At 45.0% G+C, this 72,089-nt stretch overlaps 5 protein-coding genes, 1 long non-coding RNA gene, 1 other non-coding gene and 1 pseudogene across 8 annotated transcripts; 6 read left to right on the forward strand and 2 right to left on the reverse strand.

The window, feature by feature from the left end:
• The first annotated feature begins 4,149 nt into the window (after positions 1–4,149).
• Positions 4,150–4,221, forward strand: trnar-ucu (transfer RNA arginine (anticodon UCU)). The gene has a single exon. It is a non-coding gene; the product is annotated as a tRNA-Arg (tRNA).
• A 6,712-nt stretch (positions 4,222–10,933) lies between these two features.
• LOC137317920 (zinc finger protein 154-like) lies at positions 10,934–11,828 on the forward strand (the record flags this gene model as incomplete). The annotated part of the gene is made up of 1 exon (XM_067980918.1): positions 10,934–11,828. A coding segment is annotated over one exon (744 nt), but the record flags the coding sequence as incomplete, so codon positions are not given.
• Positions 11,829–26,455: 14,627 nt separating this feature from the next.
• Positions 26,456–26,902, forward strand: LOC137318020 (histone H2A-like). The gene has a single exon (XM_067981005.1). It carries the CDS (start codon positions 26,456–26,458, stop codon positions 26,843–26,845), a length of 390 nt encoding a protein of 129 aa, XP_067837106.1. The 3' UTR covers positions 26,846–26,902.
• A 2,519-nt stretch (positions 26,903–29,421) lies between these two features.
• LOC137317995 (histone H4) lies at positions 29,422–29,733 on the reverse strand. Its single transcript, XM_067980982.1, has one exon. The coding sequence runs from the start codon at positions 29,731–29,733 to the stop codon at positions 29,422–29,424; it is 312 nt and encodes a 103-aa protein (XP_067837083.1).
• A 15,537-nt stretch (positions 29,734–45,270) lies between these two features.
• LOC137318039 (histone H2A-like) lies at positions 45,271–45,660 on the forward strand. The gene has a single exon (XM_067981019.1). The coding sequence runs from the start codon at positions 45,271–45,273 to the stop codon at positions 45,658–45,660; it is 390 nt and encodes a 129-aa protein (XP_067837120.1).
• A 1,772-nt stretch (positions 45,661–47,432) lies between these two features.
• Positions 47,433–47,744, forward strand: LOC137317994 (histone H4). Its single transcript, XM_067980981.1, has one exon. It carries the CDS (start codon positions 47,433–47,435, stop codon positions 47,742–47,744), a length of 312 nt encoding a protein of 103 aa, XP_067837082.1.
• A 1,188-nt stretch (positions 47,745–48,932) lies between these two features.
• LOC137317916 (uncharacterized) lies at positions 48,933–53,835 on the reverse strand. 2 transcript variants are annotated; one of them, XR_010961778.1, is made up of 2 exons: positions 53,586–53,835; positions 48,933–52,691 (listed from the first exon to the last, which is right to left on the reverse strand). It is a non-coding gene; the product is annotated as an uncharacterized lncRNA (long non-coding RNA). The 2 variants fall into 2 exon arrangements; XR_010961779.1 differs by lacking the exon at positions 53,586–53,835 and adding an exon at positions 53,335–53,573.
• An 8,554-nt stretch (positions 53,836–62,389) lies between these two features.
• On the forward strand, positions 62,390–63,735 carry LOC137317913 (zinc finger protein 501-like; annotated as a pseudogene).
• Positions 63,736–72,089: the final 8,354 nt, after the last annotated feature.

The raw sequence follows: 72,089 nt of genomic DNA on the forward strand, positions 1-72,089 counted from the left end.
CAGATATCTGGTTTCAATCCCAATGCAAAAATCGATGGAAACTTTCCCCAATTGGAATTTTTCAGAGTCTGAGCAAAGGAAGTGGGTCTGGGGGAAAGGTCAGAGGGAATGGGGTCCACAGGCAGTGCAGGAACAGGCACCAGAATGGGAAAGAGATGGGATTCCACCAGTGCCTAACGCTGGAATCCAGACTGACTTTACAATCTCTAACTATGAAACTAGATGTTTCCATCCCTGCTGTTTCTCTCGGTATCTTTTGATGGTAAAGAGCCTTTCATGGATAAAGTGGGCGGCTGATAAATGGCTTTGATTCATTCTTGCACTCTTTACTGATAAAACTGAAGCGTGAGGAAGAAACTGGGGCGGTGGGAGGATTTCTCAAACCAATCCTGGAGAAAAAAGGAGGAAAGAGTGAGTCGATGTGTTTGTTGGGATCGTGTAGGATTAATATCTGACAGCACTGGTCCCAGATTAATTTAATCAGAATGCAACTCTCGATTACTGAGAGTAATACTGAACGTCCCTGAGCTGCAAAACAGAATAAAGTACAACAGGCAAGAGAGGGTTAAATGTGGCCCATTGTTTTTGTCACTCTCTGAACTGAGTGTGGGATTAATGGTGTGTCTGCCTCTGGTGCAATATCAGTGAGAGATGAGATTGCATCTTTTGTCTCTCCAATGGGATCTTTCTGGATAAAACTAAACTTTACAGGTTAGTCTGCAACTGATACTGTGGCACTTTGTCTCTCCGTGTTCTCTCTCACCGTGTCTGTCTCCCTGTCTCCCTCTATCTGTCTCTCTCTGGTGCTGTATATGAATGTGGGATGCTGCTATTGAGCTTGATATGAACACACTGATAGGAAGTGTACGACTGTCAGTGTGTGTTTGTCTCTCTGTTGTGCTGGACATGAAGGTGGGATACTGTCTGACATAAAACAGAGAGAATGGGTTGTCCGGGCCGGGCCGCAGTGTAACCGGGGATGTGTTCGGCTTCAGTCCCAGTTCATGGTCATTTCTTTTTCACAGATTCAGGGTGAGAGTCTCTGTGAGACGGTACCACTAGCGGAGAAACATCGCGTCTCAACTCAAACCCCAACACATGAGATTCTCGAAATCAGCTAGAATAAAGTGTTTGTAAACTGCTGAACTCGTCCGGGAGGGGATGTGTGGGGAGATAGAATCGGGGGAGTCTGGGACTGAAATGGAAGGAGGCGGGTTGACTTGTAATAGAAGGGACTGTATTTAGGCAGGAATATGACTGACTGTTAATTGTAACGGGGCTTATTTAAAAGCTCCGGGTTTCTGGAAATCCTTGAATATGAAGTCCGAGTCTGTAAGGGTTTGTCCAGAGCGCTGTGTTTCGGTTCTATTATCGATAAACGGTTTGAAATTGGCGGGTGGAGAAAGCTGGAGGTGGAGCTGGAAGATCAGAGGCCGCTCTCTGCTCTGTCTGTCACTCTTTCACCTCCACTCCCGCCCTCTCTGTTTAATCCCTTACATGGAAGCAACGCGGGTAGTTGGACTCCAAGCACGGTTGACAAGTCAACAAGACGAAAGGCGAGTAATGTTTCTGATCTCCTGGGCACCAGGTAATTCACTGTCATTTGTTTCTGTACAGAGTTACATTTCAGTGATTCCCCAGTGTGTTTGATGCGTTATTTAAATAATCCAACAAAATATAACAGAAACGGAGCGAAGCGCTGAATCCCAAAGATGTAGAAAGGTTAGTCGAACAGTTCTGGTGATGCCTTACGAGCCCAGCATGGCAACTATTTTCAATAAATACAAGAAATCTGGTGATGTTTGGACTGGGGTTCATAAGTCACCGTTTAAAGTACCGGACTGTGGTCGGTTCCCCGACTCCAGTCCCATTAATACCCCATCTCGTCTACACCGAGACAAAAGAAGCTCAAAGTAACACTGGTCGCATGATATCAGCGTCTCCTTCAGTCAGTAACCAGTCTTTTTACACATTCAGTGGGTGGATCTGAACATGAGCCTTTACATCGAGTTACATCGAAACCAAGGTACAGAAACAGGCCATTCGGCCGAATTGGTCTGTGACGGTTTTCATGCTCCACGTGAGCCTCCTCCTTCCTTACTTCATCGAACTCGATTAAAATACCCTTCTATTCCTTTCTCCCTCATGTCCTTGTCTATCTTCCCCTTAAATGCCCCTATGTTATTTTCCTCAACGAATCCTTGGGTAGCGAGTTCCACATTCGTCCCAATCTTTGGGTAAAGCAGTTTCTCCTGAATTCCCTATTGGATTTATTAGCGACTATTTTATATTCATTACCTGAAGTGTTGGACTCCCCACAAGTGGAATCATTTTCCCTGCGTCTCCCCTTTCAAACCTTATCATTATCTTGAAGACTTCTATCATTTCAACCCTCAGCCTTCTCTTTTCTAGTGAAATGAGCCCCAGCCTGTTCAACATTTCCTGATAAGAATATCCTCTCATTTCTGGTATCACCTTTGTGAATCTTTTTTGCACCTTCTCCAATCCCTCTCCGTCCTTTCTATAACATGGAGACCAGAACTGTGCACAATACTCCAAGTGTGGTCTAACCAAGGTCCCATACAATTTTAACATAACTTCTTTGTTTTCAAATCTATCCCTCTCGAAATGAATCTTAGTGTTTGATTTGTCTTTTATGACCTTATTGAGCTGCGTCGCTACTTCTTGTAATTTTTATATCTGTACCCCTAGATCCCTTTGCTCCTCTATCCCGTTTAGACTCCTATTATCCAAGCAGTGTGTGACCTTCTTATTCTCCATTCTGCAAGTTTATTAATGTCCTCTTGCAATTTGCTACATTCTTCCTTTGTATTAAATACATCCCCCAATTTGGAGTCGTCGACACATTTTGAAATTGTACTTCCGATTCCCGTTTCAAAATTGTCAATGTAAATTGTGAAGAACAGTAGTCCCAGCAACTGGAACATCACTTCCCATCTTTTGCCAGTCTGAGTAGCGACTCTTAACCTCTATTCTCGTTTTTCTGCTTTGTCGCCAGCTTACGATCCATTCTACCACATGTCCCCTGACTCCACGTGCTCTGAAATTAGCCATGAGTCTACAACGCGAAACCTTATCGAAGGCCTTCGGAAAATCCAAATATATTTAATCTAATGCTTTAAACTTGTATTCAATTTCTGTTCCTTCTTCAAAGATTTCAATAAGGTTGGTCCTGTCCTTTGGGATATCAGATTAAATCTTTGCCGCTTTACTTGCTCTTGGAGCTGACAATGCTGGTTTTCTTCGGCAGCAGCACGGCCTGGATATCTGGCGACACCCTGAGCGATGGTCACCCGTCCCAGCAGCTTGTGGAGCTCCTCCTCGTTGTGGATGGCCAGCTGCAGGTGTCTGGAGATGATGCGGGTCTTCGTGTTGTCGTGGGCTACGTTGGCGGCCAGCTCGAGGATTTCAGCCGTCAGATACTCGAGCACAGCAGCCAGATAGAACGGGGCTCCGGCACCCACATTCAGCGGATTTCCACTTTCGCAGGAGCATTTGAACACGGCCCACAGGGAACTACAGTACCGGCCCGGGATGAGCGAGGCTTGGCCTTGGCCCGAGCTTTAACGCCGGTTTTTCCTCTTCCAGACATTTCCACAATCTCACAAATACGTTAATGCAGAATAAAGAACTCTCCTGCTCTCGCCCTTCTTATACCTTCTGGAGGAGTACAGTGGGGGCATTTGTAGTGGGTCTCTCTCAGATTGTTTACACTGCCCGCTCACCCTCACTGATATTCTATCTTTCAACTGCTGTAATATTGTCCTTTAGCAATATTGCTGCTCTCCCTCCTTTCCCTACTTCTCTGTCATTTCTAAAGATCTTATAGACTTGAATATTAAGCAGCCAGTCGTGCCCAGCTGGTAGTCCGGTCTCCGTAATCATTTAATGTAATTATTTAACCTCACGAAATGGATGATGCGGCCGAAAAACGTGACGGATTACTGGATAGTGTGTAATTTCCATTGGTTGGGGGGTTTGCGACATCTACTGGGCGGAGACGTGAACTACAAAAGAGCGAGAAATGGTCAGTCGGAAACCGGTTCAAATGAAAAACAAAATCCAACCGCTTGCGGTGTCTGTTCAGGGTGTGATGTTTATCAACTATTTTATGATGATGGATGGTCAGCGATGGTGGTATAGTGGTGAGCATAGTTGCCTTCTAAGCAATTGATTCGGGTTCGATTCCCGGCCATCGCAATTAAGTGTTCTCATTAGTTTATTTCCTTCAGAAACTCTTAAGTATTGAATTTGATGCAGTTCAGTTGGATATTGTTTCCAAAACATAAACGAGTGTAGGTATAGTAAAATGATTTCAGCCTTCATTTATTTTCCCTATAGAAGGAATAGAGGAAAAACATGCTGGAAATAGTGAGCTGCAAAGTGTCTGATGAGAGTTAGGATGGCAAATGAAATGGTAGCCTTTATTGTAAGGGTTTTGGAATATAAGATTAAGGAGGTCTTGCTGCAATTGCAGTATGAGGAAATATTGTGTAAAATTGGCCTATATTCTGTGGAGATAGAAGAATGAGAGGTAATCTCATTGAAACGTATAACATTCTTAGACGGCTTGACAGGGTAGATGCTGAGAGGCTGATTCCCCTCGCTGGAGAGTCAAGAACTGGAGCTCATAGTCACAAGATAAGGAGTCGGCCATTTAGGACCGATATGAGAAAAATTTCTGCACTCAAAGGGTTATGAAACTTTGGAATTCTCTACCCCTGAGGGCTGTGGATGCTCAGTCGTTGAGTATATTCAAAGCTGAGATCGATAGATTTTTGGACTCTCGGGGAATCAAGGAATATGGGGATCGGGAGGGAAAGTGGAGTTGAGGTCGAAGATCAGCCCTGATCTGATTGAATGGCAGAGAGGGCTCGTGGGGCCGTATGGCCTACTCCTGCTCCTATTTCTTACGTTCTTATGTAGAGAGCCTTATATCCAAGTGTGCTGATGACACTAAGTTAGGTGGCACAATTAACATTATAGATTGGAGCAGAAAGTTGCAAAGGGAAATTGATAGATTAAGTGAGTGGGCAAAACTGTGGCAGATGGAGTTCAACGTGGGGAAGCGTGAGGTCATCCAATTTGGACCATAAAAAATAGATCAGAGTATTTTCTAAATGCGGAGAAGTTAGGAACTGTGGGGGAGGAGAGAGATTTGTGGACCAAATGCAGAATTCACTAAAAATGCAAAAAAAAGTTAAAATGGTAATGGAATTTTGATTTTTATCTCAAGTGATCCGGAATAAAAAGGAGTGGAATTTATGTCACAGTTATACGGAGCTCTGGTTAGACCTCATTTAAAGTATTGTATTCAGTTCTGCGCACCGCACCTCTGGCAGGATAAGAACAGATGAAATATGAGCAGCAGGTGGCCTTAGGGCCCTTCGAGCCTGCTCCGCCATTCAATAGATCATGGCTGATTTTGTACCTCCACACCACTTTACTGCCCGTTCCCCATATCCCTTGATTTCCTTGTCCAAAAATCAATCAAACTCAATCTTGAATACATTAAACGACTGAACATCCACAGCCCTCTGGGGTGGAGAGAACAGCATCGAGGAAGATAAAGGGAATGAAGTGAATGTGTCGTACAGTTACATCTCGCTGCTCTGTCTGACCATTTTGATCACCACTTCCCTGCAGAGGGATTTGAAAATTTGATGGAAAAGCGTTGGTTGAAAGATCCTTTTGCTTTCGAAAATCCTGAATAAATAATGAAGCTAAACTTGATGCTTGAGCAAGAAAACGAGCTGATGCGACTCACCTATGAGCACACTGAAAGCACACCACAAGTCATGCAGTTTGTCATGTTTTTCGATCAGTGTTTTCAAAGAATATCCTCTGTTAAGTAAGATTAGTGTTCTGTTGTTGCTGCCGTTCAAAACAACCTACATCTGCGAACTGGGATTTTCGACTCTGACAACGTTAAAAACAAGAGAAGGAAACCGACTCAACAGTGCACCTGATATGCGTGGACCGCTTTCATCTTGTGATCCAGATTGGAACGAGATCGTGAACAACAGGCGGACCCATCCGCCACGTTAAATAAGTGAAACTCAATCTGACCGTTTCATTATTGTATTTAAACTGTATTTAAAATGATTTTCAAGGAACGTCGATGTCTAATTTTAGTTATTACTTGAAGTGAAGTGAAGAGCGAGCATGGACTGACCTTTATTGGGATTAGATGAAAACTCCAGTCAGAAGATATTATTGTTTTGGGTCCCTGGGGGAAGTGTTTTTCTTCCACTGGGTCACGAGAAAAAAAGTTTGAAAAACACTGTTCCTCATTGTACGGTCAATGTCTGTTCAGCAAACCGGCTCTGAATTCCTCAGTCTGTATTTCGAGAAAGGGTTCTGTGCGCGACGCGGGCAATATGAACGGTGACCGACGCACTGCCACTAATGGCGGCCGGAGGACCCACAATACCCGCGCCCCAGAAACCCCTCTATCTCTCCAAGGTGCTGATTTTCCGCTCAGACTGCGCATGCTCCCGAGGACCGCCGTGCATTCTGGGAACTCATCGCTGCTTTTGTTCGCGAGTCGGACTCGGTGGAAACCGGAGAAGAAACCGGGAAGCGGCGGGTAGGACGGGGTAGGCGCTGGATGATGGGTGTAATGGACTCCCGGGACCCCCGCCCGCCCGATCCCCCGGGCCCCCCGGCTCTGATTCAGGGCCTGAGCCGCACTCGGTGTTGCTGAGACTCCGCTCAGTGGAAATGCATGTTGTTGTTGATCTGCTCCCGTTGGCCTCAGCTTTGCCGGACAGAATCAGCCAGGGACGGTGACTGTGCTGCTCCCCATGGTTGAAATGCCGGCAGCTCCCTGTACAGGCTCACAGGTGCAGAATTCCCACTTGGCCGGGTACTGGACGGCAAACAGTGGCTGGGGTCGAAATCCAACATCACGCAGAACCTTCAGGAGCGAAAAGGAGGAAAAACAGATCCTGCGATGAATCTGGATTTCAAACAGCGAGGATATGTCACGGAGGGAGAGTGTGTGGGACGGGGGAATTCACAGCTTAATAGGGCAAGGAGGGAGAGTGTGGGACGGGGGATTTACAGCTCAATAGGGGCAAGGAGGGAGAGTGTGTGGGACGAGGGATTTACAGCTGATTATGGGCAAGGAGGGAGAATGTGTGTGACAGGGGATTTACAGCTGGTTATGGGCAAGGAGGGAGATTATGGGTTGGGGCATTCACAGCTTAGGATGGGCAAGGGAGAAAAGAATGTTCCAGAGAAACTAGAACTGTGTGTTCTGAATTTATATCCTGTTTTTATGGTGATGAATTATGTAAATGATGAGCACAGATGCATAGACTAGGCTTGTATTCTCTTGAATATACAAGATTAAGGACTGATCTAATTGAGGTGTTTAAGATGATTAGAGGTTTTGATAGAGTAGATGGAGATAAACTATTTCCTCTGGTGGGAGAGTCCAGAACAAGGGGGAATCATCTTAAAATTAGAGCTCGGCCATTGAGGGGTGATGTCAGGAAGCAATTCTTCACACAAAGGGGAGTGGAAATCTGGAACTCTCTTCACTCCAAAAAGCTGTTGAGGCTGGGGGTCAATTGTAAATTTGAAAATTGAGTTTGATAGATTTTTGTTTGGCCAAAGTATTAAGGATTATTATACCAAGGAGGGTAAATAGACTTAAGATATAAATCAGCCATGATCGAATTGAATGGCGGAACCGGCTCGTGGGGCTTAATGGCCTACTCCTGTTCCAATGTTCCTAAATGCAGCCATCCGCAATAAGATTGTGGATGGCAAGGGCCTTGCTCACAAGTGAACGGACATCTGGAGGAAGATGCGGTGAGAGGAGGTGACTGGTCAGTGAGTGTCTGTAAATGAAGCAGAAATGATAACCGGTCAGGGAGTGTCTGTAAACGAAGGAGAAATGTGACAGATCAGGGAGTGTCTGTAAATAAAGTAGAAATGGGGACGGTCAGGGAGCGTCTGTCAATGAAGGAGAAATGGTGATTGTTTAGGAAGTGTCTCTAAATGAAGTAGAAATGGGGACGTTCAGGGAGCGTCTTTCAATGAAGGAGAAATAGTGATTGGTCAGGAAGTGTCTCTCAATGAAGGAGAAATGGTGTCCGGTCATGGAGTGTCCGTAAATGAAGGAGAAATGATGTCTGTTCATGGAGTGTCTTTAAATGAAGGAGAACTGGTGACAGGTCAAGGAGTGTCTATAAATGAAGGAGGAATGGTGACGGTCAGGGAGTGTCTGTAAATGAAGGAGAAATGCTGACTAGTTAGGGAGTGTCTTTAAATGAAGGAAAAATGGTGACTGGACAGGGATTGTCTCTAAATGAAGGATAAATGGTGCTGGGTGAGGAAGAGTCGACATTTGAATGAGAAACGGTGAAGGGTCAGGGAGTGTCTATAAATGAAAGAGAAATAGGAACGGGTCAGTGAATGTCTGCAAATGAAGAAGAAATGGTGATCGGTCAAGGAGTGTCTGTAAATGAAGGAAAAATTGTCTGATTAGGGAGTGTCTGTAAATGATGGAAAAATAGTGTCTGATTAAGGAGTGTCTATAAATGAAATCGAAATAGTGACATGTCAGGGCGTGTCTATAAATGAAGGAGGAATTGTGACGGGTCAGGGAGTGTTTACAAATGCAGGTGAAATTGCATCTGGTAAGGGAGTATCTATAAATGGGAGAGGACATGGTGACAGGTCAGGGAGTGTCTATAAATGAAGGAGAAACGGTGACGGGATAGGGAGTTTCTATAAATGACGGAGAAATGGTGACAGTTCAGGCAGAGTCTGTAAATGATGTAGAAATGGTGACTTGTCAGGCAGCGTTTGTAAATGAAGGAGAAATGGTGTTTGTTCTGGGAGTATTTGTTAATGAAGGAGAAATAGTAACTGGTCAAGGAGTGTCTGTCAATGAAGGAGGAACGGTGATTGGTCCGGGAGTGTCTGTGAATGCAGGAGAAATGTTGACAGGTCAGGTAATGTCTACAAATGAAGAAGAAATAGTGATGGGCCAGGGAGCGTCTATTAATGAAGGAAAATGCTGACTGGTGAGAAAGAGTTTGTAAATAAAGGAGAAATTGCGAAGGGTCAGGGAGCGTCTATAAATGAAGGAGAAATGGTGTTTGGTCAGGGAGTGTCTGTAAATGAAGGTGAAATAGTGACTGGTCAGGGAGTGTCTGCAAATAAAGGATAAATTGTAATAGGTCAGGGATAGTCTTTAAATGAAGGAGAAATGGTGACTGGTCAGGGAGATTCCGTCGCCAAATTTGGGAGATATTACATATGGACTGCTTACAGGCAGCTATAGGGAGGGACATAGTGTCGAAATGAGGGGCAGACCATATGCACACAGCAAGAGTGAGCATCTTCAGGAGAGGAGAGGGGATCCAGTGAATGTAGAACTGAATCCAACCAGAGTCAGCACCTTCAGGGGAGGAGAGGGAGGGGAACCAGTGAGTTTAGAACTCAATCCAGCCAGAGTCAGCACCTTCAGGGGAAGAGAGAGTGGGGGAGCAGTGAGTGTAGAACTGAACCTAGCCAGAGCAAGCAACTTCAGGGGAGGAGAGGGAATGGAACCAGTGAGTGTAGAACTGAAAACAGTCCGAGTCGGGATCTTCAAGACAGAAAAAATAAATAGAAGGAAAATTGTTGCAAGTGGTGCGATGGGTTTGGGTTTCAGCAGACGGAGGAGGGTGAGTGTGCGGGACGGGGATTTACAGTCTGGAGGAATGAGCGGGTAGAATGTTCCATAGAAACTAGAATTGCCTGTTCTGAATTTCCAATCCGTATTCACAGTGAGGACTTATAGAATCATAGAATCATAGAATCATAGAAGTTACAACATGGAAACAGGCCCTTCGGCCCAACATGTCCATGTCGCCCAGTTTATACCACTAAGCTAGTCCCAATTGCCTGCACTTGGCCCATATCCCTCTATACCCATCTTACCCATGTAACTGTCCAAATGCTTTTTAAAAGACAAAATTGTACCCGCCTCTACTACTGCCTCTGGCAGCTCGTTCCAGACACTCATCACCCTTTGAGTGAAAAAATTGCCCCTCTGGACCCTTTTGGATCTCTCCCCTCTCACCTTAAATCTGTGCCCCCTCGTTATAGACTCCCCGACCTTTGGGAAAAGATTTTGACTATCGACCTTATCTATGCCCCTCATTATTTTATAGACTTCTATAAGATCACCCCTTAACCTCCTACTCTCCAGGGAAAAAAGTCCCAGTCTGTCTAACCTCTCCCTGTAAGTCAAACCATCAAGTCCCGGTTACCTCCTTTTACAGGGTATTAGAAGGGGAAGATTTGTAGACGAGAAACTCAAACCAAACATCACGTCAAGATCTGGCAGTCACTCTATTCACCAGCACCTGAAGATTATCGGCCTTAACATATAGGAGAAATGTTGATCTGTTCCATCTGTGGGAAAAGATTTCAAACATCACTGGGACTGGAATAGCAGCGAGACACACACACCCGAGTGAGAGTGTTCCAGTGCACTGACTGTGGAAAGAATTTTAACCAGTTACACAGCCTGAAAAAACATCGTACCATTCACAGTGGGGAGAAACCAGACAACTGTTCTCTGTGCAGACGAGACTTGTACTGATCGTCCAACCTGGAGAGACACGAGGACGCCCGCACCATGGAGAAACCGTGGAAATGTGGGGACTGTGGGAGGGGATTCAGTTACTCGTCCCGGCTGGAAACTCATCGACACAGACACACTGGGGAGAGGCCGTTCACCTGCTCCGTTTGTGGGAAGGGATTCACTCAGTCATCCCACCTCATTGAACATCAACTTGTTCACACTGATAAGAGACTTTTAAAATGTTCTGTCTGTGAGAAGAGCTTTAAAAGAAAAAGTGATCTGCTGACACACCAACGTACTCACACTGGGGAGAGGCCGTTCACCTGCCCCGTGTGTGGGAGCGGATTCACTCAATCTTCCCACCTCATTGAACATCAACTTGTTCACACTGATAAGTGTCTTTTTAAATGTTCTGTCTGTGAGAAGAGCTTTAAAAGAAAAAGTGATCTGCTGACACACCAACGTACTCACACTGGGGAGAGGCCGTTCACCTGCTCCGTGTGTGGGAAGGGATTTACTCGCTCATCTAGCCTACTGACACACCAGCGAGTCCACACTGGGGAGATGCCGTTCACCTGCTCTGTGTGTGGGAAGCGATTCACTCGATCATCCCACCTCCTGAGACATCAGCAAGTTCATATCGGGGAGAGGCCATTCACCTGCTCCCTGTGCGGGAAGGGATTCGCTCAGTCATCCACCCTGCTGACACACCAGCGAGTTCACACTGGGGAGAGGCCGTTCACCTGCTCCGTTTGTGGGAAGAGCTTTACTCAGTCATCCACCCTGCTGACACACCAACGAGTTCACACTGGGGAGAGGCCATTCACCTGCTCTGTGTGTGGGAAGGAATTCACTTGTTCATCCGGCCTCATTGAACACCAACTTGTTCACACTGATAAGAGACCCTTTAAATGTTCAAACTGTGAGAAGAGCTTAAAAAGAACATGGGATCTGATGAGACATGAACGTATTCACATTGAGGAGATTCCGATCACCTGTTCCGTGTGTGGGATGGGATTCACTCAGTCATCCCACCTGCTGAGTCACCAGCGAGTTCACATGTGACTGCAGGAGTTGGATTCTGCTGTTATTGCTGTATCCAGGACTAAACCACGTTCATTCTGACAGTTGGAAGTTTGTTTCTGATGTTAATGACTCCCTTTAACTGGGCTGGAGTTTAGTATTCTGTACAAGTGTCAAATAAATTAGCTTTCTTTTAAACACAGTATTTTTGACCTTCATATCTCGATGATAAAAGAAACAGTTCGAGGACTTATGACGACGTGAGTGGAATACGTCTTAGAACTGAGCTCCTCCACCTTTGTAAAAGATGGATCTTCAAGACATCCACGTCTGACAGGACATAAAATTTTATTTATCACAGGGTCCACTTCAATCAGCCTGAGCAGGTTTCCACTACCCTTGTGTGAAAAAGAGCTTCCTGATTTCAATCCAAGACGCCCTAGCTCTAAATTTAAGGTTATGTCCTCTTGTTCTGGATTCCCCCACCAGAGAAAATAGTTTCTATTTCTACCTTATCGAATCCCTTTATTATTTTAAATCCCTGGTTCAGATCACTCCTCAAACTTCCAAACTCAAGGGAATGCAAAACCAAGTTTATGCAACCGGTCCTCATAATTGAACACTTCAATGCCCAGTATCATTCTGGTGAATCTGCACTGTCGCCCCTCCAAGGCCAATATATCCTTGGTGAGGATCAGTACACCAGATGGGCTCTGACCAAGGCTCTGTAGAACTGAAGCATCACTTCCTTCCCTTTGTAATTCCAACACTGGAGATAAATGCCATTTGTCTGTGGTTGCTTTTTGCATCTGTGTACTAGCCTTTAGTGATTTGTGTCCATGGACACCCAAATCCTTTTGCTCCTTCACCATTCCCAGTCTCTCACTTTCAGAAAATACTCCAATGTTTCCTTTTTGCATCCATATTGAATGATCTCATACTTCCCCAATTTGAACTCCATCTGCCACAGTTTGTCCATTCGCTTAAACTTTCCCTTTGTAATTTCCTGCTTCCATCTACACAACTTACTGTACTTCATAACTAAGTGTCATCTGGAAACTTGGACCTATTACTCTCTATTGCTTCATCCAAGTTATTGATAAATATGGTGAAAAGCTGAGGCCCCAGTACAGATCCCTGGGGACACCACTAGTCATATCCCGCCAATCAAAAAACATTCCCTTTCTCCTTACTCTTTTCTCCGACCTCCCAACCAATTCCAACCCAAGTCACAAGGTCACTTTCAATTTTGTACCTTTTATTTATTCTATTAATCTCTTGTGCTGAACCTTTGCAAATGCATTCTGTAAGTCCATATAGAAAACCTTCATAGACACTCCCCTGTCCACCTTGTTAGTTTCCTCAACAAATCCAACTAAATTAGTCAGACATGACCTGCTCTTCACGAATCCAAGCTCAGCTCCTTTTTTCTCTCATGATAGGTTTAAGTAAGTTCCCCACAACCGACGTTAAAATGACAAGTCTGTATTGTCCTGATTTCTCCCTCCCTCCTTTCTTAAATAAACGGAGAGACATGTTCAACATTCATATCCAAAGGCACAATTCCTGAGTCTGGAGAGCTTTGGGAAATTATGATGAATGCATCTGCAATTTCCCCACCTGTTTCCTTTAAAACTCTGGGGTGGAAACCGTCAGGTCCTGGAGATTTCATTCTTAGTTTGCAGTTATTTATTTATCTGACTGTGTATAACAGGACTGAGTGTCCCAGCTCTGAGTGTGTGTATAACAGGACTGAGTGTCCCAGCACTGACTGTGTCGATAACAGCACTGAGTGCCTCAGCACTGACTCTGCATATAACAGGACTGAGTGTCCCAGCACTGACTGTGTGTTATACAGGACTGAGTGTCCGAGCACTAAGGGTGGCGAGACATGCGGTTGTCGGTAGAGATTAAATCGGTTGCAGGGGGTTACAGAGATAGGGAGAGGGAGATTGTCATGGAGGGATTTGAACACGAGGATGAGAATTTTAAAATCGAGGCATTGCCACACCGGGAGCCAATGTAATGGAACACGAACAGAACAAGACACACACGTAGGTCTCACAACAGAGCATGGACGGTCTGAAAGACCACCTCCCTCCCGGGGTCACGGTACCTCCATCCCGGGTTCGTGGTCACACCATCCCGGGGTCGCGGTCCCTCCGTCCCTGGGGTCGCGGTCCCTCCGTCTCTGGGGTCGCGGTCCCTCCATCCAGGGTTCACGACCCCTCCCTCCCGGGATCGCGGTACCTCCCTCCCGGGGTCGCAGCACCTCCGTCCCGGTGTCAGGATCCCACTGTACCAGGATCGCGGTCCCCACCTTCCCTGGGTCGCGGTCCCACCGTCCCGGGGTCGCAGTCGCTCCGTCCCTGGGGTCGCATCCCTCCATCCCGGGGTCGACGCCCCGCTGTCCCAGGATCGCGGTCCGACCATCACGGGGTCGCGTTCCCTCCGTCCCGGGGTCTCAGTCCCACCGTTCCAGGGTCTCGGTCCCTGCATCCCGTGGTCTCGGTCCCACCGTCCCGGGCTGTCGGTCCCTCCGTCCCGGGCTTTGCAACCCCATTAACGCCGCTCGGGCCTGAAGTCGGAGGAGCTGTTGCTCGGACCGCCCTCACTGCGCCATTCCAAGTCCCCGGGGCCCAGGCCATTTCCAGGTGCGGACCCTCCCTCTGTCAGTCTCGACCCCGCCCACAGCAGCGGCCGCCCGCACTCCGACCGGAGGCTGCCATCATCATCCTCCTGGCAGGCGCCTGTTGCTAAGAGAAAGCGGCAAAGGGACCGCGCGGCGCCCCTCGGGCCGGAGATGCATGCACGCATCGCGATGTCAGCGCGTCAAGGTGAGAGACGGTGCCGCGTGTCACGTGATAGGAGGAGTCAGCCCAGGACGCAGGCGGGCGGAGGTGAGGGCTGTCAATCAAAGGGCCCGGAGTCAGCACTCACTGCGCACAGGGTTTGGAGAATTTGTTTAAAAAATAAAAATAGAAATGTACAAAAAAAGTGGATAAATTGCAAATTCAACAATCTGAATTAAAAACAGAAATGTCCAAACTCACATAAGGCTAATGGTCTGGGTTCTCCTGCCACTCTCAGTCTTCTCGACCTGGGGCACAGGATGAGCAGAATGCTTGAATCTATATTTTTTAATGCAGAGTGCGCTGGATGTATGGAATGGACCAGCAAGGGAGGCAGTGGGGCCTGATTGTATCAGCAAATTCCACAGAGTTGGGAAAGTACCTGATAGCGCTACCTTGGGATATGACAGCCTAGAAATTGGGATCTTTCATTCATTTCTTACACTTGTGCACTTATTTTTATTGATTGGTGTACCTGGACACCCAAACCCCTCTGCTCCTCCACAGTCCCTAGTTTCTCACCCTTAAGAAAATACTCCCTATTTCTCACCTGATGCCTGCAATAAATTATATTTGTATAACTTCCAACATCTTTACGTGGAGATGCCGGTGATGGACTGGGGTTGACAATTGTAAACAATTTTACAACACCAAGTTATAGTCCAGCAATTTTATTTTAAATTCACAAGCTTTCGGAGGCTTCCTCCTTCCTCAGGTAAATGTTCAGGAGCTCCTCGAAGCCTACGCATTTGTACATATAGAACAATACATGGTGTTTACAGAATGCCCCTGGAACTGCCCGTTGCCAAGGCAATCACCGTGTTCAGACAGAGAGGTGTCACCTGCAGAACCCCCGAATACACAGTTGAATGCACGGTTGAATACACGGTTGAATGTGTATTCGGGGGTTCTGCAGGTGACACCTCTCTGTCTGAACACGGTGATTGCCTTGGCAACGGGCAGTTCCAGGGGCATTCTGTAAACACCATGTATTGTTCTATATGTATAAATGCGTAGGCTTCGAGGAGCTCCTGAATATTTACCTGAGGAAGGAGGAAGCCTCCGAAAGCTTGTGAATTTAAAATAAAATTGCTGGACTATAACTTGGTGTTGTAAAATTGTTTACAAACATCTTTACGATTCGGGTCTGTTTCCACTCTTCAGTGTCCAATAAGAAGAGACATAGTGAGACTGGAACTTTATTTAATATTTCAAAATATACTTTATTTCATAAAATTCATGAATAGACACAGTTCAATGTAAATATTACAATTACAATTCAAAACAAATACAATACACATCATACGATTCCATTATTACAAGTCAAAACACAGTAAATATCTTCTAACACATGCTGTACAATATAAGGTGGGATAGCGTTACACGGTTGCCTTTCCCCATAAAGCCTTTGTGTAGGCCGCACCTCGCTTCAGTGTGCACCTCAGCATGAAATACTGGACCTTGGATTCTGCTAGTGGCCAACACTTGGCCGCGGACAGTTCCCTCGGCTGGAAGACCTGCTGGTTTCGGGGGAACAAAGGGCCTCCCTGACCGAATTGATGGTCTTCCAGCAGCTGTTGATATCTGTCTCGTTGTGCATCTTGGACAACTGCCCATAGAGGACAGCGACCTGTGTTACCGAGCTGTTGGGATGAACTCCTCTTCGACACCACGGTGTAGGGGTTCATTCTCCGTGGATGAGGTTATCACCTTTTACCTGAATACGCGGATCCATTCGCACACATTCATGTTAGTGTTCGGCAAACACTGTCTGATGTCTTTCACACACCTTTCGAACCTTGGGGTCAGAGACGTAGGGGGTATTTTTACCTTCACATCTTGGGCGGTAAACTGACTGAGCAAAAATTAAAATCTGGCCGGTTCTATAAGGGGCGGGTGATCGGCTCTACCAGTTCAGTTCCCAGCGATGGTGAAAATTTCCCTCCACGTGTTATGAACCGATGCAATTTGAGAAAATGGACCAGCTTGTGGGCTTCGAAGATTGATTCTAGCGCGGAGGTCAGGAATGGTGTGGCCGATTTTAAGTATACTCGCCTGGCAGAAATGGGGTGGTCGAGGCGAGTAAATGGTATCAGGTCACTTACCGCCCCTTTAACACTGGCGTTCCTGCCTCCACCATCGTGGGTCATGTCCTGAGAAGAGCGGCCCGAGCAACACCCACCTGTTTCCGGTCAGGCCAATTGTAATATGTAAATCAGATTATTATGACGTACAGGGGAAACCATTTAATGTTGGTGAAAAATCGGTGGAGGAGCCGCCCTTTAGATAGGCATTGAGTGGTCCAGAACACTGAGAAGTTTCTTTTTAACTCATATTTTGTGAGGCAAGGAGCAGCAGGAGAGCTTTCCCTTGGCCTGCTGCGGCCGTGTGAAATCTCCCGCCCTCTGATCGTCTCAGAAATGTATCAGGAGGTTTCCTTCTCGATCTGTGCAACGAGGCCCAGCCTCATGTCTCATTAAACTCCCTGCAGTGAGTAAACATTGCTGCACAGCAGCTCAGAGAGGAAACGATCTCCGGAACTCCCCACTGGAGTTAGAAATTACAAGAATATTTTATGAGTTATTCTGTTCTGGTCAAAACAAATGTCCCAATGAACAGGACGCTGTCTGACCCTGACAGCTCACCCTCAGTCCATCCCACCGGGCAGTGTGTGTGATGGGGAATAATCATCAACCGAAATGGAGCATTTGATTTTATTCATTACAGGATTAAACATTTAATATTGAAATCATATTATTTCCCGACTAATAACAGCAAACCTTTTCATGTTAGAATCAAATCTTGTATTATTTCTCAAAAAGCATTTGTTGGATAAAATACAATTCCTGTCTGCTATTTCCAAATTTATTTGAAGTATTGGATTGATATCAGTTACTTCAGTGAACTCATTGGTGTCAATGGATAGTAAAATCAGGCGTAGTGAACAATGGGGTCCCGATCCGCTATCGCCGACTTACTCCACCGCCAAAGCGGAAAATCCACTCTCTTAATTAGCAGTTTACAAAATTCTTATTCCAGCTGATTTGTAGAATCTCATGTGTTGGGGTTTGAATTGTGAAGCGGATTTTCTCCGCCAGTTTTACCGTCTCACAGAGACTCTCACCCTGAATCTGTAAAAAGGTTATGACCATGAACTGGGACTGGAGCCGAACACATCCCCAGTTACGGTGTGGCCTGGACACCCCATTCTCTCTGTTTTATATCAGACAGTATTCCACCTTCAAAAACAGCACTCGAGAGAGAAAGCAAGACACACACTGTCAGTCTTACACTTCCTATCAGTATGTTCATATCACGCTCAATAGCAGTATCCAACCTTCATATACAGCACCAGAGAGTGAGAGAGAAAGGGAGACAGATACTGTGACAGAGCGAGCGGAGAGGCACAGTGCAACAGTATCAGTTCCAGACTGACTTGTAAAGTTGCGTTTTATCCAGAAATTCCCGTTGTAGAGACAGAAGATGCAGTCTTGTCTCTCACTGATATACCAGAGACGGACACACCATTAATCCCACACTCAGGGACAGTGCAGAGAGTGACAAAAACAATGTGGGCCGAATTTAACCCTCTCTTGCCTGTTGTACTACATTCGGTTTTGCAGATCAGGGCCGTTCGCTATTACTCTCAGTGACCGAGAGTTTCACTCTGATTATATTAATACATCATATATTAATATGGGACTGTTGCTGTCAGATATTAATCCTACACGCTCCCAGCAAATACACGGACTCCGACTTTCCTCCCATTTTTCTCCAGGATTGGTTTGAGAATTCCTGCATCCAGTTTCGGAGTCACACGTTACTTGATGGGTAAAGTGGCCAAGTGTGAACAGAATCCATTGGTTCATTTCAAAATGTCCCACTTTATCTATGAATGACTATTTACCATCAAAAGATACCGAGAGAAACAGCAGGGATGAAAACATCTAGTTTAATAGTTAGAGATTGTAAAGTCAGTCTGGATTCCAGCGTTAGTCACTGGTGGAATCCCATCTGTTTCCCATTCTGGTGCCTGTTCCTGCACTGCCTGTGGACCCCATTCCCTCTGACCTTTCCCTCAGCCCCACTTGCTTTTCTCAGACTCTGAAAAATTCCAATTGGGGAAAGTTTCCATCGATTTCTGCATTGGGAATTAAACCAGATATCTGCGCATGCGTGACTCAGCCCCGCCCCCAGCGCTGATTGTTGGTGAGTAGAAGAGCGCATGCGCGCTCCCCTCCCCCAGCTCGGCCTGTGGGCGCCATTCCCTCAGTGAGCGGAAGAAGATGGTTTAAAACAGCCGGGAATGGAGAGATCACGGCCCCCGGGGGAAGGGAGCAAAGAGCAGCCTCGTTACAGCAGCTCATCGCTTCGGGACAGTGTCCGCAGATGGGCTCAGAGATCGGCATTGAGTCCAGGGTAAGGGCAGGGGAGTCTGTTTGTAAGAGGCGGAGTGGATCAGGAACTGGTCCCGGAACATGGAGTGAGCGGGGGAAGGGAGAGGACATTATCGGGCTGTGTGTGCACAGCGTGTGTCCAGGGTCAGGGAGTCAGAATGAGAAGAACCTGTTATTTCAAATCATTGCTGCTTGCTCTCGCCAGACCAGTAGGGAATGTTCCTGGTTTAGGTCCAGTCTCAACCTGTTTATTGTGATTCGACAGTGAAGAGTGGAACGGAGCCGGACAGTAAGGATGTGGGGAGCTATCCAAAGAGCATCTATTGCAGGCACCAGGTGAGAAGTGTGAAGGACACATTTTAAGCAGCGGCTGTTTTGTTTCGGTTGAACGGTTAGTCCCATGTGAGAGGGGAGTGGAAACCTGACCTGCACAAAGGACCCTGCCACATCGGGTAGTCCCATTTATGGTTGTGTTGTGTCTGGATGTCACTAAATTGTTGTAAAACAGCCCACCACTCGTGGTGTGCAGAAGCTGAATGCTGCAGTACTGCAGTGGAGTCAGATACTGACACTGTTTGTGTTGCTGGTTTTGTGGATAATCAAAATAATCATTAACAAAGATATTAATTCGAACAATTTTGTATTTTCTACCTCACTGGTTCTTGAGTTACAAGAGAAAAATTTCTTCCGACAGGCAAATCCCTGAAGGACCCAGAATCAGTGTTATGTTTCCTCCACTCGAGGCACAAGGAACAGTGCAGCCAACTCCTTCTCCCACACAGTAAGTACATTATCACACACAGCGCACAGAGACACAGACAGGTCATCAGTTCCACAGTCTCGGGCAGTAGAAGCACTGACCCAAGTTCCACAGACACATTTTCAATCCAACATTCAAACAAAGCAGGTGAGGCAGACACTGTTCCATTTCCCCCGAGCTGAGTCCCGCTGACAGGTAGATACTGAAATCCCAGTCCAATATCACACTATCAGATTGAAAGGCACTGTGTCAATCTCACAATAGGGCAACATTAGCTCGAATTAAATACCAGATCGAAATCACACATGGTACCCGATTGAAAGGGACAGAATGAAACCCAATAATGTACCCTGAGATTCCAATTGATTATTGCCCAGAATTCACACACTCACGTGAGTTTAATACACTATTCGAATGGATATTGCATGTATCATGCGATACAAATTGCATACGTGTCCAAAACTCATGTACAGTATCAGATTGAGAAATGCTGTGAGAGTGTAACCTGAGAAACAAATTAGATATCAGTTTATAATACACTCATAGTATGAGATTTAAAGATACAGTATCAATTCTATTAGTACAGACTGAGCTACACATTATACACCATTTGAAAAGTGTCACGAAATCAATTTGAAAGATACATTATCATTCACAACAGTACTCACAGAGATACAGATTTAATAGTAGCTCAAAAAGCACACAAATTATCTGATTAATACCTACAGCGTCAAATCCTAAAGAGTACCCATATTTACCAGTTAATGAGAAATATGATCTAAACATGAAGATATTAAAGGTACAATTTTGAACGCCATAATGCAATCTGAGAGAATAATTACATACAGATACAGAATGAATCTCACACTCAGGTACAGTACCAGAGACTGACAGATGCAGAAGGAATCCCAAACTCACATATAATACCAGAGACTGACAGACACAGAGTGAATCCTACACTCACATATGGTACCAGAGATGACAGATACAGAATGAATCCCACACTGGCATACAGTACCAAGGGCTGATAGATATCTAGTTAATTACTCACTCTCATAAAGTACTAGAGACTGACAGATAAATTATGACTCCCACATGCACACAGTACCAGAGTCTGAGAGATACAGAATGAATCCCACACTCACACACAATACCAGAGACTGACAGATGGAGAATGCATCCCACACCAACATGCAGTCTGAGAGGCTGCATATATAGAATAAATTCAACACCCACATACAAGACTGGAGACTGAAAGACACAGAATAAATCCCACACTCACACTATCAGAGACGGCATATATAGAATAAATCGCAAACTCAAACACACTACTGACAAGATACAGAATGAATCCCACACTGACACAATGTTCCAGAGACTGAGAGATACAAAATGAATCACACATTCTTGCAGGCTGAGTAACACATTACTTACCAGTTAAAGAAGTATCAGATTGAAAGATATAGTATCAATTACATTAGTGCAGACTGATCTGCACACTATAAACCACTACAAAAAACTGATGCAAACTCACTCTGAAATATACAGTATTCCATTCATGCAGACTGAGCTGCACATCATATATAAGTTCAAAAATGTCAACATATCAGTTTGGAAGATAAACTAATGCACAATTGTGTTCCCATTGATACAGAATTAATAGTATTCCGAACAGTGCCCACATTCTCTGATTATATTCTACGGCATTACATTATCAACTGGGAAAAATATGAACAAATTGAGGTATTAAAGATACAGTTTTGAACACCATACTCAAAACGGAGAGACTAATTACATACAGATAAAGAATGAATCACATATTCAGATAGAGGGCCAGAGAGTGACACACAGAATGAAACCAACACTCACACAATGTAACAGTGACTGACAGATACCGAATGATTCCTACATTCACACACAGTACAAGGGACTAACAAATATAGAATGAATCACACACTCCCACAATACCAGAGCCTGACAGATACAGAATGAATCCCATACTCACAGACAGTACTCGGGACTGACAGATACAGAATGAATCCCACACTCACAGACAGTACTGGGGACTGACAGATACAGAATGAATCCCACACTCACAGACAGTACTAGGGACTGACAGATACAGAATGAATCCCACACTCACAGACAGTACTAGGGACTGACAGATACAGAATGAATCCCACACGCACAGACAGTACGAGGGACTGACAGATACAGAATGAATCCCACATTCACAGACAGTACTAGGGACTGACAGATACAGAATGAATCCCACACTCACAGACAGTACTAGGGACTGACAGATACAGAATGAATCCCACACTCACACACAGTATTGGGGACTGACAGATACGGAATGAATCTCACAGTCGCACGCATTTATGCAGTCTGAGTTACACATTACATATCAGTCCAAAAATCTCATAGTGTCAGATTGAAAGATACAGTATCAATTCCATTAGTGCAGACTGATCTACACATTATAAACCACTACAAAAAAACTGATACCGATTCAGACTGAAATACACAGTATTCCATTCATGCAGACTGACCTACACATTATATACAAGGTCAAAAAAGTCACCATATCATTTTGGAAGATAAACTAATTCACAATTGTGTTTCCATCGATATACATTTAATAGAAGTCGAAAAAGGTCCACATTCTCTGATTATAACCAACAACATTACTTTTTAAAATGTATCATTATCAACCAATTAAACACTGGGAAAAATTATTGATACATTGAGGTATTACAAATAGATTTTTTAACAACATACTGTAAACGAAGATACAAATTACATATCGATAAAGAATGAATCTCACACTCAGATAGAGGGCCAGAGACTGACACACAGAGTGAAATCAGCACTCACACAATGTAACAGTGACTGACAGATACCGAATGATTCCTACACTCACACACTGTAGCACAGACTGACAGAGACAAAATTTATATCACTCACATACAGTACCAGAAATTGATAGATGCAGATTGAATGACTCCCTCACATATAGCAGCTGAGACTGACGGGAACAGAATGAAACCCTCATTCACACACAATACCAGGCACTAACAGATATTGAATGAATCCCACACTCACAGACTGTACCAGTGACTGACAGATACAGAATGAATCCCACACTCACATAGAGTACCAGAGACTGATAGATACCGAATGAATCCCACACCCACATACAGATACAGAATGAATCCCACACCCACGTACAGTAACAGAGACTGACAGATACAGAATGAATCCCACTCCCACGTACAGTACCAGAGACTGACAGATACAGGATGAATCCCACACTCACACACAGTACCAGAGACTGACAGATACAGGATGTGTCCCACACTCACACACAGTACCAGAGACTGACAGATACAGGATGATTCCCACACTCACACACAGTACCAGAGACTGACAGATACAGGGTGATTCCCACACTCACACACAGTACCAGAGACTGACAGATGCAGAATGAATCCCACACTCACACACAGTACCAGAGACTGACAGATGCAGAATGAATCCAACACTTACACACAGTTCCAAAGACTGACAGATGCAGAATTAATCCAACAGTTACACACAGTACCAGAGACTGACAGACACAGGATGATTCCCACACTCACACACAGTACCAGAGACTGACAGATACGGGGTGATTCCCACACTCACACACAGTACCAGAGACTGACAGATACAGAATGAATCCCAAACTCACACACAGTACCAGAGACTGACAGATGCAGAATGAATCCCACACCCACACACAGTACCAGAGACTGACAGATTCAGAATGAATCCCACACTCACACACAGTACCAGAGACTGACAGATACAGAATGAATCCCACACTCACACACAGTACCAGAAATTGACAGATACAGAATGAATCCCACACTCACACACAGACATTATTGCAGATCTGAGCTACATATTACATACCAGTCCAATAATTTCACAATGAACGTATTGAAAGGTACATTATCATTCACAATAGAGTTCAGAGATTAAGATGTAACAAAATTCCAAAACTCACACACGTTGTTTGATTGAAGAAAATCGAAAAATATATCCATGTTTGCAAATTAAATACTTGACGAAAAACTGCTTATACTTTAAAGTATTAAGGATGCAGTTTCAAGTAAAATACTGGGAACTGAAATAAGAATACAGAATTAATCCAGGTTTGCACTTTGTCTCAGGGATTGAATTACAGAATGAATCGCACACTGAGATAAAGTAGCAGATAATGGCAGATACAGAATGAATCCCACACTCACATACAGGACCAGAGACTGACAGTTACAGAGGAAATTCCACACTTACACACAGTACCTGAGACTGGCGGGTACAGAATTAATCCCACTCTCATATACAGTGCCAGAGACTGGCAGATACAAAATGATCCCAAGCTCATATGTAGTGCCAGAGACTGAGAGATACAGAATGAATCCCACACCCACACTCAGGACCAGAGACTGACAGATACAGAAAGAATCCCACACTCACAAAGAGAGACTGACAGATACAGAATGAATCACACACTCAGAGTATCAGAGATTGACAGATACAGATTAAATCCCGCTCTCATACACAGTACTAGAGACTGACCTCATCTGGACGTAGGCGAGAACTGTATAACAGCGGAACAAATTCACATTATCTGTCGTGGTTACAGTAACAGGACAATGTGCAAGATGAAAAAAGATGCAAGATGTAATTTCTACTCTCGTAATTTTACACGTTTTCTTATTGGAAAATGAAGACAATTAATTCATAATAAAGTTTTTGTTTTACTCATTCGATAGTTGTGAATTTACCCCTTTATTTTTCACTTACGTTGCGCAGTATTTCTCTCTGATTTCTCAGGACACGATTTACATTGCTCCTCTACCCCATTTGGACTCTTATTTCCCAAGCAGTATGTGGCCTCCTTATTCCCCCTAACAAAATTAATCAGATCACAACTTTCTATATATAAATTCAATGCACATTTACACGACCGTTCTGCAAGCTGATTTTGTCGCAGTCTTCCTCAGTATTGGCTATAGTCCCGAAATCAATTACAAGAATTTAACACAGCATTACAACTAATGTTTGGTCTAAAAAAAAGTACTTGCATCTCATCTCCATTCCAAGTTTCTCCAAATCCAACTCGTGCAATATAATGTGAAGAATGAGTTTATCTTCTGTCCCTCTCTCATCTGCAAACTTCAATGACCCGGGGTTTGGGGACATCTACTGGCCGGAAGCAGAACTGCAACAGTTCGGAACAAATTGCTGAAACCGGACAATGTGCAGTGTGATTGGTGGCAGGTATGAAATCCAATTGGTTTCTTCAGGTATCCAACCAGAGAGTTACAGTGAATAATTATTGTTACATCATTCCCAGTGACCCAATCATGATCATTGCCTTCCCCCATCCCTCATTACCATAGGGCTGTGGGGCTGCCGACTCAAGCCGAACTCTGAGCCGATGTTGTTCATTTCTGAGCCTGAAATTCAGTTTGAAAATGCCTGAGGACAAGAAAGCAGCTCCCAAGAAGGGCGCCAAGAAAACCTTGAGTAAAGCACCAGCCAAAGGCGGCAAGAAGCGGAGAAAGTCGAGGAAGGAGAGTTACTCCATCTACATCTACAAAGTGATGAAGCAGGTTCACCCCGACACCGGCATCTCCTCCAAGGCCATGGGCATCATGAACTCCTTTGTGAACGATATTTTCGAGCGCATCGCGGTTGAGGCTTCCCGCCTGGCCCATTACAACAAGCGGGCGACCATCAGCTCCCGGGAGATCTAGACCGCCGTGCGCCTGCTGCTGCCCGGGGAACTGGCCAAGCACGTCGTGTCGGAAGGGACAAAGGCGGTGACCAAGTAAACCAGCTCCAAGTAAAACTCCTCAATGTACTGAAAAAAAAACAACGGCTCTTTTAAGAGCCACCCACAACCTCTCTGAAAGTGCTGCATTTCCTATATATTTTCTTAATATCTTTTTAATACCGCGATATGATTCCATTCCAATACTGATACTGTAACTACGCCGTTGAAATTTCTGACACATAAACTGAACGCGAGTTTCTGATCCGCTCCTTCCCATTCGCTTTGTTCTTAAAGCGTTACTATTCCGGCCACGAACACACCCTGAATGACCACATTAGCAGTGCCATTATCTCCTTTAATTCAGTCTCCGAAATGTTTACTAACTGATGTGAAAATCCCCATATTAACAGCAACCACACCCCTTGCAGTAACACAGCGGAGTAGGGGCAGAATGAGAACTCCGTCCGCGTCCATCTTTTCACAGAAGCACACCCGGCTCTGTGAGAAGGGACCAATCTATAACGTGTCACTTTTCGAAAGATTAAATTGAAATGTGTCCCTTCACGGAATGCTGTGAATGGTGATTTAGTCCAGTCCGATATGTTTGAAAGCGATGATGGAATAAACCATAATTTAAAGCAGGTTTTAAAATAGCTCCAGCGATTGCTGACGTGTAGCGCTGAATAAGACAAGGTAAAAAGAACGGGTTTAAAATCTTGTGCTCGGGGCGACATTGATCCAAATCCGGTCCTTGACAAGACTGAAATTGGCGGGTTTTTTGAAATTCATAAAATTCCTGGTCCAACCGTTGAAGCCGATAAATCCCGCCCTCTTCTGTTTCTCAGGTATCTGATTGGTTAATGAAATATGCAAATAAGGTGTATTAGAGAACAACCAATCAGATGATCTTTCAGTCAAAAAGAAGGGCAAATACAGCCGTCATTCTTAATTCTTTGTGAAAGTGTTTGTGAGATTGTGGAAATGTCTGGAAGAGGAAAAACCGGCGGTAAAGCTCGGGCCAAGGCCAAGTCTCGCTCATCGCGGGCCGGACTGCAGTTCCCTGTGGGCCGTGTTCACAGGCTCCTGCGAAAGGGGAACTACGCTGAACGTGTGGGTGCCGGAGCCCCGGTCTATCTGGCTGCTGTACTCGAGTATCTGACGGCTGAAATCCTCGAGCTGGCCGGCAACGCTGCCCGCGACAACAAGAAGACCCGCATCATCCCCAGACACCTGCAGCTGGCCATCCGCAACGACGAGGAGCTCAACAAGCTGCTGGGGCGGGTGACCATCGCTCAGGGCGGGGTGCTGCCTAATATCCAGGCCGTGCTGCTGCCGAAGAAAACCAGCTCTGTGAGCTCCAAGAGCAAGTAAAGCGACCAAGAATTAATCTGATAACACAAAGGCTCTTTTCAGAGCCACCCACTTTATCTATGAAAGGGCTGGTTACTGTATGAACGGAGTCAGAAATCAATTTAATAATAAACAATCTGTTTCACATCTGGATCAAACTGCCTCCCGTTAGTTCCAAACTAACGATGTCTTGTTAAATACAAACGATCTGTTGCAGTACTCGCTTCCGGACAGTAGATGTCGCCAACCTCCAATAGGTTGAAATATACAGATTGTATGGAAAATGAGACAAATAATCAGTTCATTAAACTGGGCGGGTGGGCTAGAGAGATAACGGGTGAATTTGATCATCGGCAACAAGACGCACTCTATTGTGTTCGAGCCATTATTTTAAGTGTTATTTGCAGTCTCATTCTCCCACAACACTTACTCGGTCTGACTTCCATTACCCAGAAGGTGACGGATGTGTTGATCATTGTGTCAGCGATTGCTGAATCAGTGAATGAAATTTGTCTGTTACTAGATGTGAGTGAGAGATTTATTCTGTCCCTGTCAGTCTGACGAGTACCGCAGTGAATGTGACACTAAGTTTCACACTGCTTCTGATTCTAGCGCTGAAAGAAAACACTTTGGTTCTATTATTGCGAGTTACAGTGAAACAGCCTCTGTCACGACAGCTGGAGAGGGATAATAGACAAACTGCATTTGATCCGAGACTGATTCTTTAGAGATCAAAGTATTTCCAACAGAGCCAAGCTGACACTATATCGGAAATGAGAACTTGCATCTCTTGTACTTTTGACGCTGCACGATCCTCTCCCTGTATATATGTCCGAGTTAGATTGACACTGGGGGTGCAGATACCTGATGTGAAAGAGTAGGATCGAATTCAGCCCTTTCTGTACCTGTTTGCCAGTAATTTCACTGTCCAAGTGTGGCACTGGATGTGATGATGGGACTCAGTCTGCGCAGTGAGTGGAATTCACCTCCCTCCAATCCTGGGTGTGATGTGTGGAAATTAAACTGTGTCGTTTTCAAATACCTGCTGTTGGTTAGTCTGGAATTGTCACCCTTGTCTGTTTGTGTATGTTTAACACAGCTACTGTACCTGCCCAGAACTTCACAGATCAGCTCTACTCCGAACTATCTCCCGTGTTATAAGGGGCGATGATATGGACAGTTTATAAATGCTAGTCGTGCCCCGCTTAACATCCGCTACTTCCCTTCATGAATTTCCCGTGTAATTATTTTTTTTATCTGCACTGTCGCACCATTTCAACCCAGGAGATCACAGCTCTTTCCATCGCCGATTTGGTGGCTCTGAAAAGAGCCTTTGTTGCACTTGGTGCTGAAGCCGGGTCGGGTTTAGGCGCGCTCCCCGCGGATGCGGCGGGCCAGCTGGATGTCTTTGGGCATGATGGTGACTCGCTTGGCGTGGATGGCGCACAGGTTGGTGTCCTCAAACAGCCCCACCAGATAAGCCTCGCTGGCCTCCTGCAGGGCCATGACGGCCGAGCTCTGGAAGCGCAGGTCTGTCTTGAAATCCTGAGCGATCTCTCGCACCAGGCGCTGGAAGGGCAGTTTGCGGATCAGCAGTTCGGTGGATTTCTGGTAGCGGCGGATCTCCCTCAGAGCCACAGTGCCGGGTCTGTAGCGATGAGGCTTCTTCACTCCGCCCGTGGCTGGAGCGCTCTTCCTGGCCGCTTTGGTAGCCAACTGTTTGCGAGGAGCTTTCCCGCCGGTCGATTTACGCGCTGTCTGCTTGGTCCTGGCCATTTTCTGAACAGATCACAACACAACCCGAGACACAAAGACTGTTAATACAGAGTGCGCTCTGGGGCCGCCTTTTAAATGGTCTAAGGGAATCCGCCCCTGGCCTGCGATTTGCTGAAGTCCCACACCCTGTCAGGGATGGACAGCCCCGGGCCTGTGATTGGCTGGTTTGAACCGAGCTCTCACAATCAGACCGAAACGGTGGGAGGTATTGGGCCCCAATTGGCTGAGCTGAAATCAATCATCAAATAACAGTTTCAAGAAAATCTAATTTCCCTCCAGCAGTTTAAAAATCCCACTGTTTATAATCTCCATTATTTCCGACTCCTCAGCTCAAATCTCAGGCTGTTTCACATTCCGGTTCATTCTCTGATCTGTCTGTGAACGGGACAAAGTCAGCTTCAATTTCAAAAATCCCGCCAGTTCCGGCCCGGTGAACCGGTCCTCACATACAAACTTCGCATCGAACTGATAATTGAACACCGAGCAGAGAGGACACAGCGGGAGAGGGAGTGAGGAGGGATTTTACTCTGAGCGGAGAATGTAATATCTGGGGAAAGACTCTATCACCGCCTGTACATTTATACCGTGAAATCGGGAATTCCGCTCCTTCTCTTGGGATGGCCGAGAACCCGGGCCGTTGTTTCTGATCTCCCTGTACCGAGTGTTGGGGAATCTCCCCATACTAATTAAATATCGGAAACTGATTCCCCACCCCGAGATCTTTCATCTCCCCGTTCCCAGGTCAGTGCTCTCTCTGTGAGGCGGTGGGTGGCTCTTAGAAGAGCCTTTGTTTTGTGTCCGGTTTGAAAGGGTCGAGTTGTTCAGCCGCCGAATCCATAGAGAGTGCGGCCCTGCCGTTTCAGAGCGTACACCACATCCATGGCAGTGACCGTCTTGCGCTTGGCGTGTTCAGTGTAGGTGACCGCGTCCCTGATCACATTCTCCAGGAAAACCTTCAGCACCCCTCGGGTTTCCTCGTAAATCAGACCCGAGATCCGCTTGACACCGCCACGGCGAGCCAGGCGGCGGATGGCTGGTTTGGTGATCCCCTGGATGTTATCACGAAGCACTTTCCGGTGCCGCTTGGCTCCGCCTTTGCCCAGTCCTTTGCCTCCTTTACCTCTGCCAGACATGATGATTCTTCACTCAGATCGCTGCTGAATGAACAGCTAACTTATAATGCTTCCATTTTTATGCATCCTGCCCCGACCTGACTGAAACATGCACATGGTGAGAGAGGGAGGGGAGGAGACAGAGTGAAATATTAAACAGAGAGGGGAGGAGACAGAGTGTGATATTAAACAGAGAGGGGAGGAGACAGAGTGAGATATTAAACAGAGAGGGGAGGAGACAGAGTGAGATATTAAACAGAGAGGGGAGGAGAGAGTCAGAATGACGGACAGAGCGGAGAGCGGCCTCTGATCTTCCAGCTCCATCTCCAGCTTTCTCCACCCGCCAATTTCAAACCGTTTTTCGATAATAGAACCGAAACACAACGCTCCGCACAAACCCTTACAGACTCGGGCTTCATATTCAAGGATTCCCAGAAACCCGGAGCTTTTAAATAAGCCACGTTACAATTAACAGTCAGTAATATTCCTCCCTAAATACAATCCCTTCTCTTACAAGTCAACCCGCCTCCTCCCATTTCAGTCCCAGACCCGATTCTATCTCCCCACACATCCCTCCCAGACGGGTTCAGCAGTTTACAAACACTTTATTCCAGCTGATTTGAAGAATCTCATGTGCTCAGGTTTGAATTGTGATAGCGGCGGATCTCCGCCAGTTTTACCGTCACGGACTCTCGCCCTGAATCTGTGAGAAAAAATGAACTGAGACTGGAGCCGAACACACGCCGGTTACAGTGAGGACCGGCCCGGACATCCCATTCTCTCTATTTTATTTTAGACAGTGGGGGAGGGGCGGGGGGAGCGAATATAAGCGAGTCACCAGGACCCTGGTTCTATTTGGAATGATTTCTATCTGAAATCTGAGCCCGGCCCCGGGACAGGAATCATCTGATTCCGGGATCAGCTCTTTTCTGAGAGACGTGGGTGGCTCTGAGAAGAGCCGTTGGGTTCAGATGGTCAAAAGTTGCACTTGATTTTTTACTTCTTCTTGCCCGCTGCTTTCTTCGGCTTTGCTGACTTCGGTTTGGGCTTGGCCCTCGGTTTTTCCACCTTCTTCGCCTTCGCCTTCAATGGTTTGGGGGTCTTGGGCTTCTTAGCCGCCGCTTTCTTCTTAATTGGTGATTTCGCCGCCTTTTTCGTGGTCGATTTCTTGGCGGCTGGTTTCTTGGCCGTTAATTTCTTGACCGCCGTTTTTTTGGTCGCTGGTTTCTTTCCGGGAGATTTCTTGGTCACTTGTTTCTTCACCTTCTTTCCCACTTTTGCCTGAGTTTCCTTCTTAGCGACTCTGAAGGAGCCCGAGGCGCCCGTGCCCTTGATCTGCACCAGGGAGCCTTTTTCCACATTTCTCCTGATACTTAATTTGATCTGGGACCGGTGCTTCTCCACATCCAGGCCTTTGGTGGCCAGAACCTTCTTTATCGCGGCCAGGGATATCCCCTTGCGATCCTTGCAATCCGCCGCAATCTTGAGGATCTGTTCGCCCAACGGGGGACCGGCTGTCTTGTGTCGGGGGATCGCCTTCTTCTTCGGAGCTTTGGTTTGAGCGGTGGCGGCGGCGGCAGAAGGTGCCTTTTCGGCGGCTGCAGTGTCTGTCATGTCCGGGACTCAGTAGAAAATCTCTCTGACAGTCAGAGCTGGGTCAGAAATGAAACGAGAGGCGGCGGCACAGAGCAACTTAAAGGCACAGAGCGGACGGGGCGGAGACATCCTGCTGTCAGCTCCCGGCCCCTCCAGCCTCTCTGTGTTTCTCTCCCCTCTTAAACTTCCCGATTCCAATTAAAATCCGGCATTCCAGAGTCCCAGACTAGCCCCTTCCTATCTCTAACACCGGAATGTTTGCTGTCGTAAAACTTTCACTTAAATTAAAAGCACCAATTTCGATATAAACCCGTTTCATTGATGCACTGATCGCGCTCTCTCACCCGATCGCTGACATGATCTCCGTTTTTCGGCTAAATCTTGAATTGAACTAAAACTTAACCTTAAATTTCCACTTCGGAACTCGGCAGGCGAGGAGGGCGATCGCTTAACGGTGATTTTTTTTTAAGTTAACTCAAAAGGGTCTCGGAAATCCGGCGATGTGACCGGCTACACAAACACAGTGACATTAATCTAACCCGTCCGCCCCTTTTACACACTCTCTCTGACACAACGTTCACATCTTCACATTCACAGGACAAACTGGTCGCCAGATTGACAATTCCCGGGACAGGCTTTCCTCCCCGCTCGGCCTGTGCTGCCGATTCTCGGGGGTTAGTTGCAGTTTCCCAGCTCACTATCTGTTAAACACTCTGTGGCCGGCACTCCTCACAGTGTCTGGTCCCCAGATTCAGGGGCTGGAGCCAATCACAGCTGTGGATGTGATAATTCACATCTGGTTTTACATTATTAGATTGTTCGCACACAGGAATATGTGTGGTTTTGACGATAATAATAATTTTCCGCTCTTGGCTCCTCCAGTCTCTCTGTGTTTCTCTCTCCTCCTAAACTGACTGACAGACAATAATAACTAGTGTCCGATCCATCCCTTTCTCAACACCCAGAGACGGCTAGTTACTGAATAAATTCAACACTCAAAGGCAGTCCAGTTACAGGCTGTTTCTCTACATCTTTCTTTACAGGATTGGAGACAGTTAAGTGCACCGTCAGACCGGCTCATAACGGACAGAGACGGTCTGAACAACACCACACAGACACAGAATCAGTCTTTCATTTTTTTTCAGTGTGTCCATATTTCGCTCAGTAACAGTATCCCGCCTTCATGTACAGAACTAGAGAGAGAGAAAGACAGACAGACAGATAAACAGACAGACAGAGACACACAGGCAGACAGGCATAGTATCCGTCTCACACTTCTCATCGGTGTGTCAGTTTCACACATCGGAAACAGTATCCCACCTTCACGTACAGCGCTAGAGAGAGAGTGATACAGACAGAGACACAGACAGACAGACACAGTATCAGTCTCACACTTCCCATCATTGTGTCCGTTTCACAAACAATAAACAGCATCACACCTTCACGTACAGCGCTAGAGAGAGAGATGCAGACAGGCACAGTATCAGCCTTACGGTTCCTTTCAGTGTGTCTGTACCACGCTCAAGATCAGTATCCCACCTCCATTTACAGTACAAAAGAGAGAAAGAGAAACTGACCTGTAATTGCCTGTTTTCATCCAATAACAAATAAGGAGATATTCCATTCCAATTGCTAACCACAGTGGAGTGACAGAAGTTGCAGTGTCATTTCTCACTGATATTATTTCAGAGACAGACACATTATTAATCCCTCTCTCAGGGACAGTGTCACACATTTAACGCTCTCTTCCATTTTGTACCCTCAGCAATCTTGCAGCTCAGTATTACTCTCAGCAGCCGAGAGTTTCACTCCGATTAAAATAAACTGGGACTGTTGCCGTTAGATATTATTCCTACACGGTCCCAGCAAATACACCGACTCCCACTTTCCTCCTATATTTTTCCAGGATTGGTTTGAGGAATCTTCCCTCCTGTTTCGGAGTCACACGTTCTATTATCAGTGCAGAGTCCCAGAATGAACAGGACCCATTGGCTCATTCCACAGCCGTCCACTTTATCTCTGAAAGACTCTTTACCATCAAAAGATACCGAGAGAAACAGCAGGGATGGAAACATCTCGTTTAATAGTTGGAGATTGTAAAGTCAGTCTGGATTCCAGCGTTAGGCACTGGTGGAATCCCATCTGTTTCCCATTCTGGTGCCTGTTCCTACACTGCCTGTGGACCCCATTCCCTCTGACCTTTCCCCCAGACCCACTTCCTTTGCTCAGACTCTGAAAAATTCCAATTGGGGAAAGTTTCCATCGATTTTTGTATTGGGAATTAAAACAGATATCTGCGCATGCGTGACTCAGCCCCGCCCCCAGAGCTGATAATTGGTGAGTAGAAGAGCGCATGCGCGCTCCCCTCCCCCAGCTCGGCCTGTGGGCGCCATTCACTCAGTGAGCGGAAGAAGATGGTTTAAAACAGCCGGGAATGGAGAGATCACGGCCCCGGGGGAAGGGAGCAAAGAGCAGCCTCGTTACAGCAGCTCATCGCTTCGGGACCGTGTCCGCAGATGGGCTCAGAGATCGGCATTGAGTCCGGGGGAAGGTCAGGGGGAGTCCGGGGGCTGTTTGTAAGAGGCGGAGTGGATCAGGAACTGGTCCCGGAACATGGAGTGAGAGGGGGAAGGGAGAGGTCATTCTCAGGCTGTGTTTGTGCAGGATGTGTCCAAGGTAAGTGAGTCAGAATGGGAAGAAACTGCTATTTAAAATCATTGCTGCTTTCTCTCCCCAAACCAGTAGTGAATGGTCCTGGTTTAGTTCCAGTCTCACCCTGTTTGTTGTTATTGGACAGTGAAGAGTGGAACCAGAGCCGGACAGTAAGGATGTGGGGAGTTATACAAAGAGCATCTTTTGCAGGCCTCAGGTGAGAAGTGTGAAGGGCACATTTTAAACAGCGGCTATTTGGTTTCGGTTGAATGTTTCGTCCTCTGGGAGAGAGCATTAGAAACCTGACCTGTGCATAGGTCCCCGCCCCATCGGGTCGTCCCATTCATGGATCAGTCCAGGGGTTGGGTTGTGTCTGGATGTCACTAAATTGTTCTAAAACAGCCCAACACACCTGGTGTGCAGAAGCTGAGTGCTTCATTACTGCAGTGGATTCAGACACTGACACTGTTTGTATGGCTGGTTTTCATAATGATCATTAACAGAGAGATTAAACTGTTCACCTTTGTATTATCTTCCTCTCTGGTTCTGGAGTTACAACAGTTACTTTTTCTTCCAACAGGCAAATAATTGAAGGGCCAAGAAAACATGTGATGTTTCCTCCACCCGAGGCACAAGGAACAGTGCAGCCAGCTCCTTCTCACACACGGTCGGTACATTATCACACACAGAGCACAGAGACACAGACAGGTCATCAGTTCCACAGTCACAGGCATCACAATTATTCAGTCTCAGACTGATCCCAAGATTCGGAGACACATTTTCAATCCAACAGGGAAACAGAGCAGTTGAGGCAGACGCTTTTAACATTTCGCCCTAACTCAGTATCTACTAGTATCTACCCGAAAAGGTAGATACAAAAAACCCAGTCCAAAGTCACGCTTTCAGATTGTCAATCTCACAGTAGAGGAACATTAGCTACGAATTAAATATCAGACAGAAATCACACATGAAATCCAATGGAAAGGTACAGAATGAATCCCAATAATGTACCCCGAGATTCAAATTGAATACTGGCCCAGAATTCTCACACACGTATGAGTTTAATACATGTACTATCGATTAGAATAGTGCATCATGAGATATAAATTGCATACCAGTCCAAAACTCTCATACAAACAATTGGATTGAGAAATGCTGTGGCAGCGTAACATGAGAAACAAATTAGATACCTGTTTATAATACACTCATTTTGAGATTTAAAGATACAGTTTCAATTCAATTAGCACCGACTGAATTACACATTACATACCAGTCCAAACATGTCACCACATCAGTTTGAAAGATACATTATCATTCAAATTTGTGTTCACAGAGATACCGATTTAATCATAGTCCAAAAAGCGCACAAATTATCTGATTGAAATCTTCCAGCATCAAATCCTAAAGTGTATCCATATTTTCCATTTAAATAATGAGAAAAACTATTTAAACATTAAGATATTAAAGCTACAGCATTGAATGCAATAATATAATCTGAGAGAAAATTATAGGCAGATACAGAATGAATCTCACACTCACATACCGTACCAGAGACTGACAGATGCAGAAGGAATCCCAATCTCTCACACAGTACCAAAGACTGACAGATACAGAATGAATCCCACACTCACATACAGTGACAAGGACTGACAGATAACGAGTTCATCCCACACACTCATAAAGCGCAAGAGACTTACAGGTAAAGTATGAATCCCACACTCATACAAGCTACCTGATACTGAGATTCAGAATGAATCCCAAACAAACATACAGTATGAGAAACTGCATATATGGAAATAAATCAACACACACGCACAGTACCAGCGAAGGTGTATACAGAATGAAACCCACACTCGCAGACAGTACCAGGAACTGATAGGAACAGACTGAATCTCACTCACACACAGTAACAGAGACTGACATATACAGAATGAATCCCACACTCACATACAATACCAGAGATTGACAGATACCGAATGAAACCCACACTCACAGACAATACCAGAGACTAACAGATACAGAATGAAACATACACTCACAGACAGTACCAGAGACTGGCAGGAACATAATGAATTCCACACTCACACACAGTACCTTGGACATACATATACAGAATGAATCCCACACTCACACACATTACCAGGATTTGAGAAATACGGAAGGAATCCCACAATCACGCAGTGCCAGAGACTGACAGATACACAATGAATCACACACACACACACACACACACACACACACACACACACAGTACCAGAGAGTGACCCAAGGTACAGAATGAATTCTACATTCACACACAGTACCAGGGAATGACAGATACAGAATGAATCACACACACACACATACACACACACACACACACAGACACACAGTGCCACCGATTGATAGATACAGAATTAATCTCACAGTCATGTTACTGCAGACTGAGTTGCACATCACATACCAATCCAAAAATCTCAGTGTCAGATTGAAAGATCTGGTGCAGACTGAGTTACATATTATATACATTGCTAAATATTCATACAGTATTATAATGAAAAATACAGTATCAATACCATTGGTACAGACTGAGCTACACATTACATACCAGTCGAAAAATCTCATACAATGTTAGACTGAAAGATACAGTAGCAATTTCATTAGTGCAGACTGAGCCACACAATATAGAGCAGTCCAAGAATCTCTTACCATATCAGACTCAAAGATATAATATCAATTCCATTAGCACAGACTGAGCTACATGTTACATACGAGTCCAAAAATCTGATGCAGTATCACATTGAAAGATTCAGTATCACTTCCATTAGTGCAGACTGAGCTACACCTCACATTCCAGTCCAAAAATCTCATACAATATCAGACTGATGGATACAGTATCAATTCCTTTATTCCAGGATGAGCTACATATTACTCACCAGTCCAAAAATATCATACAGTGTTAGACTCAAATACAGGCTTAATCCCATTATTGCAGAATGAGCTACACATTACATACAAGTCCAGTAATTTCACCATGAACAGAATGAAAGGTACATTATCATTCACAATAGAGTTCAGAGATTAAGATGTAATCCCACTCCAAAACTCATAAACGTTGTTTGATTAAAGAAAATCGAAAAGTGTATCCATATTTACAAATTAAATACTCGACAAAGAAATGTATATGATTTAAAGTATTAAAGTTACAGTTTCAAATACGATACTGTAAACTGAAATAAGAATACAGAATGAATCCAGACTTGTACATTGTTTCAGAGACTGAATTACAGAATGAATCCCACACTGAGATAAAGTTGCAGAGAATGGCAGATACAGAATGTATCCCACACTCACAGAAAGCACCAGAGACTGACAGATACTGAATGTATCCCACACTCACATACAGCACCAGAGACTGACAGATAGAGAATGAATCCATCACTTATATACAGTACCTGAGACTGACAGATGCAGAATATACCCCATGCTCACACTCAGTACTTGAGACTGATAGATACAAAATGAATCCCAAACTCACGCACAGTACCAGAGACAGACAGATACAGAATAAACACCACTCTCACATACAATACCAGAGACTGACCTCAACTGGACGTAAGCGAGAACTGTAAAAGAGAGGAACAAATTCACATGATCTGTCGTTACAGAAACAGGACAATCTGCAATGTGAGGAAAGTTTCTGTCTGTAACTTCTGTCTCGTATTTTTGCGCATTTTGACAGTGAAAAATGAAGACAATTCATTCATAATAAAGTTTTTGTTTTACTCATTCGATAGTTGTGAATTTGCCCCATTATATTTCACTGTACATTGCGCAGTATTTCTCTCTGATTTCTCAGGACACGATTTACATTGCTCCTCTACCCCATTTAGATTCTTATTTTCCAAGCAGTACGTGGCCTCCTTATTCCCCCTGGCAAAATGTAGCACCTCACACTTTTCTATATTGAAATTGAATGGACATTTACACGGCCGTTCAGCAAGCTGATTTTGTCACAGTCATCCTCAGTATAGACAATGCTCCCGAAATTTAACACAGCATTACAAGTAGTGTTTGATCCAACAAAATGTACTTGTAGCTCGTCTCCATTCCCAGTTTTTCTAAATCCCACTCGTGCAATATAATGTGAAGAATGAGTTTATCTTCTGTCCCTCCCTCTTCTATAAACTTCAATGAACCGGGGTTTGGGGACATCTACTGGCCGGATGCAGAACTGCAACAGTTCGGAACAAATTGCTGAAACCGGACAATGTGCAGTGTGAGCGTGTTTGTGATTGGTGGCAGGAATCAAATCTGATTTTTTTTAACCTGCCCATTAACCTTTATTGTTTGTTATTGAAAAGCAAATAGTGCCAGAAAGTAAGGATATGGGGAGTTAGACAGAGAGCATCTATTGGAGGCATCAGGTGAAAAGTGTGACGGACACATTTTAAACAGCGGCTGTTATGTTTCGGTTGAACGGATAGTCCCATGGGAGAGGGGATTAGAAAGCTGACCTGTACAAAGGTCCCTGCCCCATCGGGTAGTCCCATTCATGGATCAGTGCAGGGGCTGGGTTGTGTCCAGATTTCAATAAATTGTTGTAAAATAACCCAATACCCCTGGTGTGCAGAAGCTGAGTACTGCAGTGCAGTCAGACACTGACACTGTTTGTATCGCTTGTTTTCATTTGTGGTTATTACAATGATTACTAACAGAGATTCAATTGATCACTTTTGTATTTTCTACCTCACCTGTTCTTGAGTTACAAGAGATACTTTCTCTTTCGACAGTCAAATCCTTGAAGGACCCAGAATCAGTGTGATGTTACCTCCACCCGAGGCACAAGGAACAGTGCAGCCAGCTCTTTCTCACACACAGTATGTACATTATCACAAACAAAGCACAGAGACACAGACAAGTCATCAGACCCACAGTCTCAGACAGCAGAAATAGTCAGTCCTACACTGATCCCAATCCAACAGTCAAACAGTGCAGGAGAGACAGACGGAATTTCCATTTCACAACAACTCAGTACCGCTGACCGCAGTTAATTAATTCCCAGTCCAAAATCACACCCAGTATCAGATTGAAAGGCAATGTGTCAATCTCACATTAGTTCAGCCTTAGCTACAAATTAAATACCCGATAGAACTGATACATGGTACCGATTGTTAGGTACAGAATGAATCCCAATAGTGTACCACAAGATTCAAATTAAATACCAGCCCACAACTCACACACATTATTAGTTTAAAGATGCAGTATTCATGCCAATAGTGTACACTGAGATACAAATTAGATAGCAGTTCAGATGTTACCCATGTTTGACTCACATATTTGTCCAAAAAACCTCATAGTATCAGAATGAAATGTACAGTTTCAATTCCTTTACTGCAGACTGAGGTACACATTAGATACCAATCCAAAATTCTCATAGCGTATCAGAATGAAAGACACAGTATCCATTCCATTAATGCAGACTGAGCTACACATCACATGCCAGTCCAAAAATCTCAGTGTCAGATTGAAAGATACAGCATCAATTCCATCAGGACAGAGTGAAATACACATTAGATACCAGTCACTGACATTCACTTTCAAACTGAAAGATACAGTTTCGATTTGATTGGTACTGGCTGAGCTAAACGATACATACCAGTATACAAATCTCACACAGTACCAGACTGAAAGATACAGTATCAATCTCATTAGTGTAGACTGAGCGACACATTAAATACCTGTCCAAAAATCACATTCAGTGTCAAACTGAAAGGCAGAGTATCAATATCTCTACTGCATTCTGAGCTACACATTGAATATGATTTCAGGACTGGTATACAGTGTCAGGTTGAAACATACACTATCAATTCCATTAGTGCAGATTGAGCTACACATTAGATATCTTCCAAAATTTGAATACAGTAACGTACTGGAAGATACAACCTCAATTTCTTTACTGTAGACAGAGGTACACATTAGATACCTGTCCAAAAATCTCATACAGTATCAGAATGAATGAGATAGAATCAATTCTATTAGTGCAGACTGAGCTACACATTGCATACCAGTTCAAAAAAAAATCAGTGTCAGCTTGAAAGATACAGACTCAATTTCATTTGTGCAGGCTGAGCTACACATTATATACAGTCCAAAAATCACATTCAGTATCAAACTGAAAGGCATAGTTTCACTTCCATTACTGCAGACTGAGCTACATATTGTATACAGTCCAAAATTCGTATATTTATTATCATTCTGAAACATACAGTATGATTCCTATTAGTGCAGACTAAGCTACACATTATATACCAGTCCAATAATCTCTTCAAGCTGATGCTGAAAGTACGGCATCAATTCCATGAGCGCAGACTGATTTATTCCTTAAACACCAGTCCAAGTATAGCACACAGTGTCAGCCTGAAAGATATGGTATGAATCCCATTAATGCAGACTGAGCTACACCTTACATACACATCCGAAAATCACACAGTGTCAGCTTGAAAGATAAAGTATCAATTCCACCAGCCCAGACTGAGCTACTTAATAAATACCAGTCCAATAATTTCATAGTAATAGATTGAAATGTACATTATCATTTACAATGGTCTTCACAGAGATTAAGATGTAATCCCACACCAAAACTCACACATTGTTTGATTAAAACAAAATCCATAAGTGTATCCATATTTACAAATTAACGCAAGACAAAGGACTGTGCATACATTAATGTATTAAAGATACAGTTTCAAGCAACACACTTTAACCTGATATAAGAATACAGAAGGAATCTAGACTTGCATTTTGTCCCAGAGACTGAATAACAGAAGGAATCCCACACTGAGCTAAAATATCAGAGACTGACAGTCACAGAATGAATCCCACACTCACAGATAGAACCAGAGACTGACAGATACAGAATGAACCGCACACTCACACACACAGTACCAGAGACTGACATATTCAGAATGAATCCCACACTCACACACAGTACCAGAGGCTGACAGATACAGAATGAATCCCACACTCACACACAGTGCCAGAGACACACATATAGAGAATGAATCCCACACTCACACGCTGTACCAGAGACTGATATATACAGAATGAATCCCTCACTCACACACAGTACCAGAGACTGACATATACAGAATGAATCCCACACTCACATGCAGTACCAGAGACTGACAGATACAAAATGAATCTCACACTCTCACACTGTACCAGAGACTGACAGAGACAGAATGAATGCCACACTCACACACAGTACCAGAGGCTGACAGATACAGAATGAATCCCACACTCACAGACTGTACTGGAGACTGAGAGATTCACAATGAATTCCATACTCACACACAGTACCAGACACTGACAGATAGAGAATTAATCTCACACTCACATACAGTACCAGTAACTGACGGATAGAGAATTAATCTCACACTCACATACAGTACTGGAGACTGACAGATACAGAATGAATATAGAGTCTGACATCTACTGGCCGTAAGGGAGAACTGTAACAGATTGGAACAAATTCACATCATTGTGACAGAAACAGGACAAAGTGCAATGTGAGGAAATAGTTTCTCTCTGTAACTTCTACTCTCGTATTTTTTCATATTTTGACATTGAAAAATGAAGACAATTGATTCATAATAAAGTTTTTGTTTCGCTCATTGAAAAGTTATCAATTTCCACATTATATTTCACTCTGCATTGCGCAATATTTCTTTCTGATTTCTCAGGACACGATTTAGATTAATTCAAATAAATCGAAATAAAACACAAATAAAAACTGAGCACAAAGCTGGAAGTTTTAATGGCGACCGTCAAAAGTGAAAGGGATAAAATATAGAAAAAAATAAAAATGAAACTGCTGGAGAGACTCAGCAGGTCCGGCAGCATCTGTGGAGAATTGAATCTCGGGTTAACGGTTCAGGACTATGACACTTCTATAGATCAGAACGTTTAATCCGATATAACTTAAATAAGGAACGGGAATCGGCAGAGGGAAAAACTTCAGAAAATCAATTAATTTCACTGAATGTGGGCAATTGTGTCTCGTATCCACGATACAGGTCAGGACAAATAATTCTACCAAGGGACAATGTTAAATTCAACGTTATGGGGGCAGAAATGAATTCTAAAAGTATTTTTTATATAAATTAGACCCGTTTGGAAAAATTATCGCTCTGAACATCATCAAATTCGGTTCCAGTCTTGGTGATTCTGAATTGAGCGGGCTGGGATTCAAACCTGTTGGAATTAACTGTTTGGAAGGCAGCTATACTCACCAATATAGCGCCTTATTTCACTCGGAGGTGGAAATAGTGTGTTTCTGTGGAATTTCGGACTGAATTGCTCCCTTTGGGTTTCTGGCATTTTAATCACAGACAATAAATAGTTCCCAAACATCAGCCCCTGAAAAGACACAACAAGCTGGTGGAATTTCTCATTCATAGATATTAAAAAACAGGATGACAAAAGCGTTAGGAATAGGTTAGGAAGAAGTCACAAAAATAATTAGGGAAGCAAACAGTAACCACGAAATCAAATTATCAAGGAATGTAAAAAGAAATAGTAAATTATTCTACAGACACAAAAATAACAGAAAGAATATCAGAATATCTTGAGTGCCACTCAGGGATTCATAAGATAAACTCACAGGTAATGTCAGCGAAATGGCAGAAATATTGAATTATTACTTTGCTCAGTATTTACCCGGGAGATTAACAGGGTGAATTTCATATTAGAGGAAGAGGTCAATAAAGATATCAAGACATTTATGTTGAAAATGGTGGTTGAACTCCTGGTCCAGATGGATTGCATCCGCACATATTAAATGAAACAAGGGAAGAGATAGCAGAGGCACTGTTTCATATATAGGAAAAAATAATCACAAAAAGGAATAGTACCAGACGACTAGATGAAAGTTAATAGCATTCTTATGATTTAAAACAGGAGATAGAACAAGTCCAGGGAACTATAGACCAGTTAACTAAAGGTCGGTGGTAGGAATAATCATGGAATCTTTTACTCAACGAAGCAACAGAAAAACATCTAGAAACCGAAAATATAATAAAGAATAGATGGCACGGATTTCAGAAAGGGAAGGTTTAACAGTTTGACAGAAGGTTTGAAAGTTTAAATTACAGTTCAACATAACTTATCTGCTTTTCAATTCTATTCCTCGAGAAATAAACCTATGTGTTTGCTTTCTGTGGCCTTATCAACCTGTGTTGCTACTTTTAATGATTTGTCAATCTGTAACCCTAAACCCCTTTGCACTTCTACCCCATTGAGACTCTTATTTTCCAAGCAGTACGTGGCCTCCTTAATCCCCCTAGTAAAATGCACCACCTCACAACTTTCTTTATGGTAATTCAATGGCCATTTACATCGCCTTTCAGCAAGCTTATTGAAGTCTTCTTGAATTTTGTTAGATTCTTCCTCACTATAGGCTCTACACCCTAAATTAATTACAAGCATTTAATACAGCATTACAACGAATGTTTGGTCTAACAAAATGTCCTCCATTCGGAGTTTTTCGAAATCCCACTCTTGCAATATAATGTGAAGAATGAGTTTATCTTCTGTCCCTCTCTCATCTGCAAACTTCAATGACCCGGGGTTTGGGGACATCTACTGGCCGGAAGCAGAACTGCAACAGTTCGGAACAAATTGCTGAAACCGGACAATGTGCAGTGTGAGCGTGTTTGTGATTGGTGGCAGCTATTAAATCAGATTGGATATCTGAAGAAACCAATCAGAGAGTGAAAGGAATAGGTGACAGAGCATCACTCCCAATGAGCCAATCACAACATGCCTTCCCCCATCCCTCATTACCATAGGGCTGTAGGGCTGCCGATTTAACCCGTGCTCGGAGAAGATTTGAATCATTTCTGAGTCTGAAATTGAGTTTGAAAATGCCTGAGGACAAGAAAGCAGCTCCCAAGAAGGGCGCCAAGAAAAACTTGAGTAAAGCACCAGCCAAGCGCGGCAAGAAGCGGAGAAAGTCGAAGAAGGAGAGTTACTCCATCTACGTCTACAAAGTGATGAAGCAGGTTCACCCCGACACCGGTATCTCCTCCAAGGCCATGAGCATCATGAACTCCTTTGTGAACGATATTTTCGAGCGCATCGCGAGTGAGGCTTCCCGCCTGGCCCATTATAATAAACGGCACACCATCAGCTCCCGGGAGATCCAGACCGCCGTGCGGCTGCTGCTGCCCGGGGAACTGGCCAAACACGCCGTGTCGGAAGGGACAAAGGCGGTGACCAAATACACCAGCTCCAAGTAAAACTCCACAATCAACTGAAAAAGAAACTTAAACAAAAAGGCTCTTTTAAGAGCCACCCACAGTCTCTCTGAAGACGCTGCACCGACACTTCTGCATGGACTCATTTTACTGTCGATAGTTTGATACTAACTGTCTCTCTATAACTTCTGCTTTTGTAATTTCTCTTGAAATCTGGAAGATTCTCATAATCACTGCCAGGTATAATCTGTGCGTCGCTTTTTATTTATTCCCAAGAACAAAAATCGTGTCCCTGATCCTCTCATTCCCGTTCATATTCCGCCCCTTCCTCCGCATCTGCCCCCTTCAGAGCCGTCTTAAGGCGGTGGATTAGAGTTCAGTCATTTCTTTCTCCTTTTCACGTTTATTTGTTCATTATTCCGGAATATCACTTTCAGAACCGCAATCCTTTGAAATGCAGCAACGCTGAAAGGGACTTCACACCGAGTACAGAATAGTCTAAAGTCTCTGTCACTGTTCGACTTCTTACACCAGGAGTCTCGGCTCCGGTTTCGATCGCGCTGCAGCTCCTGTGAACAGGGATCAATCCACAATCCGTGGTTTGTTACTATTACAAAGATTGAGCTGGAATCTGTCCCGTTACAAAATGGGGCTTTATTCCCGCCGGATTGAAAGCGAACGGAGAATGAAGCGACTTCTAACTGGAATGTAAAATATTCTGGAAGTTGTGACGGAAAATGTGGAATAACAGAGTAAAAGGAGAGAGATTTTTAAACCTTTGTCTTTACGCGACATTATTTACTAAATCCGCTTCTGGTGTTACAAATATATTGGCGGGCTTTCCAAATTTCAAAAAAACGGTTCAGTTCGGTATTTTCCGCCTTTTTCTCATTGCCGGCTATTGATTGGTGAATAAAACGTCTCTCTGATTGGACTGTTCGTTGAACCAATGAGAGTGAGGACAGATGGACCAATCACAATTGTCCCCACTGTACTCCTCCAGAAGGTACAAGAAGGGCGAGTGCGGGAGGATTTCTTCAATCATTGTGAAAGTGTTTGTGAGATTGTGGAAATGTCTGGAAGAGGAAAAACCGGCGGTAAAGCTCGGGCCAAGGCCAAGTCTCGCTCATCCCGGGCCGGACTGCAGTTCCCTGTGGGCCGTGTTCACAGGCTCCTGCGAAAGGGGAACTACGCTGAACGTGTGGGTGCCGGAGCCCCGGTCTATCTGGCTGCTGTACTCGAGTATCTGACGGCTGAAATCCTCGAGCTGGCCGGCAACGCGGCCCGCGACAATAAGAAGACCCGTATCATCCCCAGACACCTGCAGCTGGCCATCCGCAACGACGAGGAGCTCAACAAGCTGCTGGGACGGGTGACCATCGCTCAGGGCGGGGTGCTGCCGAATATCCAGGCCGTGCTGCTGCCGAAGAAAACCAGCAATGTGAGCTCCAAGAGCAAGTAAATCGGCCAAGATTTAATCTGATAAAACCAAAGGCTCTTTTCAGAGCCACCCACTGTATCTGTGAAAGGGCTGGTTACTGTCTGAAGAGACTGACCTATTGATCACAGGTGTCCCCGGTCTACGTTAATATATTACATTACTACAGCGGTTAAAGTAATGGGAGCCAATGTAAGTCACCGAGCACATGGGTGACAGGTGAACGGGAGTTGGTGGGAGTTCGAATAGGGCAACGGAGATTTGGAGAAATTCATGTTCACAGAGGGCGGAAGATCGGAGGCTGACCAGGAGAGCATTGGAATAGCAAAGTCTGGAGGTATCAAGGGAATGGATGAGGGTTTCAGCACCAGAGGAGCTGAGGCAGGGGCGGAGAAGCGCGATGTTTCAAAGGTGGAATTAAGTCTTGGTGGTGGAGCGGATATGTGGTCGGACGCTCATCTCAGGGTCAGATTGGACACAAAGGTTACGAACGGTCATATTTCGGACCACACAGTGACCAGGGACTAGTCTCTGTCCATCCCGGTCCCGAAATCTATCCAGTCCCCACACAGGACCTGGGTCTGTCCATCCCGGTCCCTGAATCTATCCAGTCCCCACACAGGACCTGGGTCTGTCCATCCCGGTCCCTGAATCTATCCAGTCTCGATACAGGACCTGGGTCTGTCCATCCAGGCCCCTGAATCTATCCAGTCCCCATACAGGATCTGGGTCTGTCTATCCCATTCCCTGAATCTATCCAATCCCTCGACAGGACCTGGGTCTGTCCATCCCGGTCCCTGAATCTATCCAGTTTCACACTGACTCCAGCTCTAATTCAATTCATAATAGCCACACATGACCAATCTCCATCCATCCATGTCCCTGAATCTAACCAGTCCCACGGAAGATCTGTCACCATCCCGGTCCCTGAATCTATCCAGTACCCAATGACCTCAGCTCTAATTAAACTCATTGTACCCACACAGGAACTGTCTCTGTCCATCCCGGTCCCTGAATCTATCCAGTCCCCACACAGGACCTGGGTCTGTCCATCCAATACCAGAATCTATCCAGTCCCCACACAAGACCTGGGTCTGTCCATTCGGTTCCCTGAATCTGTCCAGTTCCCAATGTTTTCAGCTCTAATAAACACATTGTATCCACACAGGAACTGTCTCTGTCCATCCCAGGACCTGATTCTATCCAGTCCCCACACAGGATCATTCTCCATTCATCCCAGTGCCTGATTCTATCCAGTCCCATACTGACCCAAGCACGGAAAGGTATAGAGTGCCTTCCACACCGATTTATGTTTATTGAACTATTGGGCGCCTCCTGTCAGCTACAAATCTGAAAACTAAAACTCCCTCTTCCAACGCTTCCGTCGCGGCACTGATTGATTCTGTTACGATGGAGATTGTATTGGATCTGTAGTGGGACTCATTTATTGAATTTAAATTTTACTTTCCGCCTTTTTTTCCGAGATATCCTTGAATATTAAGCCGGAGTCTGTAAGGATTGTGTCTGAATTTATGTTCCGCATTTGTTGCTGGTGAAAATTTTAGACAGAACGGTAACTAATTCCTGGAGGCGGAGCTTGAAGTTCCACGTCCGCTTGTCCGTCATTCTGAGCCAGTCTCCTCCCCTCCCGCACTTCATGCTCTGTCTGTCATTCAAACACTCCTCCCCGGCCTCTCCGATAATGTGCCTTTCTCAACCAGGTCGGGGCGGGCTGCATAAATAGAGAAGAAAGGCGAGAGTTTTTCATTCAGGGGCGGTTTGAGTGAAGAATCATCATGTCTGGGAGAGGTAAAGGAGGCAAAGGACTGGGCAAAGGCGGAGCCAAGCGGCACCGGAAAGTGCTTCGTGATAACATCCAGGGGATCACCAAACCAGCCATCCGCCGCCTGGCTCGCCGTGGCGGTGTCAAGCGGATCTCGGGTCTGATCTACGAGGAAACCCGCGGGGTGCTGAAGGTTTTCCTGGAGAATGTGATCAGGGACGCGGTCACCTACACTGAACACGCCAAGCGCAAGACGGTCACTGCCATGGATGTGGTGTACGCTCTGAAACGGCAGGGCCGCACTCTCTATGGATTCGGCGGCTGAACGACTCGACCATTTCCAACCGGACACAAACCAAAGGCTCTTCTAAGAGCCACCCACCGCCTCACAGAGAGAGCACTGACCTGGGAACTGGTGCGGGATATATGGGGCTTGGGAATAGTTTTATTATTATGAGGAGTTTTCTGGAACACACAGTAACGTAACGTGGGATCGGTGGCGTGCTGCACCGGTTACTGAGAGGAACATTTCCCTCATTGAGTGCACTGAATTATCCAGGGAACGTTACAAGTGAGTTTACCCCGAGCCGAATTCCCCACTCAGTGAAATGTTCCTTCACTCCATTCGCTCTGTTTTGGTTCTATTTATCAGTCAGATGTTGTGATGTGGGACCGGGGGTTTCCATGGGAGAACAGGTTGAGCTGAGCCGCTGTGATAAGGGCCCAGCTTGTGATATGGATTTTCCCTCTGACGGTTGTTTCTGACACTGATACTGAGAGGGTTTGTGAAATTGAACCGTTTGAGCTCAGTCATTGGGGACCTGGAATTACCACAGGCCCAACTGGCAAAGCCGGCTCAAAACTGAGGCTACTTCTCATTGGTTGCTTTGCTTGAAAACTAATTTTCTTAACCAATCGGAGAGACGACAATAAGAAAACGGAGCAAATGAGTGGCCTCAATTGACCGATTTTTTTAAATTTGAAAAACGCCGCCAATTTCAGTGTATGAAATCAGTGAATTACTCGGACATGTCGTTTTTACACAAAGACTTAAAATCTCTTTGTAATAATGTTATTCCGTATTACACGTCCCAAATTCCGAGCGCTGTTTCAAAAATATATTGTCTATAACTTGCGGAATAAAATCCAAATATCACTTCTACCTGTAAAAGTAACAAATCACAGGTTATCGATTGATTCCGTTGCAGGGACTGAACAGGAACCGTGTGTCCTGAAAACGGAATCATTGACGAAGCCTTAAAATGAGCCGATTCTTTTCCCCAAGGCGTTCATTCCGGATTGTTACACTGCAGGGAACGTGTTGCTTATATGCGGGATATTAAGATCAGTAATTAATTATTTCAGAGACTCGCTCCACAGTGAGAAAGAGGAAGTAACTAAATTCTGATTCTCAGCCCTGAAAGTGGTGGTTAACGGGAAAACCGGGGGCGGTGCAAATCTGAATGAGAGCGAGAGCAAAGCAAAAGGGAATTGAACGAATCCCGGACCCGTGTTCACTTTATTGCTGGACTTTATTGGGCAGTAAATTCTGCAGAGACAAACATTAAAATGGGGGAGTTTCACTGACTTTCTTTCAATTTCCCCACCAGATTCAAAGGATGATGATCGAAATGAATAAATTGACGACATAAGTGCTGTGGGCGGCTCTTAAAATAGCCGTTGTTTTTTTTCAGTACGTTGTGGAGTTTTACTTGGAGCTGGTGTTCTTGGTCACCGCCTTTGTCCCTTCCGACACGGCGTGTTTGGCCAGTTCCCCGGGCAGCAGCAGGCGCACAGCGGTCTGGATCTCCCGGGAGCTGATAGTGTGGCGCTTATTATAATGGGCCAGGCGGGAAGCCTCACCCGCGAAGCGCTCGAAAATATCGTTCACAAAGGAGTTCATGATGCTCATGGCCTTGGAGGAGATGCCGGTGTCGGGGTGAACCTGCTTCATCACTTTGTAGACGTCGATGGAGTAACTCTCCTTCCTCGACTTTCTTCGCTTCTTGCTGCCTTTGATGGCGATTTATTCACCGTTTTTTGTTGCCCTTCTTAGGAAGTGTTTTCTTCACCGACATTTTCAAATTCAATTTCAGACACAGCATCAACCAAAATCCGCTCCGAGTTCAGATTATACGGGCAGCCCTTTCGTTCTGCCAATTCATTCTGCATCTGTTAGTTTCGAGTACTGTGTGTGAGTGTGGGATTCATTCTGTATCTGGTACTGTATGTGAATGTGGGATTCATTCTGTATCTGGTACTGTGTGTGAGTGTGAGAGTCATTCTGTATCTGGTACTGTGTGTGAGTGTGGGAGTCATTCTGTATCTGGTACTGTGTGTGAATGTGGGAGACATTCTGTATCTGGTATTGTATTTGAGAGTGGGATTCATTCTGTATCTGGTACTGTATGAGAATGTGGGATTGATTCTGTATCTAGTACTGTATGTGAATGTGGGATTCATTCTCTATCTGGTACTGTGTGTGAGTGTGGGATTCATTCAGTATCTGGAACTGTGTATGAGTGTGGGATTCATTCAGTATCTAGTAATGTGTGTGAGTGAGGGATTCATTCTGTGTCTTGTACTGTATGTGAATGAGGGATTAATTCTCTATCTGTTACTGTATGTGAGTGTGGGATTCATTCTGTATCTCGTAATGTGTGTGAGTGAGGGATTCATTCTGTATCTGGTACTGTATGTGAATGTGGGATTCATTCTGTATCTGGTACTGTATGTGAGTGTGGGATTCATTCTGTATCTGGTACTGTATGTGAATGTGGGTTTCATTCTGTATCTGTACTGTATGTGAATGTGGGATTCATTCTGTATCTGGTACTGTGTGTGAATGTGGGATTTATTCTGTATCTTGTACTGTATGTGAATGTGGGATTCATTCTGTATCTGGGACTGTGTGTGAATGTGTAATTCATTCTGTATCTGGTACTGTATGTGAATGTGGGATTCATTCTGTATCTGGTACTGTGTGTGAATGTGGGATTCATTCTGTATCTGGTACTGTATGTGAATGTGGGATACATTCTGTATCTGGTACTGTATGTGAATGAGGGATTCATTCTGTATCTGGTACTGTGTGTGAATGTGGGATTCATTCTGTATCTGGGACTGTATGTGAATATGGGATTCATTCTGTATCTGGTACTGTATGTGAATATGGGATTCATTCTGTATCTGGTACTGTATGTGAATTTGGGATTCATTCTGTATCTGGGACTGTATGTGAATATGGGATTCATTCTGTATCTGGTACTGTATGTGAATATGGGATTCATTCTGTATCTGGTACTGTATGTGAATTTGGGATTCATTCTGTATCTGGGACTGTGTGTGAATGTGTGATTCATTCTGTATCTGGTACTTTATGTGAATATGGGATTCATTCTGTATCTGGTACTGTATGTGAATTTGGGATTCATTCTGTATCTGGGACTGTGTGTGAATGTGTGATTCATTCTGTATCTGGTACTGTATGTGAATATGGGATTCATTCTGTATCTGGTACTGTGTGTGAGTGTGGGATTCATTCTGTATCTGGGACTGTATGTGAATATGGGATTCATTCTGTATCTGGTACTGTATGTGAATGTGGGATTCATTCTTTATCTGGTACTGTGTGTGCGTGTGGGATTCATTCTGTATCTGGGACTGTATGTGAATGTGGGATTCATTCTGTATCTGGTGCTGTGTGTGAGTGTGGGATTCATTCTGTATCTGGTACTGTGTGTGAATGTGGGATTCATTCTGTATCTTTCAGTCTCTGGTACTGTGTGTGAGTGTCGGAATCATTCTGTATCTTTCAGTCTCTGGTACTGTGTGTGAGTGTGGGATTCATTCTGTACCTGTCATTCCATGGTACTCTGTGTGAGTTTGGGATTCATTCTGTATCTGTCAGTCTCTGGTGCTGTATGTGGGTGTGGGATTCATTCTGTATCTGTCAGTCTCTGGTGCTGTATGTGGGTGTGGGATTCATTCTGTATCTGTCAGTCTCTGGTGCTGTATGTGAGTGTGGGATTCATTCTGTATCTGTCAGTCTCTGGTACTGTGTGTGGGTGTGGGATTCATTCTGTATCTGTCAGTCTCTGGTACTGTGTGTGGGTGTGGGATTCATTCTGTATCTCTCAGCCTCTGGTACTGTGTGTGATGGATTCATTCTGTATCTGCCAATCTCTGGTACTGTTTGAGTATCTGGGATTCATTCTGTATCTATCAGTTTCTGGAACAGTCCAAAAGTCAGGATTAATTCCATATCTGTCTTTTAATTGGAGATCAGCTTACAGTTTGGTGTTTGAAACTCTATCTTGTGTATATCTAAACCTATAAATAGTTTTCCCCATAGTAGTTAATTTTGAAAATACCGTGCACATTCGAATTTCTTGTTGCAGGTTTTAATGTGACAAGCTGTGTGCCCTTTGGACCAATATTAAACCTGTATCACAATGAACACTAACGCAATTGATCCTGGATCTCAGTCTCAAACTTTGAGATTTTTGGATTGCTATACAATGTGCAGCTCAGTCTGCACTCATGTAATTGATATTGTATCTTTCAGGGTGTCACTGTATGAGACTTTAGCACTTCTATGTAATGTGTTGCTCTGGGTCTAATCGAATTGTAACTTTCAGGTTCATAAAATGGGTGAGTTTTGAACTGGTAACTGATTTTGTTTCTCAGGTTATACTATCTTTCAGCATCTCTCACTCTGATACTATATGTGAGTTTTGGACTTGTATGTAATTTGTATCTCAGGTTACAGAATTTGGATGGATACTGCATCTTTTAATATCACAATGTGTGTGAGTTCTACTCATTATTTGAGATGAATCTTGGTTTACATTATTGGGGCTATTGCTGTATCTTTCAATCGGGCACCATGTATCAGTTCTATCTGTGATTTAATTTCGAGCTTAGGCTGCACTATTGTGAAATTGACACATTACCTTTCAATCTGATGGTGGGTGTGATATTGGACTGGGATTTGTGGATCTACCTGGCAGTTGTACTGAGTTGGGGTGAAATGGAAACAACGTCTGCCTCTCCTCCTCTGACTGTTTATTTGAAAGTGTGTCTGTGGTACTTGGCATCAGTGTGGGACTGACTACTTCTACTGTCTGAGACTGAGGAACTGATGACCTTTCTGTGTCTCTGTGCTCTGTGTGTGATAATGTACCTACTGTGTGTGAGAAGCTGGCTGCACTCTTCCTTGTGCCTCGGGTGGAGGAAAATCACATTTTTTCTGGCTCCTTCAAAAATTTGCCTGTCGAAAGAAAAAGTATCTCTTGTAACTCAAGAACAGGTGAGGTAGAAAATACAAAAGTGATCAGTTTAATGGTCTGTTAATGATCATTTTGAATATCCACAAATGAAAACCAGCGATACAAACAGTATCAGTGTCTGACTCCACTGAAGCACGCAGCTTCTGCACACCATAGAAACATAGAAAATAGGAGCAAGAGCAGGCCATTCGGCCCTTCGGGCCTGCTCCACCATTCAAAATGATCATGGCTGATCGCCTAACTCAGTATCCTGTTCCTGCTTTTCCCCCATATCCCTTGATACCTTTGGCATTCAAAAATGTATCGATTTTCTTATTGAATACATCGAATGACGAGGCCTCCACTGCCTTCTCTGGTGGCGAATTCCACAGGTTCACCACCATCTGAGTGAAGACATTTCTCCTCTCGGTTCTAAAGGTGCCAGATGTGTTGGGCTGTTTTAAAACAATTTCGTCACATCCAGACACAACACAACACAACATCTGCACTGATCCATGAATGGGACTACCGGATGGGACAGGGACCTTTGTACAGGCCTGGATTCTAATCCCCTCTCCCATGGGATCGACCGTTCAACCGAAACCAAACAGCCGCTGTTTAAAATGTGTCGTTCACACTTCTCACCTGATCCCTGCAATCGATGCTCTTTGTATAACTCCCCACATCCTTACTGTCCGGCTCTGTTTCCACTCTTCACTGTCCAATAACAATCAACAAGGTGAGACTGGAACTAAACCAGGATCATTCACTACTGGTTTGGGGAGAGAAAGCAGCAATGATTTTAAATAGCAGGTTCTTCCCATTCTGTCTCCCTTCCCCTGGACACACCCTGTACACACACAGCCCGAGAATGGCCTCTCCCTTCCCCCGCTCACTCCATGTTCCGGGACCAGTTCCTGATCCACTCCGCCTCTTACAAACAGCCCCCGGACTCCCCCTGACCTTCCCCCGGACTCAATGCCGATCTCTGAGCCCATCTGCGGACACGGTCCCGAAGCGATGAGCTGCTGTAACGAGGCTGCTCTTTGCTCCCTTCCCCCGGGGGCCGTGATCTCTCCATTCCCGGCTGTTTTAAACCATCTTCTTCCGCTCACTGAGGGAATGGCGCCCACAGGCCGAGCTGGTGGAGGAGAGCGCGCATGCGCTCTTCTGCTCGCCAACAATCAGCGCTGGGGGCGGGGCTGAGTCACGCATGCGCAGGTATCTGGTTGAATTCCCAATAAAAATCGATGGAAACTTTCCCCAATTGGAATTTTTCGGAGTCTGAGCAAAGGAAGTGGGTCTGGGGGAGAGGTCAGAGGGAATGGGGTCCACAGGCAGTGCAGGAACAGGCACCAGAATGGAAAACAGATGGGATTCCACCAGTGCCTAACGCTGGAATCCAGACTGACTTTACAATCTCTAACTATTAAACGAGATGTTTCCATCCCTGCTGTTTCTCTCGGAATCTTTTGATGGTAAAGAGCCTTTCAGAGATAAAGTGGGCGGCTGTGAAATGAGCCAATGGGTTCTGTTCATTCTTGAACTCTTTACTGATAAAACTGACGCTTGAGGAAGAAACTGGAGGGAGGATTTCTCAAACCATTCCTGGAGAAAGCAGGAGGAAAGAGTGAGTCGGTGCATTTTCTGGGACGGTGTAGGATTAATATCTGACAGCAACAGTCCCAGATTAATTTAATCAGAGTAAAACTCTCGATTACTGATTGGAATACCGAACGACATGGAGCTGCAAAACCGAATATAGTGCAACGGGCAGAAGAAGATTAAATGTGGCACATTGTTTTTGACACTCTCTGCACTGTCACTGAGGGTGGGATTAATAATGTGTCTGTCTCTGGTATAATATCAGTGAGAGATGAGATTTCATCGTCTGTCTCTCCAATGGGATCTTTCTGGAAAAAAACGGAACTTTACAGGTCAGTCTGCAACTGATACTGTGGCACTGTGTCTCTCCGCTCTCTCTCTCACCGTGTCTGTCGCCCTCGCTCTCCCTCTCGCTCTCTCTGGCGCTTTATGTGAAGGTTGGATACTGCTATTGAGCGTGATATGAACACACTGATAGGAAGTGTAAGTCTGACAGTGTCTCTCTCTCTCTCGCTAGTACGGACATGAAGGTGGCATACTGTCTGATATAAAATAGAGAGAATGAGATGTCCGTGCCAGACCTAACTCCAACTGGGGATGTGTTCGGCTCCAGTCCCAGTGCATGGTCAAAATCTTTTCACAGATTCAGGGTGAGAGTCTCTGTGGGACGGTAACACTGGCCGAGAAATTCCGCGTCATAACTCAAACCGGAACACATTAGACTCTCCAAATGTTTGTAAGGTGTTTGTAAACTGCTGAACCCGTCTGGGTGGGGATGTGGGGAGTTAGAACAGGGAAACAGACTGAAGTGGAGGAGCCGAGTTGATTGTTATTGAATGCAATGTATTCAGGCAGGAACATTACTGACTTTGCATTGTAACGTGGCTTATTTAAAAGCTCCGGGTGTGTTGGAATCCTTGAATATGCATTTGGACAGTTACATGGGTAAGATGGGTATAGAGCGATATGGGCCAAGTGCAGGCAATTGGGACTAGCTTAGTGGTATAAACTGGGCGACATGGACATGTTGGCCCGAAGGGCCTGTTTCCATATTGTAAACTTCTATAAGTCTATGATTCTACAATATGAAGCCCGAGTTTGTAAGGGTTTGTGCGGAGCGCTGTGTTTCGGTTCGATTATCGTTAGAAATCAGTTGTCGGAGAGAACTGGAGGTGGAGCTGGAAGATCAGAGTTCGCCATCTGCTCTGTCTGTTACTCTGGCCCCGCCCGCTTTCCCTGTTTAATCCCCCATATGGAATCAAAGCGGGCTGCTGGACTCGAAACACGGTTTACTTGTTAACAGGACGAAAGGCGAGTAATGTGTCTGATCTCCTCGGCACCAGACAATTCACTGTTATTTGTATCTGTACAAATTTACATCTCAGTGATTCCCCAGTGAGTTTGATGCGTGATGTAAATGATCCAACAAAATAGAAGAGAAACAGAGCCAAGCGCTGAATTCCACAGATGTGGAAAGGTTAGTCGAGCAGTTCTGGTGATGCTTTAAGAGCCCAACATGGCAAGTAGTTTAAATAAATAAAATACATTTGGTGATGCGTGGACTGGTTCTACAGGTCACCGTTTAAAGTACCGGACTGTGGTCGGTGCCCCGACTCCAGTCCCATTAATTCCTCACCTCGCCTACAACGAGAATAAAGCAGCTCAAAGCCACACCAGGAGCATATCAGCGTCTCCGTTCAGCCAGTAACCACCACTTTCACAGATACAGTGGGTGGCTCTGAAAAGAGCCTTTACATCGAGTTACTTCGGAACTACGGCGCAGAAACAGGCAATTCGGCCCAACTGGTCGATGCCAGTGTTTATTCTCCACACGAGGCTCCTCCCTCCCTAATTCATCTAACTCTATCAGAATACCCTTCGATTCCTTCCTTCCTCATGTGTTAATCGAGCTGCCCCTTAAATGCACCTGTGCTATTTGCCTGAGCTACTGCTTGTGCTAGCATTTTCCACATTCCAACCACTCTTTGGGTAAAGCAGTTTCTCCTGAATTCCCTATTGGATTTATTAGCGACTATTTTATATTTATTACCTCTAGTTTTGGACTCCATGCAATTGGAAACATTTTTTCGATGTCTACCCTACGAAACCCCATCGGAAGACCTCTATCAGGTCACCCCTCAGCCTTCTCTTTTCTAGAGAAAACACCCCCAGTCTGTTCAGCTTTTCCGAATGAGAATATCCTCTCATTTCTCGAATCATGAGAATTTCTTTTGCACCTTCTAAGCCCTTTATATAATATGGAGACCAGAACTGTGCACAATACTCCGAGTGTGGTCCAACCAAGGTCCCATACAATTTTAACATAACTTATTTTCTTTTCAATTCTATCCATCTATAAATGTATCCTAGTGTTTGATTTGCCTTTTTATGACCATATTAACTTGCGTCGCTACTTTCAGTAATTTGTATATATGTACCACTAGATCCATTTGCTCCTCTATCCCGCTCACCCTCACTGACATTCTATCGTTGAACTGCTGTAATATTGCCCTTTAGTAATATTGCTACTCCTCCTCCTTTCCCTATTTCCCTTATTGTCTAAGCAGTATGTGACTTCCTTATTCTTCATTCTGCAACTTTATTAATGTTCTCTTGCATTTTGATGCATTCTTCCTTTGTATTAACTATATCCCCCAATTTGTTGTCGTCCACTAATTTTGAAATTGTACGTCCAATTCTCGAGTCCCGAATTTTTAATGTAAATTGTGAACAACAGTGGTCCCAACACCGATCGCTGTGGAAATCCACTTCCCACCTTTTTGCCAATCTGAGTAACTACCCTTAACCTCTATTCTCAGTTTTCTTTTTTGTTGCCAGCTTGCAAACCATTCTTCCACCTGTCCCCTGACTCCGCGTGCTCTGAACTTAGCCATGAGTCTCCAACGCGGTACCTATCAAAGGCCTTCGGAAAACCCAAATATACTGCATCTACGACATGAACCTTGCTCTCCATGGGTCTTTCATTGTGTTTACACTACCCGCTCACCCTCACTGACATTCTATCTTTGAACTGCTGTAATATTGTCCTTTAGTAATATTGCTACTCCTCCTCCTTTCCCTATTTCCCTGTCCTTTCTAAATATCTTATAGACTTGAATATTAAGCTGCCATTCGTGCCCAGCTGGTAATCAGGTCTCTGTAATGATTTAATGTAATTATTTAATTTTACTCAATGGCTGATGTGAGCTGCGGGAAAATGTATTTCCAGCTGGTCAAGTATTGCAGGTATCGACTGTCTCTTCAGTCCGATGTCAGGTGAAGAATTACTGGCTGTTGTGTAATTTTCGTCGATTGGGGGTTGGCGACATCTACTGGGCGGAAACGGGAACTGCAACAGAGCGAGAAAGGATCCGTCAGAAACCAGTTGAAATGAAGAACAAAATTCAACAGCCTGCAGTGTCTGTTCAGGGTCTGAGGTTTCGGAGCAATTTGCTTGTCTTTGATTGCCAGCGATGGTGCTATAGTAGTGAACATAGCTGCCTTCCAAGCAATTGACTCGGGTTCGATTCCCAGCCATCGCATTTCAGTGTTTTTATTAATTTATATCCTTCATTAAGATTGCCAGCGAATTTGTTGGCGTTCAGCTGGATATTGTTTCAAAAACATAAACTGTTAGAATTATAGCAAAATGTTTTCAACGTTAATTTATTTTCCCTATAGAAGGAATAGAGGACAAACATACTGGAAATAGTGAGCTACCAAGGGTCTTCTGAGAGTGAGAAAGGCAAATGATATGTTAGCTTTTATTGCAAGGGTGTTGCAATATAAGAGTAATGAGGTCTTGCTGCAATTGTACAATGAGGAGATATTGTGTAAAATTGGCCTGTATTCGCTGGAGTTCAGAAGAATGAGAGATGATCGCATTGAAACGTGTGCAATTTTTCGACGGCTTGAAAGGGTCGATGCGGAGAGGCTGATTCCCTGGCTGGAGAGTCAAGAACTTGAGGTCAGAGAATCAAGATAAGGGGTTGGCCATTTAGCATCGACATGAGGAAAAATTTCATCACTCAAAGGGTTGTGAATCTTTGGAATTCTCCACCCCAGAGGGCTGTGGATGCTCAGTCGTTGAATGTTTTCAAAGCTGAGATCGATAGATTTTTGGACGCTAATGGAATCAAGGCAAATGTGGATCAGGCGGGAAAGTGGAGTTGAGGTCGAAGATCAGCCATCATCTGATTGAATGGCGGAGCAGGCTCGAGGGGCCGTATGGCCTACTCCTCCTCCAATTTCTTATGTTCTTATGTAGAGAGCCTTATATACAAGTCTGCTGATGAAACTAAGTTAGGTGGCACCGTAAACATTATAGATGGGAGCAGAAAGTTGCAAAGGGACATTGACAGATTAAGTGAGTGGGCAAAACTGTGACAGATGGAGTTCAACGTGGGGAAGTGTGAGGTCATCCACTTTGGACCATGAAAAGATAGATCAGAGTATTTTCTAAATGGGAAGAAACTCGGAACTGTGGGTGAGCAGAGGGATTTATAAGACCAAGTACAGAATTCACGAAAAGGTGCAAAAATAAGTTAAAATGGGAATGGTATTTTGATGTTTATCTCAAGAGACATGAAATAAAAAGGAATGGAAGTTATGTCATAGTTATACAGAGCTCTGGTTAGACCTCATTTAGTTTTGGGTACTGCATCTCTGGTAGGATATGAACATATGAAATATGAGCAGGTGTAGGCCATACGGCCCCTCGAGCCTGCTCCGCCATTCAATAGATCATGGCTGATCTTGAAGCTCATCTCCACTTTACCGGTCTATCCCCATATCCCTTGATTTCCTGGTCCAAAAATCTATCAAACTCAATATTGAATACACTAAACGACTGAACATCCACAGCTCTCTGGGGTGGAGAGAACAGCATCAATTAAGATAAAGCGAATGAAATGAAATGTGTCATACAGTTACATCTCGCTGCTCTGTCTGACCATTTTGATCGCTACTTCCCTGGAGAGGGATTTGAAAATTTGATGGAAAAGCGTTAGGTGAAAGATCCTTTTGGTTTCTAAAATCCTGAATCAATAAAGAAGCTAAACTTGATGCCTGAGCAAGAAAACGAGCTGGTGCGACTTACCTGTGATACGCACTGAAAACACGCCACAAGTCATTCAGTTTGTCATCTTTTTCGATCAGTGCTTTCAAAGAATATGCTCTGTTAAGTAAGATTAGTGTTATGTTGTTGCTGCCGTTCACAACAACCTACATGTGCGAACTGGAATTTTCGACTTTAACAAGAATAAAAACAAGAGCAAGAAACCTGATATGCGTGCAGCGCTTTCATCTTGTGATCCAGATTGGAACGAGATCATGAACAACAGGCAGACCCATCCGTCACATTAAGTAAGTGCAACTCAACCTGACCGTTTTCTTATTGTATTTATACTGTACTTAAAATGTTTTTCAAGGAACGTCGAAGTCTAATTTTAGTTATTACTTGAAGTGAAATGCAGAGTGAGCATGGACTGAACTTTATTGGGATTTGATGAAAGCTCCAGTCAGAGGATATTATTGTTTTGGGTCCCTGGGGGAAGTGTTTTTCTTCCACTGGATAACGAGAAAAATAGTTTGAGAAACACTGTTCTACATTGTACCGTGAGTGTCTGTTCAGCAAAACGGCTCTGAATTCCTCAGTCTCGATTTCTCGATACGGTTCTGTGCGCAACTTGGGCAATAAAACACTGATCGACACCCGGCGAGCAATGGCGGCCGCAGGCCCCACAATCCCCCGCGCCCCAGAAACCCCTCTATCTCTCCAACGCGGTGATTTCCTGGTCAGGCTGCGCATGCTACCCAGGCCCGCATTGTATTTTGGGAGCGCGTCGCTCCTGTGGTTTGTCTCGAGTCGGACTCGGTGGAAACTGGAGAAGAAACCGGGAAGCGGCGGGACGGACGGGGGATGCCGCCTGTCGGGCCCCGAGCCCCACTCGGTGTTGCTGAGACTCCGCTCAGTGTAAATGCAGGTTGTTGTTGAGCTGCTCCCGTTGGCCTCCGCGTTACCGGACAGAATCAGCCAGGGACGGTGGCTGTGCTGCTCCCCATGCTAGAAATGCAGCCAGCTCGGTATATCGGCTTACAAGTACAGAATTACCACTTGGCCGGGTACTGGAGGGCAAACAGTGACTGGGCCCGAACCCCACCATCACGCAGCACCTTCAGGAGAGAAAGGAGAAAAATAGAGGCTGCGATGAATCTGGATTTCAAACAGCGAGGACGTGTCAAGGATGGAGTGTGTGGGACGGGGGCTATACAGCTTAATAGGGTCAAGGAGGGAGAGTGTGTTGGACGGGGAATTTACAGCTTAATAGAGGCAAGGAGGGAATGTTCCCGAGAAACCAGAACTGTCTGTTGTGAATTTCTAACCTGTATTACAGTGATGATTTTTGTAAATGATGAGGACAGATGCATAGACTAGCCTTGTATTGTCTTGAATGTACAAGATTACGCTGTGATCTAATTGAGGTGTTGGAGATGATTAAAGGATTTTATGGGGGAGATAGAGAGAAACTATTCCCTCTGGTAGGGGAGTCTAGCACAAGGGGAATCACTTCAAATTAGAGCTAGGCCTTTCAGGGGTGAAGTCAGGAAGCAATTTTTCACACAAAGGGTAGTTGAAATCTGGAACTCTCTCCCCCTGAAAGCTGTTGAGGCTGGGGGTCAATTGATAATTTCAAAACTGAGATTGATATATTTTTGTTTGACAAGGATATTAAGGGTTATGGTATCAAGGCGGGTGCATGGAGTTAAGATACAGATCAGCCATAACCTAATTGAAGGACGGAACAGGCTCGTGGAGCTGAATGGCTGACTCTTGTTCCTATATTGCTAAATGCAGCCATCAGTAATAAGGTTGTGGATGGCAAGGGCCTTGTTCACAGTTGAAAGGACATCTGGAGGGAGATGTGGAGAGAGGAGGTGACTGATCAGGGAGTGTCTGCAAATAAAGTAGAAATGGTGACGAGGTAGGGAGTGTCTCTAAATGAAGGATAAATGATGATGGGTCAGGGAGTGTCTGCAAACGAAGCAGAAAGGATGACTGGTCAGGGAATATCTGTAAATGAAGGAGAAATGGTTACGGGTCAGGGAGAGTCTATAATTGAAGTAGAAATGGTGATTGGTCAGGGAGAGATGGTGACTGGTCAGGGAGCCAAAATCACCAAAAGTGGGAGATATCACAGATGGTCAACTGACAGGCAGCTATAGGGAGCGACATATTGTCGAAAAGAGGATGAGAGCAGAAACACCCAGCCAGAGTCAGCACCTTCAGTGGAGGACAGGGTGGGGAACCAGTGAGTGGCTGGGTTTAGTTCCACACTCACTGGTTCCCCTCCTTCTCCTCCCCCGAAGGTTCCGACTCTGGCTCGGTTCAGTTCTACAGAGTCAGGACCTTCAGGGGAGGAGAGGGAGGGGAACAAGTGAGTGTAGCACTGAACCCAGTCAGAGTCAGGACCTTCAGGGGAGGAGAGGGAGGGGAACAAGTGAGTATAGAACTGAACTCAGTCGGAGTCAGGACTTTCAGGGGAGGAGAGGGAGGGGAACCGGTGAGTGTAGAACTGAACCCAGTCAGAGTCAGGACCTTCAGGGGGAGTGAAAACATAAATAGAAGGAAAAATGTTGGAGATGGTGCGATGGGTTTGGATTTCAGCAGAGGGAGGAGGGGGAGTGTGAGGGGCGGGGATTTACAGTCTGGGGGAATGAGCGGGAAGAATGTTGCATAGAAACTGGAATTGCCTGTTCTGAATTTCTATCCTGTATTCCCTGTATTCACAGTGAGGACTTTTGTCATCTCCTTTTACAGGGTATTAGAAGGGGAGGATTTGCAGATGGGAAACTCAAACCAAACATCACATCAAGATCTGACAGTCACTCGACTCACCAGCACCTGAAGATCATCTGCCTTTGAATATAGAAGGAGGAATGTTTGTCTGTTCCGTCTCTGAGAAGAGATTTCAAACATCAGTGTAACTGGAAAAACACCGAGACACACACACCCGAGTGAGAGTGTTCCAGTGCACTGACTGTGGAAAGAGCTTTAACCAGTTATACAGCCTGAAAAAAACACCGCACCATTCACAGTGGGGAGAAACCGTACACGTGTTGTGTGTGTGGACGAGGCTTCAACTGATCATCCAACCTGGAGAGACACAAGGACACCCGGACCACGGAGAAACCGTGGAAATGTGGGGATTGTGGGAAAGGATTCAGATTCCCGTCCCTTCTGGAAACTCATCGACGCAGTCACACCGGGGAGAGGCCGTTCACCTGCTCCATGTGTGGGAAGTGATTCATTCAGTCATCCAGTCTTCTGACACATCAACTGGTTCACACTGATAAGAGACCTTTCAAATGTTCTGACTGTGAGAAGAGCTTTAAAAGTCAAACGGAACTACTTGCACACCAACGGACTCACACAGGGGAGAGGCCGTTCACCTGCACTGAGTGTGGGAAGAGATTCACCCAGTCATCCCATCTGCTAACACACCAACGAGTTCACACTGGGGAGAGGCCGTTCACCTGCTCTGTGTGTGGGACGGGTTTCACTCTGTCACCCAGCCTCACTGAACACCAACTTGTTCACATTGATAAGATATCCTTTAAATGTTCTAACTGTGAGAAGAGCTTTAAAGGAACAAGTGATCTGCTGACACACCAGCGTGTTCACACTGGGAGAGGCCGTTCACCTGCTCCGTGTGTGGGAAGGAATTCACTCAGTCATCCAGCCTACTGATACAGCAGCGTGTTCACACTGGGAGAGGCCGTTCACCTGCTCCGTGTGTGGGAAGGGATTCACTCGTTCATCCAGCCTACTGATACACCAGCGTGTTCACACTGGGAGAGGCCGTTCACCTGCTCCGTGTGTGGGAAGGGATTCACTCGTTCATCCAAACTCATTGAACATCAACTTGTTCACACTGATAAGAGACTTTTCAAATGTTCTGACTGTGAGAAGAACTTTAAGAGAAAAAAAGAACTGCTGACACACCAAGGACTCACACTGGGGAGAGGCCGTTCACTTGCTCGCTGTGTGGGAAAGGATTCACTCAGTTATCCAGCCTCATTAAACATCAACTTGTTCACACTGATAAGAGATCCCTGAAATGTTCTGTCTGTGAGAAGAGCTTTAAAACAAAGTGGAATCTTCTCACACATGAACGTATTCACACTGGGGAGAGGCCATTCACCTGCTCCGTGTGTGGGATGGGATTCACTCAATCATCCCACCTGCTGAAACACCAGCGAGTTCACATGTGACTGCAGGGGTTGGATTCTGCTGCTATCGCTGCTGTGAATCACATCCAGGACTGAACCATGTTCATTCTGACACTTGGGGTTTGTTTCTGATGTTAATAACCCCTTTAACTAGGCTGGAGTTTAGTATTCTGTACAAGAGTCAAATAAATCAGCGTTCCTTTAAAGACAGTGTGTCTAGTGCTTGATATCTTGATGAAAAGACAAGCTGATTGTAGATTATTATGAAGTGAGTAGAATCCATCTTATAACTGGGTTCCTATACCTTTTAAAAGATGGATACACAAGACGTCCAAGTCGGACAGGACAGATTGTCCCAGCACTGACTGTGTGTATGACAGGACAGACTGTCCCAGCACTGAATGTGTGTATGACAGGACAGAGTGTCCCAGCACTGACTGTGTGTATGGCAGGACAGACTGTCCCAGCACTGACTGTGTGTATGACAGGACAGATTGTCCCAGCACTGACTGTGTGTACGGCAGGACAGACTGTCACAGCAATGACTGTGTGTATGACAGGACAGAGTGTCCCAGCACTGACTGTGTGTATGGCAGGACAGACTGTCCCAGCACTGACTGTGTGTATGACAGGACAGAGTGTCACAGCACTGACTGTGTGTATGACAGGACAGAGTGTCCCAGCACTGACTGTGTGTATGACAGGACAGACTGTCCCAGCACTGACTGTGTGTATGACAGGACAGAGTGTCCCAGCACTAACTGTGTGTATGGCAGGACAGACTATCACAGCACTGACTGGGTGTATGGCAGGGCAGACTGTAACAGCACTGACTGTGTGTATGACAGTACAGACTGTCCCAGCACTGACTGTGTGTGTGACAGGACAGAGTGTCCCGGCACTGAATGTGTGTATGACAGGACTGAGTGTCCCAGCACTGATTGTGTGTATGACAGGACTGAGTGTCCCAGCACTGACTGTGTGCATGACAGGACTGAGTGTCCCAACACTGACTGTGTGTATGAAAGGACAGAGTGTCCCAACACTGACTGTGTGTATGACAGGACAGAGTGTCCCAACACTGACTGTGTGTATGACAGGGCAGAGTGTCCCAGCAATGATCGTGCGTCGAGTGTACATGGGCTGTGGGCGGAGATAAATGGGTGGGGTAGAATCCATGATAGGGTGGAGTGGCATGGGGTTGTCCGAGGAGATTAAATCGGTTGGAGGAGTTTACAGAGATGGGGAAGGGGAGAGGACCATGGAGGGTTTTGAACACGAGGATGAGGATCTTAAAATCGAGACGTTGCCGACCGGGGGCCAGTGTAGTAACACACGAACAGAAACTTACGGGTCACTGCCCGGCAGACAGGTGGAGAAGACATTGATGTCCGCGGAGGAATAGTCAGGGTCACAGCAGCAGTCGAGGGGTTGAAAATGAGGAGGGGTTTTGATGGAGTCGATGGGGAGAAACTGTTGCCACTGGCTGGAGGGTCCGTAACCAGAGGGCACAGATTGAAGGGAATTGGGAAAAGAGGCAGAGGGAGATGAGGAGAATGTTTTTCGGCAGCGAGTTGTTCTGATCTGGAATTCACTGCCTGAAAGGGCGGTGGGAGCAGATTCAATAGTAACTTTCAAAAGGGAATCGGGTCAATCCTTGAAGGGGAGAAATTTGCGGGACTGTGGGGAAAGAGCAGGGGAGTGGGACTCATCGAATCGCACTTTCACAGGGCCGGCACGGGCGCGATGGGCCGAGCGGCCTCTTTCACAGAGCCGGCACAGGCGCGATGGGCCGAGCGGCCTCTTTCAAAGAGCCGGCACAGGAGCCGTCAGCCCGACGCCCGCCAAGCCCGCTCTCCCATCTCAGGCCACTCCCGGGTGCGGGCCCTCCCTTTGTCGGGCGAAGGCCCGCATCATCTTCCTCCTGGCTCCGGATCAAGGACCGCGTCTTGACGTCAACGCGCTAAGGTGAGTGACGCTGACCCGTGTCACTTGATGGGAGGAGTCAGTCCGGGGTCCGGGAGGGGGTTTGTTCGAGCTGTCAATCAAATTGCCCGGAATCAGCACTCACTGCGTAAAGGGATGAAGATTTTGTTTAAAAATGCTAAATCTGCAAGAATGAATTTAAAATATAAAGCTACAAAAAAGGCAAGAAATTGCAAATACAACAATCTGAATTAAAAACAAACGTCCAAATTCATATTAGGCTGATGGCCTGGGTCCTCCTGGGTCCTCCTGCCACTATTCGTCTTCTCTCCCTCGGGCATAGGATGAGCAGATTGATTTAATGTAACCTTTTTAATGCATAGGATGCTGGATGCATGGAATGGCCCAGCAAGGGAGGCAATGGGGCCTGATTGTATCAACAAATTCCAGAGAGTTGGCGAATTACCTGATAGCGGTACCTTGGAATATGACAGCCTAGAAATTGGGACCTTAATTAATTTTTCTACATATGCAATAACTTTTAGTGATTGTTGTACCTGGACACCCAAACCCCTTTGCTCCTCTACGGTCATTAGTTTCTCATCATTAAGGAATTAATCCTATTTCTCACCTGGTGCTTGAAGTAGATGCTCTTTGTTTATCTTCCCATATTTTTCCTGTCCGGCTGTATTTCCACAATTCACTGTCCAATGACAACAGACACGATGAGAATGGAACTTTTAAAAAATATTTCAAGACATACTTTATTTCATACAATTTATGGATACAGACAGTTCAATGTAAATATCACAGTTACAATTCAAAATAATACAATATAGATCGTACACATTACGAATCCATTATTACAATTCAACACACTGTACATATCTTAGAATCATTGAATTATAGAATCATAGAAGTTACAACATGGAAACAGGCCCTTCGGCCCAACATGTCCATGTCGCCCAGTTTATACCACTAAGCTAGTCCCAATTTCCTGCAATTGGCCCATATCCCTCTTTTCCCATCTTACCCATGTAACTGTCCAAATGCTTTTTAAGAGACAAAATTGTACCTGCCTCTACTACTGCCTCTGGCAGCTCGTTCCGGACACTCACCACCCTTTGAGTGAAAAAATTGCCCCTCTGGACCCTTTTGTATCTCTCCCCTCTCACCTTAAATCTATGCACCCTCGTTATAGACTCCCCTACATTTGGGAAAAGATTTTGACTATCTACCTTATCTATGCCCCTCATTATTTTATAGAGTTCTATAAGATCACCCCTTAACCTCCTACTCTCCAGGGAAAAAAGTCCCAGTCTGTCTAACCTCTCCCTATAAGTCAAACCATCAAGTCCCGGTAGCATCCTAGTAAATCTTTTCTGCATTCTTTCTAGTTTAATAATATCCTTTCTATAATAGGGTGACCAGAACTGTACACAGTATTCCAAGTGTGGCCTCACCAATGCCCTGTACAACTTCAACAAGACATCCCAACGACTGCATTCAATGTTCTGACCAAAGAAACCAAGCATGCCGAATGCCATCTTCACCACCCTATCCACCTGTGACTCCACTTTCAAGGAGCTATGAACCTGTACTCCTAGATCTCTTTGTTCTATAACTCTCCACAACGCCCTACCATTAACGGAGTAGGTCCTGGCCCGATTCGATCTACCAAAATGCATCACCTCACATTTATCTAAATTAAACTCCATCTGCCATTCATCGGCCCACTGGCCCAATTTATCAAGATCCCGTTGCAATCCTAGATAACCTTCTTCACTGTCCACAATGCCACCAATCTTGGTGTCATCTGCAAACTTACTAACCATGCCTCCTAAATTCTCATCCAAATCATTAATATAAATAACAAATAACAGCGGACCCAGCACCGATCCCTGAGGCACACCGCTGGACACAGGCATCCAGTTTGAAAATCAACCCTCTACAACCACCCTCTGTCTTCTGTCGTCAAGCCAACTTTGTATCCAATTGGCTACCTCACCTTGGATCCCATGAGATTTAACCTTATGTAACAACCTACCATGCGGTACCTTGTCAAAGGCTTTGCTGAAGTCCATGTAAACCACGTCTACTGCACAGCCCTCATCTATCTTCTTGGTTACCCCTTCAAAAAACTCAATCAAATTCGTGAGACATGATTTTCCTCTCACAAAACCATGCTGACTGTTCCTAATTAGTCCCTGCCTCTCCAAATGCCTGTAGATCCTGTCCCTCAGAATACCCTCTAACAACTTACCCACTACAGATGTCATGCTCACTGGTCTGTAGTTCCCAGGCTTTTCCCTGCCTCCCTTCTTAAACAAAGGCACAACATTTGCTACCCTCCAATCTTCATACACCTCACCTGTAGCGGTGAATGATTCAAATATCTCTGCTAGGGGACCCGCAATTTCCTCCATAACTTCCCATAACGTCCTGAGATACATTTCATCAGGTCCCGGAGATTTATCTACCTTGATGCGCGTTAAGACTTCCAGCACCTCCCTCTCTGTAATATGTGCACTCCTCAAGACATCACTATTTATTTCCCCTAGTTCCCTAACATCCATGCCTTTCTCAACCGTAAATACCGATGTGAAATATTCATTCAGGATCTTAGCCATCTCTTGTGGTTCCGCACATAGATGACCTTGTTGATCCTTAAGAGGCCATACTCTCTCCCTAGTTACTCTTTTGCCCTTTATGTATTTGTAGAAGCTCTTTGGATTCTCCTTTGCCTTACCTGCCAAAGCAATCTCATGTCCCCTTTTTGCCCTCCTGATTTCTCACTTAACTCTACTCCATGCTGTACAATACAAAGTGAAATGTCCTTACATGGTGGCCTTGCCCCATACAGACTTTGCGTAGGCTGCATCTCGCTTCAATATGTCCCACAGCACGTACTCTTCGACCATGGTGTGGGCCAGTCAGCAACACTCGGTCGTGGGCAGGTCCTTCAGCAGGAAGACCAGCAGGTATCGGGTGCACCAAAGGGCCTCCTTCACTGAGTTGATGGTCTTCCAGCAGCAGTTGATATCTGTCTCGGTGTACACCCCAGGGAACTGCCCTTACAACACAGCGGGAATGGGGTGATAGAGGTGTCGGTTACTTATGTAAATCGGAGTAGTATGACGTACGCGGGACACCATTCAATGTTGGCTCCAAATGGGTGGAGGAGCCGCCCTTTCGATGGGCATTGAGTGGTCCAGAATACTGAGAAGTTTCTTCTTAATTTGTATTTTGTGGGGCAAGGAGGAGCCGGAGAGATTTTCCTTGGCCTGCTGCGGCCGTGAGAAATCTCCCGATCCCTGATCGTTTCAGGAATCTATCAGGAGGTTTCCTTCTACTTCTGTGTAAAGAGGCCCACCCTCAGGTCCCATTAAACTCCCTGCAGTGAGTAAACATTGCTGCACAGCAGCTCAGAGAGGAAACGATCTCCGGAACGCCCCACTGGAGTTTGAAATTACATTAATATTTTACCAGTTCGTAACGGTCCGGGTGTTGGTCCATTATTATTCTGTTCTGGTCAAAACAAATATCCCAATGAACAGGATGCTGTCTGACCCTGACAGCTCACCCTCAGTCCATCCCACCAGGCAGTGTGTGTGATGGGAAATAATCATCAACCGATAACGAGGATTTGTGTTTATTCATTTCAGGATTAAACGTTTAATATTGAAATTATATTATTTCCAGACTCATAACAGCAAACAATTTCATGTTAGAATCACAGCTTGTATCATTTCACAACACTACATATGTCACGTAAAATATAATTCGTGTCTTGTATTTCCAAATTTATTTGAACTATTGGATTGATATCAGTTACTTTATTGAACTCATTGATGTCAATGGATAGCAAAATCAGGCGCGGCGAAAAGAGGGCGCCCGATCCGCTACCGCCCGTCTTACGCCACCGCCAAACGTGAAAATCCACTCGAACTTGCACTTTATTTAATTTCGGATGAAAAGTCTTGAGACGTTTCGATGAGTTAACTAATGTAACAATTAGATTCAGTGGGTATTTCACTCCGTTTATCAGCTCCTCTCTGAACTTACTCTGGGTCACAGCATAAATACCCGTGTTGGTGCAGGAACTGAGAAGTTGAAGCATGAATGCGGCTGACTCAATGTCACTGGTTATATAGTTCTGGACGTTTGATATACGCACAGAGATAACATAAAAAGCTTCTGCGCTCCATAACAATATAAAACTGCCTGATATGCTGAAGAGTAAAATGATGGATTTCCTTCGGTTCTCCATCTCTGGGTCCTTGTGACTCTCTCCTTTGCTGCGGCCCCGGAGTCCCCTGCGGACTCTGCTGGCCGTTAAAATGTGCCTGGCGGTTAGAACATTGAACAGCAAAATCAGAATGAATGGGAGACAAGACGTTAACACAAGATTAAACAAGTCAAACGCTGCCCATGCAGTTGAAGTGAAAAAGGTTGGTTTCCAGACACAACCCCGGGGTACATTGTCCATTATATATTCCGGGCCAATTGCAAAGTACCAGGGAATGTTTACTAAACAGCTCAGCGCACTCACCACCCCGATAACAACAGCCGCCGTTTTCTCGGTGCAATATTTTGTTTTCAGCTTCTGACAAGAAATGGCCACAAATCGATCAAAGGTGAAAACCACTGTGAACCAGACAGAGGCCGCTATGGCTGCTGAACTCAGGCTGGCAATGAGACGGCACACGGGGGTAATGGTCAAGAATGAAACTGGGAAATAAATAAGAACAATGCGCCACATTAGGACATCAGTGGTAACGACCAGGAGATCGGCCGCCGCCATTCCTACCAGGTAGCGAGTGATACATTTGGAGAGTCCGCACTTTCCTCGGGACAGGATCACAATCGCCACCAAGTTAACTGTAGGAGAGAGAAACGGAAGCAGAATAATTACTGATCAGACCTGGAGCCAAAGCAGCAGTTTGACCGGATCAGGGGTGAAATTTCCAGCTTCGTTGCTGCCTCAAACGGTGGAAACTGATTCACTGATCTGGGCAGCGCTTTCGGGCAGAGAATTTTTTTTAAACACACTGATCAATAATGAATTGGGAAATTGATAAAGAAATTGAATAAAGTGAGCACCGGATCCACTGGAAGGGCCGAATGAGGACGCAGTGCCGGTGGGGAAGGGAGAAGGTGTTTTACGGAGGAATGTAAAGTATTGAAGACAGATTTGGGCTCCAGACGAAGGGGGGAGAGAGCGCGGGCCGGGAAGGTGAGGGGACAGGCGTAAGTGCTGCTGGTTTGTTGCTCAGGGTTCGGAGAGCTGACGGGCTGGCACAAAACGGGAAAGGACGAGATCCGCGGCGGTGTGTTTGAGGCTTCTGGTCGGATTGGAAAATACAGCTGGAGGCCGAGCCAGTGAGTGAGATTGGGAGGAAGACAAGGAATACTGCATACAGTTTTGGTGTCCATACTTAAGAAATTACATACTTGCTCTCGAGGCAGTTAATCCCGGGGATGAGGGGGTGGACATATGAGGAGAGGTTGAGTAGATTGGGACTCTACTCATTGGAGTTCAGAAGAATGAAACTTATAAGATTGTGAACGGGCTTGATCGGGTGGATGCGGTAAGGATGTTCCCAAGGATGGGTGAAACGAGAACTAGGGGGCATAATCTTAAAATAAGGAGCTCCTCTTTCAAAACTGAGATGAGGAGAAACTTCGTCACTCAGAGGGTAGTAGGTCTGTGGAATTTGCTGCCCCAGGAAGCTGTGGAAGCTACATCATTAAATAAATTTAAAACAGAAATAGACAGTTTCCTAGAAGTAAAGGGAATTAGGGGTTACGGGGGGCGGGCAGGAAATTGGACATGAATTTAAATTTGAGGTTAGGATCAGATCAGCCATGATCTTATTGAATGGCAGAGCAGGCTCGAGGGTCCGATTGGCCTACTCCTGCTCCTATTTCTTATGTTCTTTTGTTCTTATGAAAATTCCATGTAGGAGCTGGAGGGGAGTGAGGAGCAGATGATTTGGAAAAGCGGATAAACTGAAGCAAGGGATGAGGAGACAGAGGATTCAATGCAGTGGGAGGAGAGGCTGGGATTCACAGGGAGAGACTGCAGCAGAGTGTTGGAGGAAATCTAATCTATAGGTCGCAGTAACACAACGCAAGTAATGAATTCAACCTTTAATTTTTATGGTTATGTAAAACAAATCTCGTTTTTTATATAACGTGGTCAATACATTTAATTTGCACATTTATTTAAAATTAAATAAAAATACATTCAATAAATTAGCCTCGTTCTTTATTGAATTAAGCTGACACATAGTTTTTAGAATACAGTATCCGAATAATCCATAACGATCAACGAATGGCTGATTTTATTTTTCAATTACATTTCAACTATGTTCATGTATTCAGTCATTAAACAAGTAAGTGGAACATTCACATAAAATGACTGAGGACCTGATAGGGTTAAAAATATCCGGCGCGAGCAAAATTAAATTCACACAATCTGACGACATCCTGATAACACCTTCAAGTCTCATTTCCTCTGCATAATTGTACTGCAAGTTTCAGCAGTTCATTCCGATAATTTTTTCACAACGCGGCCGCTCGCTCTCTTTCTCTCTCTCTCTGTCTTTATCTGTCTCACTCTTTCTCTCGTTCCT

This window comes from Heptranchias perlo, unplaced genomic scaffold (assembly GCF_035084215.1).
Source record: "Heptranchias perlo isolate sHepPer1 unplaced genomic scaffold, sHepPer1.hap1 HAP1_SCAFFOLD_64, whole genome shotgun sequence".
NCBI lineage: Eukaryota > Metazoa > Chordata > Chondrichthyes > Hexanchiformes > Hexanchidae > Heptranchias > Heptranchias perlo.

What these genes read in the sequence shown, in the direction of transcription:
- LOC137317994 (XM_067980981.1), top strand. Translation starts at nt 47,433, where the DNA reads ATGTCTGGGAGAGGTAAAGGAGGCAAAGGACTGGGCAAAGGCGGAGCC.
- LOC137318039 (XM_067981019.1), top strand. Translation starts at nt 45,271, where the DNA reads ATGTCTGGAAGAGGAAAAACCGGCGGTAAAGCTCGGGCCAAGGCCAAG.
- LOC137317995 (XM_067980982.1), bottom strand. Translation starts at nt 29,733, where the DNA reads ATGTCTGGCAGAGGTAAAGGAGGCAAAGGACTGGGCAAAGGCGGAGCC.
- LOC137318020 (XM_067981005.1), top strand. Translation starts at nt 26,456, where the DNA reads ATGTCTGGAAGAGGAAAAACCGGCGGTAAAGCTCGGGCCAAGGCCAAG.